At 27.6% G+C, this 68618-nt stretch overlaps 1 protein-coding gene across 1 annotated transcript; it reads right to left on the bottom strand.

The window, feature by feature from the left end:
* Nucleotides 1-18230: 18230 nt before the first annotated feature.
* On the bottom strand, nucleotides 18231-68130 carry LOC129963675 (uncharacterized). Its single transcript, XM_056078173.1, has 28 exons — nucleotides 68014-68130; nucleotides 65304-65342; nucleotides 65068-65213; nucleotides 63502-63633; nucleotides 59321-59470; nucleotides 57940-58173; nucleotides 56316-56458; nucleotides 54697-54803; nucleotides 53698-53950; nucleotides 52571-52757; nucleotides 50470-50718; nucleotides 49890-50102; nucleotides 48997-49214; nucleotides 45525-45616; nucleotides 43494-43618; nucleotides 41173-41292; nucleotides 40216-40339; nucleotides 38060-38288; nucleotides 36608-36893; nucleotides 34181-34390; nucleotides 32476-32823; nucleotides 29908-30057; nucleotides 28769-28972; nucleotides 26550-26829; nucleotides 24824-24987; nucleotides 21499-21738; nucleotides 19911-20196; nucleotides 18231-18595 (listed from the first exon to the last, which is right to left on the bottom strand). Exons 1-28 carry the CDS (start codon nucleotides 68075-68077, stop codon nucleotides 18351-18353), a joined length of 5238 nt encoding a protein of 1745 aa, XP_055934148.1. The 5' UTR covers nucleotides 68078-68130; the 3' UTR covers nucleotides 18231-18350.
* Between the last annotated feature and the right edge of the window lie 488 nt (nucleotides 68131-68618).

Below are 68618 nucleotides of genomic sequence, written 5' to 3'. Positions count from 1 at the left end.
ATTCTTTTGTATTTAGTATGAATTTTGAAAGTTCAAACTTTCATGCAGTTGAAATTATTTCAAAGCGAAACCCAAAGAGGAAAAGGAGAAATTTTCACATTTTTAAGAAATATATAATTAATATTCCCTCAGAAATTCTCTAAAAATTTCAGATTAAAAAACTTTTAATCAATTCTTGTCTACCTTCTTTTAATGTTTTAACCAAATTATGTTATATTGATTGAGGAAATGGAATCACTGTTCAAAAAATATTTAGAGTTCTTATTAGGAATTGTTGTTGTCAAAAGTTTTTAATCGTCGTTTTTTCAAGTCTTATTATTTTGCTAGAATTTGTTTCTATAGCAGCCAAAGGTTAGTTAGACAATGAATAACTGCTATAGTAATTAACAGGCCCAAATCCCCCTTAGGCGTAATCATATTATCATTAAGAGTAGCTGATTAACATTTTTACTATAAGTAGAAATATAATAGTAAATAATCTCTCAGTTTGAATACAAGTAATCGAATGAGGCAGAGTGTCGTGACACGCTCTCTCTTCTACATGAACTATAAATAGTCCTTCATTAAATAGAACTGATTTCCTTTTAAATATAAATTGTCGTCACGCAGGACATCTGTACTGTTGTTAAAAACTAATTTCTCTTGAAAGGGTTTTTTTTTATATCTATTTATGTAATATGAGATTATTTTTAGGGACATTTAACTAGAAATCATAATATTCTTAGCCTATTTCCTTGCTATGAAGTTGTTTTTTTATTATTAAAGCTTTAAAAATCGTTCCAAGAAATGAAATATAAAAAGGGCTAAATCTACAAAGTAAATTGAAATTGAATCAAATTTTGTTATAAAATTATTTCTAAGCATTTCCAGAAATTCTGGCAATTATTTCCATCATATTCCTTATATACAATTTATTGAAGTAATTTATTAAAAACGTTTTTTCGCATATTTGAGTAATTTAAACTTTTAATAGCATATAAGCAAGGCATGCCACTAACGAAGTCAGCAGCTAAATCAGTTAATAAAAAATATTCCAAAATATTTGTAATTTAAAATATTTGAAATTTATTGGAAGCCATGTTGTATTTCATCTGACTATTAGAAATTTATTTGATGACGTATAAATATATATCATCAAAAAAATATCAAAATAATATATATACTATTCTATAAAAAAGTTTCGAGAACGAGTTTATGTACATTTAAATAAAGATATTCTTAGGAGAAAAAATTTGATTTTGCTCTGTTTTCAAAAATTTATTATTACACTTTTGAATCTTTGTTTTTAAGGTTAATAATAATCTGAACACTTTAGTTTCCTTTTTAATTTCTTGCACTTTCTGATTAACATTTATTGATTTTTTTTCATAATTTACTACAGCTAAAATAGAAATACAGATTTAAAAGAGAAAGTGGGTTATAATACTTACTTGCAACTCCCACAAGGAGCAGCGCTAAGGCTGCGGCTAAGAACTTCATCCTACACCAATTGGAAAACCAAGGTGAATTTGCCTTTCTGAACTCACCCTTTATACGCTCTAAATTTCGTCTGAATGTGCAGTTTTTGTATGCGATTTCTTACTATCAAACTGCAGACATTAAAATCAGCTGAGGTATGGCGTGGATTATATTTTACTGATAAGAAGATATTTACTGATAAATAAAATAACATTCCCTTGAAATATGATTGCGTAGAAGTTCTGTTTTTTGTAGCGTTCTTAAAAATTCTTTATTCAGCTTCAACAGCATCACCCGATCTCATTACGCCATGTTCTGTCTTCAAGTCAACTTCAAAAATCAGACATTGCAATTTTTAAATTATAGGGGGGGTTATATGAATTCGTTATATTATTTATATAATTTACAATATATATTACATGTACTATTTAGTTTTTCATTATATATTAAATTATTCTTTACTTTCTATATGCCTTTCTTCTAATGATTTTTTCACTTTAAAGTAAATTTAGAAAAACCTTTTATTAATACTAAATTACTAAACTTTGCTAACTTTTTCAAAAACTTTACTAAAACTAAATTAAATTTAAAATTAATTTAGAAAATTTATCTTATGAGTAAAGTATTATTTTTGGCTGGTCTGTAGCTAGAAACATATATTGTTTTGCAGAAAATAAGCTTAAAAAGAGACAATGTGTTGTTCCGACATATATTTATTTACATGGGTCAGAAATTTTGACCAAGAATTAAAAATTTAGATGGAATTTGCACTTCGGAAAGTGTTTTTTTAAAATTTTATTTAATTAAAAATTAAACGATAATTGATGGGGAGGAGGAGAATGCTTTATCTTCCGAAGATATTTTCGTGCATAAACTATTTTGATGGAGCTTTAAATTAAAAAATATCTATTGGATGATGCGAATAAATTTGTCGTATAATTTATTCCATAATTTTATCAATTTTTGAAAATCGTTTTCTTTATATAATTTTCACAAATATATTTTCTTGTTGCATGACAAAATTCAAACACCTTTTAATACTTCATGAAATATTTAACTGCCTCATTTTCCGTCGTCACCAGTAAGGGAAAAAAAATGTGTTTAAAATTTGAAGGAATAACAAAGTTAAGCTACATAAAGTTAGAAGATACATAAATCAGAAGATACATTTGTTATAGCATTATAATGTTTTGGGAAATGAATGCATTTACTTAATAATGTATAACATAATGCTGAAACTAAATACTACCAATATTCTCAGTGATGGTCCTCACAGGTGGTTTCGTCAGTTGTCAGCAAGTTGTTTTAAATTATATTGAGTGTTCGATATGCAGCCTTAATCAACATTTGGTAGAATTGACTAATAATTTTTGCCAAATAAAATGTATAGTATTATCGAAACAAATTGATTTTTGTTGTTATTCTAGTCCTACTTTGTGTAGAATAACTTTTCGAACATAGGAAAAGACCCGCGATAAAATGATCTTGGGACATCTAGATATTACTTAAGGTAGAAATCTGGTATGAGTTTCAATATATCTTAATATGTTGGCATCTTGGTGGGTTTTTAAAGGTAATTAGCGTTTCGCATTTAGGAAAACTCCCAGTGGGAACTTGCATTCGGCGAATTTTCACTACTAAAGAGCGCATTGATCTAGACATTTAAAAAAAATGCTGCTTAAGAGCCTGCCCAAAATTAGAGGTATGGTTTAGATTTCTGCAGATTAAAGTTCCTTTGCCTTAATCCACTGGGTGAATGGTGAATAAAAGCAAAAGAAATGATTGGCCCGACACTTCTTCGCATATTTAATATTAAAAATATTACCATCTCTCTCTCAAAGAGTTGGTGAGCTCTGGAAATCCACAATCTGTGAGTGCCAAAAATGGCCAGATTTATATTTTCAGAATCTTATCTAGGAGTGTTTTGTGCTTCATAGTATAGTAAAAAATCGAATATGCATTATCCGATCGATTGCCGAATTATAATTATTCTAAACCGAATTATTTATCAATTGATTTTTACCGAAATGTGAAGCGTTAGTAACAAAATCGTATATTAAATTTCATTTATTTAATTTGTTGCATCTGCAAATTATCACATTCATATAGGTTCAAAAAAATGGACCAATAGACGATCAACTCTGTAATAAATTCTGCTTAAAATTTGGTAAGCATATACTTTCTAGGAACTTATAAATTTGCAAAAAGAGTATACCAAATTTTATAGACCTAGCTCTTTCCGTTTTGGAGTTATCGGTTAATTTGAACTCATATGTGCAGCTAGAACAACTGCTACTTATACGATTTTTCGTCTCGATTTAGTGTAAAGACCACATACCAAATTTCATTGGCAATTTCAAAACCTTCTTTAATTTTTATGTTCACAAATTTGATTATGTTTTTCGGGTTCGAAGAGGTCTGAAACGTGAGGATTCGTCACAATGCCAAGATGAATGGATTGACGATTATAATAATTTCTGTTTATAAAACTTTGCATGCAAGAATTGATATATATTTCTCTTAGAACCTTTCATCTAACTTCCTTTGAGTTTTGTATCGTCCAGAAGACCGATATTTTTTCAACTTTCATGCACATTAGTCTCTGATTTTCCTGTTAATAACAAAAGAAAATTTGCATATATGTATGTCCTGGATAATAGACCGTTAGACCGAAATTGATAGGTATACACTTTGCAGCGTCGGTAAATGTGCCAAATTAAAATTTTTAATCAATTATAAACTTAACAAAATGTTATGATCTTTCTGCATATTGTAGCAGATAATTGATTTTTATATCATCTTAAAATAAAAGAGGTAAGTTATATCAATGTTTTCACTATTTTTTTTCTATTTTTCATCGCTGTTTGAAAGAAATATTTTCAATGTGTTTAACAATATATTTCATTGTTGAAATGAAATGCATATCCGTTCTATCATATTTCTGTTAACAATAATAAATGTGTGTGTGTCAAATTGTTTTTTAATAGGCCTAGAATTTTTGGACACCATTTATATATTTTACTAGTTGACCCGGCAAACGTTGTTCTGCCATATAAATTATTTGTGGTGAATATTTTGGTTGTTAATTAAAAAATAACGAATGTATTGTAAGTGTTTGGGGATGGGATCTATGGCAGAAATAGGAATGGAGCGCTGTAGACGATGATCGCCGATTAAAACAAACAAACAAAAAAAAACACCAACCATTTATTTTCTCAATACAATGTATTTCATTAACGTAACGAACATATACATTGTTTGATCCCTTAAAAGTTAAACGTAAAGTGAAAAAAGTAATATTTTTGTATGTATTTTATAATGCATTTTATTAAAGTGAAAAAAGTATTTATTTTTTATCTTAAAGTGTAATAATGATATAAAGAAAATCAATATTTATTTCGAAGATCAAATGAGTGTACGATATTTTTTTTGTCTGTCCGTCTTTAGTCAACACAAATAAGCTCGATGGTTTGCCCACGCGAGAACATGATACTTATAATTGTGTGGAAAATATGGTGTGCCCAAATCTAAGCCGCAAAAAGACATCGTTTCGCCTTGCGACTTATTAATTGTCATTGCGAATGCCAATCTAATAGGAAATTAAACGCGTTTGATTTCAATTCGTACGCTTGTGAGAATCATTGGAATTCGGGGCAGCAAAACATTTTCAGCTCGGAATTTGCCATTCAAATGGTGGCTTCGTTAACGTTTTTCATAAATTTTCTAATGATCAATCGCGTGCCATTGCACAGCCGTGGTGGGTTCAAATTCCGAAGTAAAATAAGTGGAGATCCAACTTTCAGTCGTAGAAGGTGTGGTGACATGCCTGGCAATTCCAGTGAGTTCAAAATTATTAGTTTCATTAACATCGTAAATCGATCCATTTGTATGATACCAAGTCGCCTGGCAGCGAATCCTGTATCTTGAAGTTTAAATCGTCGACGTCCACATTTTTTTGCTGCTAAAATGGCTCTTTCTGCCAGCCACGCATGATTCATGTATTTTGTGCATACATCGGGGAATATGCGGGAAATTTATGCATCCAGTATTCTCATAGACAGCACCTTTTCCATCGCCGGGGGGGGTATGTAGCGCCATCTGTCATATAACACATAAATCATTTCGTTTCTGTTTGAAATACCAAAGACGGATTAATTATTTGGATAAAGTTCATGCAAAAATACTAAAATTGCGATTAAAAAATGGGAGGGGGGGTGGGTAAAAGGGTGAAAATTTGGGGTTATAGGTATTTTTTAATGCCAAATAAAAATAAAATTTTTTAAAAAATTGTATAGTAAATAGAAAAAAATAATTCTGGATAGGGACATTCTAATTACCTAGCGTTATGAAATATAGTTTACGACCTATTCTCACACGTACCAAATACACATAAAAAATTTCATGAAAATCGGTCGAGCCGTTTCGAAGAAGTACGAACACAAACACCGTGACACGAGATTTTTGTATATCAGATATGAAGAAAAAAAATCCCATTCTTCTATTCGTTGCATACGATTATGAAAACTAGAATATTTAATTGATTAAACTGGAACTACTTTTCTTACTTTATAAATAAAGAATTATTTTTCTGAAAATGATTTGAATTATTACAAATTATAAGAGCAATGGAATCATAAATTAAATGAGCAACGTGCCCAAATTTCATTCTATAGAAAGCACCCAAAGTATTTATTGTAGTGAGAAACATTTATTTCAGTCTAATACTCATATTTATTTGGAAATTTTAGTAGATTTTACTGTTTGCAATTACTATTTTAGTAGTTTGCAATTATTTCTCTACAAAACAGGGAATTAGAAAATATTTGTAAAAACATGTCTTTTTTTATTTGCTTTTTGTGTGATGTAGATGTGGGAAAATTTGTATTGTGTTATAATCCAAATCTTTCCAATAAGATTTATTCCAAATTTCAGGAACAAATCTTTTATAATAAACAATTACTCCACAAATAAATAAACAAAAGTCTTTTGCTTCTTCCTGATTGTTTGTTTATAGTTAGAAGATCGCTTTTTGAATATGCTGCATTATACTCTCTCAAATTATAAATGTAATTAAACATTACATTTAGAATCCATTTAGAATCCTATACTTGAATCCAGAATAATAGTAAAAGTTAAACACAACTCTGATTTTCATAGCTTTAATAATTTTCAAAGAACATGCTTCCAATTCATTTTTTAGATTTAAAAAAAAAAATTATATTTTTCAACCTGCTCGTAATCTCTCAATCTCTTCGAATCAGCATTCTTTAAAATGTGCTGTATAAGTTTGGAATAAAAAAGAATGATTGCTTTGTAGGTTATCTGGTAGCAATTGCTTTTATCTGATTGAACGTTACTGGAAAATACCATGAGTTTCAATTCTGTTCTTAAACGCATTACCATATATAGAATTTCTTGTAACTATGTGTAGTCAGCTTAAAAGAGCCTTTTTTTTCCTTTCATTAGTTTTCTTGGAGAGTGCAATGCAAGTGAATATTTCATTTTTTTTCTCGTAGAACTCGTCAGGATGTTTTACATTTCAATTCTTTCCACGTCTTTTTATAAATACCAAATTACCAAGCAACTGCCGATTACCGAGCAGGGAACCGATCTATTGTTTCAAGTTTTTGTTTTTTCTTAAGTCTGTTAATATTTTATCAATTATCTTTAATATTTATGAAATTATTAATCAAATAGCTTACTTTTGAGTATGTATGGGTCAATTTCAAATAAAAAACCCGGTAAAAAGCCCTTTATGCACCATTCATCCTTTTAATCTATGCCTTTTTTCTTAAGTAGCTTAATACTTATCAGTAATCAGTCGATTGATTGTAAATATTGATTCAAACTTCATTTTAGATAGAGTGTGAAGTTGTGTTAAATAAAAGTCATTATTACATAGAAAAATTTAGTGCCTTAGGTTTAAAAAATCTAAAGTGTTGGGTTTAAAATGCCTCAGGTTTAAAAAATCTAAAAAAATAAAAGTGTCTATTTTTTTAGTTTTTATTTCATGTTTTGTTCTGATGTTTTTCATCTTTAATAATCCATAAATTAATAAATACTTTAAGATCAAACCTTTTGAGATATTTTTGGATACACATATTCTTTTCTTGGGATGTGTACAGTTACAAATGTTCTTATGTGTACAGTTACAAATTCTATAAATAACTACTTGTCAATAAGTACCGAGTTCAGTATTTCAAGATAAAATTTGCTTTGTGAAGTGTATGTAACTTCCAAGCAGAATATTCTAAAATAATAATTGTTTGGAAAAATGTGGGTATATATTTTGTGAAAACATATGTCAAAACGTACATTTGAAAGTTCCAGTTACATAAATGTGTTAAAATAAATCAGTACAACATACGATGTGATAATGAGCAAAAAATATTAGCACTAGATGGAGCTGTCAACCCATAAAATACTTAGAGCAGTTATCCAGAATCCAGAATTTATATAGTATCTAGAAATTAATAAGATTACAATTAATTATTGTATAAACATTAAATCTAAGTAGTACAACTCATTTTAAATTTTATTTGCTTTTATTTTTATTTGATAATTAAATGTTGTGTGGAAAAATATTAGAAAAGGAATGGTATTCACGTAAGTTAATTTCCATTGCACCGCCTTTTGTACTTATTAGGAATAAAATAAACTTAGCATCTTAAAACTGTAAGTTGTAATTGTAGATTAAATTGTATACATATCGAGTCTAAACAAATGCTGCAGCTAAATTTTTCGACTTCTGTATGAGAAATGGTAAAAAAAATTTTTAAGTGGATAATACACAGCAAAAAAAAAAAAAAAACCCTGAAAAATGTGAGATTTACATTATTTTAGAACAACTTGATAATGAGAGCGATGTATAAAAATTCTTAATCGAGAAAACAAGGTTCAACTTAAAATAAATTTCGATAAGCCAATTTTGTAAAATAAAGCTCATTATTTTTCTGGAATAGTCTTTAAATTTTACAAAAGAAATGAATGTATAAAATATTTTATAGTATTTTTTGTTATTGATTAAAAAATTATAATTAGGATTATATTAAAAAAACTATCATTTGAAATTTTATAACGATAAAGTAAGTAATTTGTTTATTTAGCAAACCGTTTCGTTATTAACGATAAATATTTTCTATTGAATAATTCAAAAAGAAGGCAAACAGGGTGGAAAGCTTTGTATAAAAGTTTGTAATTGAAGGAGAGCCACAAATAAAAGAAAACAGGGCTTCATTTTTCGTTCCTTAAAACACTATCAGAATCAGTATGGTACTGCCCGTAATATCACAAATGTGAATGAAATCATAATTATAATAACATGGAAAAATTTATGAAAACGAAGTAAAAAAATGGAACGAGGTTTCCTCTTTTATCTCCTTCATGATCATGATACTGCAGATGATAAACAGCAAAGTCAATAACTGAAAATGAAGAGAGATAAAAAGAGAGAGAGAGAGAAGAAATCAAATTAAAAGGATGTTTGCAAACGGAAATCTTAGAATTTGAATTGAATAAAAATAATTCTCGTTTTTTCTTATTTATTAATTTGACTTCTTGCTAAATCATTAAAAAAAATTAAACTTTGAAGTTTTAGCTGAAAATTTCGTCAATCAGCGAAGCAAATCTTTCAACTTTTCGGAGAAAAAATTAATTAAGAATAAATAATAAATTATTTTAATTGTTGTCTTTTATATTAGAGAGAGATTTTCCACTAACGATCTAAAAATATTTTAATAAGTTAAAGAAACTAGAATATGGTATAGGATTGTAATTTTAATCTTTTAAATGTTTCTGGCGAAGTGACTAATTTTTAAAAATTTCTTAAAACCCAGTAGGTTAAGTTAGAAGTAAAAAATATGACATTTTTTCGGAACGACAACTGTTTGCATTCTTTAAATGTGCACTGTTATCATGGACAAATACCAGCAAAACAAATTACTCAATACAAAACAAAATATTAAAAAGTTTTCTACATCAAAATTTGAAATTCGGTTTTTTTAGATGCATTTAGGTATTATTATTATTATTTGTGTGCCAAACAAATTTGTAAGGAAACCGCAAATGCACACTCAAACACTTCCTTCTATAAATATAGTTTTAAATTTTCTTCGGGAAAATAGAGCTAATCTGGTGGTAAGAAAATTAAAATGAATATAAGTCAAGGAAAATGGAAATAATTTGGAAATGATTAGAAGCGTTTTTTTTTCATTATTACAAATTGCATATGTAAAAAAAAATGTGCTTTGTTTTGATTGTTTGAAGACTAATCTATTGAGTTATAGATTTATCCTAGGGCATCCTATCATGGTATTCCTCATTTGAAATAAATTTCATTTGTAGAAAGAAAGATAACAGAGAGAAAAGAGAACGATATGTTCACTCAATCTTAAGAGTTTATTGTATTTGCAAATTCTCTAAAATAGACAAAAAACGTGCTAAAAAATCAGTTTAGAGAATCAAACATTTGACACATTTCATAGTTGCCTTTGAGAAGGTCAACCTTTCAATTCGTATTTCTCATTGAATTCACATTTACGAATAATGAAGCATTTCGAGAACTTTCCATTGCCAGTCTGTAGCGTGGTACTCAATTGTGTTGATATCCTTGTTTTTTTATGCAATATATGACTCTGGTACATCCAGAATGACTCAAGCACAGTGTTGCTTGCTTGTTTTAATCTTTGCTGCTCTCTGCTATTCCAATCTGTAGTTATAGTTTCATATCTCTTTAAAGATCGATCCATGATACCATAAGCGTTTATTATCAACATTGGAGGAAAACTCAGATCAACTTACTTTTAATAAATCTTTGATCTTTCTTTATCTATACCTAAAATTATGCAGATTAAGAGCTTTTTATACGGATGGTATCTTGTTGTTTTTTTTAAGTTCTTTTCTTGTATACGACGTATAGAGAAACTGATATAATCGACAAAAAAATTTCCGCTCGGCAAGCTAGAAGTCAAAAATAGTTTCCTCTTCCTATTTTCGAATTCCTTTCAATTCGTGGATAATGAATGACTGAGATGGTCTTCCCAAAATGTTCTCGCGTACTCTCCAATTAATCCCCACCCCACTCTCCCCGTATAAAATTGTGGACCTTGAATATGGCCATTAATATCTTGAATGGTGTTGGTAGTTACAAAATACAGACCTTTGGAATGAATCCAGCATTTTTACTGATTCTATTTTGATAATACGTGTTTTAGACGCTTTTTTCCGTGTGCCGAAATTGGGATTTGTGCATCCGCTAATGGCCAGACCACAGGAGTAGGAATATTTTGAATTCTGCCTTGCGTTACAGATTTCACTGTTTTTTATTTTTATTATAGATTATTGTGTTTTTACTTTCGTATACGATGTCTGCCCAAAGAAAGTATTATATTCATCAAAATATTTCGAGACATCATTTTAGACCTGCTTGGGGCCAAAAAAACCCATTTTTGGAATTATGTTTGTCAATTTGTTTGTATTTGAATACAATAACACTAAAGTGCTTTGAGGTAAACAAATAAGCATGATATATTGAAAAATACAATTATTTGGGTATATGAAAGTATACGAAAATTTGGGTATACGTTCGAAGACTAATTTTTCTAGTAATCGGTCACTCCCGTTTGTTGATTATATAACTTTTCCTCTCATTGTTGAAAAAGTTTGAGTAAAATATTTCCAACATGATAAACTGATAGACAAGTCGATTTCTGTATAGTTTTTCTTATTTTCTATATTCTTGATTAACTTCTTAGCAGTATTCATATTTTTAAATACTTTAAAAAAGAAACTCAGCAGAATTTTTTTTTTTTTTTTCTCATTCGAACTTAAAAGTTTATCATCTTCAGAATCAGCTGCAGATCAAGACGATTTTTAAAGACCTTGAACTTTAATCACTGATGCAGCAAAAGTTTTTAAGCGTGACTAAAGAATATCAATAAACAGGAAGATTCTTTAAGAAAAGCGCACTACATTGAATGAGTTCCCAAGTGTCAGAATACAAGAGAGTGATCAGAGGTCATATGCGTTAAAAAATTTTAGTGTGTTGTTGTTTGATTTTAATATGCAAGATGCTTCAGAAATTCAGAATAAATCTCTACTAATAACCAGCAAGTGTGGTCCCCCCGAAACTTTCTCGCATACTGTCTAATGAACGGGTCATGTCAGCGAACACCTTACATGGCAATGGCATACAATAGTTACGATATATAAATTTTTCGCTTGAAATTAGCAGAGTGTGTCATCCTTGGCGAGTTATTTGGCGACTAAATTTTGGCATGCATTCATATGAAATAAAAATTGAATTTGTGTTTGGGCACGTTTTTCTCCATCGATTGAAACAAAAATTTGACACAAAACCGCAATTGCAGTCGCAAAATCCCATACCAAATTTGATATATTTCATTGCATTTTTGAATTATCGCGTTTACTTTTTTTAAAATTACAGACCGACAGACGGTCAATCTGTAATTGGATTTGACTCAAAATTTAACAGGTTTCTAGACTATAGATGTTAATTTCGTGTATCGAATTTTATATATCTAATTTAGTTTAGTTACATTAACGTCCCGTTGTATAGCAACACTAGGGCTATTTTGGGACGGATCTCGTAATTTTGAACCGCGGTCAGATGACGAGGACGACACTTGAGCTGGCACCCCCTCTCCACACCACGCCACACCAGCGGGAGGACGTTTGGCATGACGGATTTAACGAGCAACAGACCCCCTTACACGACGATTCTTCGGTGGAATTGGATCTCGAACCTGAAACCCTACTGCTCACAAGCCGAGACTTTACCACCAGGCCACCGCCGCCATTTTGCATATCTAACTATCTTAGTTTTGCAGCTATCGTGTTAAATTATATTCGAACAGCCGGACAGAGGAAATTTCTCTGAGCAAATTTTGCTCAAAATTGGATAGAAATCTGCAAATTTGGTGTAAAGGTCTTATACCAAACTTCAACCATTTAGCTCAAGGCGTTTTTAAGTTATTTTTGTCACACAAAAATTTTCAAAAAATGTGTTTTACGTGCTCAAGGAGGTAGGTCTAGAACATGGAGATTCATCAAAATCTCGAGTTCGAATTTTTTGAAGATTACTATTCTTTTTCTTCACTGCGTATACGAGAAAGTAATAAAGATAGAGGCGTGTGCATATGTGAATGTATAAGTGTTGGCGTGTTTTTATAAGTGTGGTGCTCTACAAGTCTGACAGTTCGATTCAGGTCTACTAAATTTGGCACTTTAGTGGGTGCGTGTCGGAGATTTTTTTTTTTTTTTTTTTTTTTTTGATATTTTAACTAGAGATATAAGTAACAATTGTCGTTTTTTTATGTTCATTGATTTTTACGCCATTTTAAAATCTGAAGAATTTTCTATTCATTGATATAAATTTAATTGCCAGGCATAAGTTCTCTAAATTTTGGCAATTTCTTTAATATATATACATATATATATATATATATATATATATATATATACTAGCCGCCTTTGGCGACCAGCCGGTTCGCCAGTATTACCGGTCGCTACAATTTTCAATTAAATATTTTAAGTAACTGGTCTCTTAATAGATTCTCAAACAAAACATTTTTAAACTTCAAATTTTGATAGTCATACCAAACTTATACTGTTGTTTAGATCGTTTCGTTCAATTTACTATATATATTTTGCTAATTTGTTGTCATTTCCGGTAAAACTTCAACTTTAATTTAAAGTGGAAATGATGAAATTGCAATTAATATAAAGATATTTTTTAATAAAACCAAGCGTTTTATTTTATTTATCATCTTTATTGTTATTTATTAATTATTATTATTATTGAATATGAGTATTGCAAATAGAATCGCTCGGTATTTAAGTCTTATGTGAACTACAAAATATTTTTCATAATTTGTGTAATAATCTCAAACAATGATTCAACAAAAATTTCTCAGATTCAGAAAAAATTCAGTTTTAATTTTGCTTTCAAAAGGATTGAAATGAAATCAATAAAAATATTTTGTTCCGGCATATAAATATATTTCAAAAATTATGAAGTCTAAATTTAATGCAGTAAGGTATCAGATTCTGAGAAATATTCTGAACACACCAAATTTTAAATAAATGAATGAATGTTTCTATTTTCCACAATCAATTAAGACTTATTTATGAAGTTTTGAATGTTAAAAATTTAGAAAAACTCAACATTTTCATAATCTTAGGCCAATTAATCTTAAGAAACCTGCGCGCTGATTGGCGTATTTTCTTTGAAACGATCGATGGAAAATCTAAAATTATCCTTTTTTTATTGAATAGTGATATTTAAATTTTCATAAATCAGTCAGTTTAAGGGATTGATTTAGTTGATTGGAAATTAACTCTTTTTATTTAAAATATTAGTGTTTCAAGAACATTTTGTTATTCGTGATTTCTACAGCAGAAGATTTATGTAAAATCAAAAATTCGTTATTTATTAGAGCATTTATTGAATCAAGTTACATAAAATATAATCATTTTCCATTTAGACCATTTTAGCAGATCTGTGTCTTACTAAAGGTTTACAAATTAGCTGTGTGGCCCTGATTTGAATGGATATTCTGTTCATATTGAACAAAACTTGCCTTAAAATAAAACTGATTTATTGGATTAATAATATAGAGAGCGTAAAAGATCATAAAATAATTTTTCTTGAATTTATTTTTTAGAAAAAATAATATTTCATGTTTGTTTCATTTCCTACAGACACGTGCCGAAAATTATATTTTTGCAGATTTCATTGCCAAAAAGATTTAATTTATTTTTAATTGGAGTTTTAATCAATGGATGGCAACACTTTGAAAAAAGCTAATTTTTTCCCATGAATGCGAAACGTGCTCGAGCAGCTTAAATTTTATTTTTATTTTGTACGAAAAAAATTGTTGAAAAATATAGTTAAAATATTTATTTAAAAATTCCTTAAAAATAGAAATTTAATTTTAAGGTTAAAACATTGGTATCATTTAGAAGATAAATTTTTGATCTTGAACTTCATGTAAAAATCTTTTTTGTACGGTAATATTTTCGGATGTTATAGCAGAAACACGCCAAAATTTCGCTTAATTTTTAAATAAATAAAATTCTAATTAAAAATTCGAAAAAATAACCCCCAGGTGCACATTCACGGCCTCCAAGGTATACACGTGCCAAATTTGGTAGCTGTAGTTTGAATGGTCTGGCCTGTAGAGCGCCAACACACACACACATTGAGCTTTATTATATATATATTGTTACAAATTTGTAATTTTGATACTCGGCCATGAATAGTGTCATCGTGAGAAAGACCGTTGTAAGATCTGTGCTGAGCAGCTGCCGCGTAAATGACCTGAGAGCTTGGCGACCATTTGGCGACTTGGCGACAAATTTGGCGAGTTTGGCGACTAAATGGATAATACCAGAAAGTTCGAGAACTTTCACGATCCATCCACTAATAACAGAGATACACCCAGGTACGCACTGATTGGTCTGCAGTTTCTAGCCCCGCCTCCCGGAACTATAAAAGACGGCCACTCTGAAGCTGCGGAGAAGAAGTAGTGTGTGGATCGTCAGAAAAGTTGTGTGTGAGAGGAGTCGGAGTCGCTGACAAATGAGTAGTCTTGGAGGATTAAACAGCAAGAAAGCTGCTGAACTATAGCAATTAAATGTGCTGCGCTATTACAATTGATTAGCGGTATTTGTTGTAGAAGAGAACATTTTTGTAACAATATATATATATATATATATATATATATATATATATATATATATATATATATATATATATATATATATATATATATATATATATATATATATATATATATATATATATATATATATATATATATATATATATATATTGCATTACTTTAAATACTAGATGCAACTAGTGCATTGAAATTGATATTGTTTTCGTTCTCGCATAAGATATTTAATTGAAATTTTTTTTCCACCACGGAAAACCAAGTTTGAATAATTAATATCTCGGAAGCATACTTGAGAAGTAAATATATAGAGAGGTTACAGTAAATCAAAAATTAAAACACAGATATCAATCAGATTTTTTATAGCACTATGATGTTAATAGACATCACTCCATTAGGATAGCTTATATACGTAATGAACAGAACAATTATTACTCTGTTAAATTTATATGTTTTTTTTAAATATCTATCAAAATTTGATGCTTAAAATATTTTTTGTGGAAATTGTGAATATAATATTTTGCATCAGAGGTTTAATTGATGGTAAATGTAGCCTAAACTCCCGGCGAAGTGGTTGGTCGCCATAGGCGACTGACATTCAGTAAAGTATTCTTCAGACACTAACATCTCTTCTGTTCTAATAATAAAGATGAATACGTATGTTGCTATAAGCTAGATAATTTAACGTACAGCTGTGACACTTGGCACATAGATACGTTGGAGTATAGGAATGCGCACACTGGACTAAAAAAAAATTGAGTTTATTTATTAAAAAACAAGCAAAATTTTGGTGTCCCACGATAACATCTGAAAATGTTACAGCGAAAAAAAATTTTTGCATCATTATAAAATTCAAAAAAATTATATTTTTGTTATATTATTTTAATTGCAATATAATTTTTGATCTATTTTTTTATTAATTTTTAAATATATTTTAAGCATATTTTTCAACAATATATATCACGGTAGTAAGAAAGAAAATCATTTTTTTTTTCACGGTTGCTACAAATATTTCATTCTGAATTATCTTTCTTTTGAATCTGATGAAAAAGTTATGGCGTATTTTTCCATAATGAGAATTTTCCTATTTAATTAATTTTTTTCATATAGATTTTTAATTTTTTTATACTTACAGTTAAGGTTCGGTTTCACAAGTAAACAATGATGAAAATATTTTAAAATTTCATTAAGACAAAAATTATTGCTCCACTTTAATGAATTATAAACGGATGCCTAAAAATATATTTGAATCCTTATAGATTTAAGAGTGTTTCCTTATTGCTGTACATTGAATATTTTTTTGAAGCAGAGAATTCTTTTATTATTGCATAAATTATGAAAAATATTCTGTAATACACATAAAATTAAAATTTTTTGTTTCTATTCAGCAAAAACTTTTTAAATTAGTAAAAGTTTCATCATTTCTATTTCAAATTAAAATTAAAATTTTAGGGGAAATGGCAAAAACTTAGAGAAATGCGATGTACAATAAACAGATTGGTGTATAACTCCTATAATTGTTTGAGTTATATGAATATCAAAATTTGAACCTGAACAATATTTTCCGAGAGGAAACCATTAAGACGAAGGTACATAGACTATTTGAAAATTTTAGAGGCAATTATTCCTGGCAAACCAGCTGATCGCCAATGGTATCTATCTAGTTAGTTTTAAATAAAAATGAATTAGAATAAAAATTCAAAATTATTCTTTCTATAAATAATTTAATAATTTTATGAATTATATTTTTATAGGTAGCAGTATTCGAAATGAAAACATAGAGCATTTATTTATCTTTCTATGGAATCTGAATTACAATTTACTAAGCTCAAAATTCTAGAATGATAATTAAAGTTGAGAATTATGCGAGTATTTATATTTTTATAATGATTAATATCATATACTAGATATAATTTTAAAGTATTTCTGGTTTAATTTCAAATATGAATGCTTATTTGTTAAAGTATTTCATAAAAATATATATTATTTCAGTATTTAATAAAAATTATTTCAATAGTAAAAAAAAATTTCTTGCCATACGGTAGTAAAAGCTAGGAAGCATGATGCTTTTTCTTCCTTTTCTTTATGAAAGGTGTTAAGTCACACGACGTAACTGTACAAAACATTTAGCATTTAATTGCACATAGTCTTTGTCAACTTCTCTTTCTTGTTGCTCATGCAAAATATACAACTGATTCTAGTATTAAAACAGTGCGCCACATTTTGCTTTCAGCAGCATGTTAGGATAATTAAGATATTCTGATAAAAAGCTAAAGAATAGCAATTATAATCTTATTATAAGAACATGCGTTGTGATTAACGAATTTGATCAGTTTCCATGCCAATTTTATCTGGGTTTGAATAGTTCGTTTGAGAGAGGGAAAGAAAGAAGACAGAGGCTGGCTCAATTTTAGATTTATCTTAACAGTGGTGATCGAAACAATTCGATAATAATTGAGATCTTTCTTTGATTGTAATTCATTTTATATGAAGAAGGTGGGGCAGCAATTAATTATATATTAAGCTCCTCTCATATTTTAAAATTAAAGAAACAGACTTATGGATTGAATTGCAACAATAATGTACATTATTCGTGGAATATGGACATGGAGGATTGAAATTGTTTGGTATTTTCAAATGACCATTTCATTTCAAATAGAAAAATGGCACCCTCAGTTGCTATGATTCCTTCAACTAGTTGTTTAACATTTATCTAATGCAAGGAAGTTTCGTTAGACTGCAAGCATTTAGATAAGATCTTTACGTCTAGATGAGCGATTAACTAATTTTAATGATACAACTCAATTATTACTAGTATTTAATATTAATATTTTGAATTTTAACATAGTGTAGAAACATTTTGTGAGATAATACTTTTAATATCTCTAAAAATTACAAAATTGTTGCTTAATAATTAAAGAAATAATATTTATAAAATTAAAAAAAAGGCATTCATAAGTGAACATTCCTATCCTCTAAAGTAAAGCTGTGTTAAATTTGACGAAATATTATTACTCAACAAGACCATAACAATTCAAACAAAAAGACTATAAAAAGAAAATTTTCTGCATTACTTTATTTTGTGTCATTTTACATCAGGATTATTATTTAAATCAGAAAAAAATAAAGGAGAGATAGAACCTAAGATTCGTGATATTATTTATAAATAAATAATCAGATGCGCATCATTCCTTCTCAACAGCTTATTGCAACTGAAACATTCTCAGTGAATTCGCAGTCTGCTATGTCCAACTCTGTCAAAATTCTGTGTGACACGTCCACCAGCATGTGCTTGGATTTAGGATCACTCTTTTGGTAACAGACGAAACCCACGTCTCGCTGCTCCGTTTCTTTGGGCGTTTCGTCTCCTTCGCAGAATGGCAGGGGTTCCACAGAGAAACATAGTTTATTATCCTTCGATATTACCATATTACGCATCACTAGTATAGAAGAAAATTTTAATATTAATTTCAAAGTAATTCGAGAAATTAATAAGCTTAATCGATATTTTCAACCCCCAAATAATGATATTGTGTGATAGAATTTATGAAAAACGGAAGGAAAAAACTGATCCTATGCCAAGAAATAACGATAGAAATTATTTTCGGTTCTACGATATGCATGCATTTTTCTAGCGTGAGTTTCTAAATAGGGAGATATTAATATCTGTTAGTATAAAATGGATACTTTCTAAAAGTGGCTGTATTTCTGATGAAATTTACCTATCACATTTACCGAATTAATGACTCATGATAAAAAAGGAGCTTGAATTCTACAATTGGTCAAAGCGAGCTTAAAGTGCATAAGTTGAAAGAAAAAAAGAAAGAAAGCTAACTTAGCTCTGTAATATGGCATAGGTTGTCATCCTAGATAGTTTTTAGGAGAATTTGTCACCTCTTCGTGCGGTATTTCTGAAAACATTGAGTAGCCATCCTGCCACTAAAATAATTCGTTATTTTGTGCATATCGGTCCATTAGTTTTTTTATTAATCCTGGTTAAGAAGAGAGAATCCATAGCCTTTTTCATCCGATTCACATTATTCAGTCATGCCATATTCTGCTAAATTCTCCTATAATCCGGGAGAATTTTCGTTAAAAAAATATAAATTTTTTAATGCATTTGAGTAGATATTAAACTTTATTGAAAAGTTTGTTTTTTCAAGTGCTCTAATTTTAAATGTCCATCGCTCTTAACACAATTCTTATTATTCTTCGGCTGCGAAATTTAAATAATCCGTCTTGAATTATTGAATAATTCTTTTCATATATTGCAATAAAATAATAGAATAAGCAATTATTTATTAATTTCAATAAATTTCATTAAAATAATTTAAATTTCAATAAATTTAATCAAAAGATTTAAATCTCAAAAAAATTAAATAATTGCTTAGAATACACTTTATTAATGTTTTTAAAAATAGAATTTGTTACTTTATTTATTTCTTACATTTTTGAATTTTATTTATAATTCATTATCATAAATAATATGAGAATTCGAAATAATTTTTTTTCTATAATTCACTTACAGGTGGCACCATTGGTATCGGATTAAAATTTAATTTAATCAATTAATTGACTGATAATAATTATGGAAAATATTAAAATTGATTTGATGCTATCGCTTCGGAATATAAAATATCAAGTAGTGAGTGAAAATTCGATTGCGAAATTTAATCTTTATAAACATGATACAAGTCAAGTTATAAAAAAAAGAGTATGAAGATGACAAAAAAATTTTAATTATCATGCAGGTACCTAAATTTGTCTCTTCAATTTTGACTGCTACATTTCTTAAGTCTGGAATATCTTTCTGGTTTTCCTGCTCAGAGCTTGGTTCTAGTGGACCTGTAGAAAATTTATGACCTGGACAAATATAAGGATTGCTAGGACTCTTATCGATGCAGTGACCGAGAGTAGAAGACTTCGCGAAATCTCCGCCATCCGTGTACAGGCATCCATCTACACCAAGAAACTCCTTAGAAGTTTCGCCATTGAAATCGCCGCAGAGACCACAAAGTTCTCCTTTATATTTGGAAGACACCTACAAACAAAATTGCGATTATGTAGCGGATACATTGGTTGAAATATGAGCCGTTTATAACTCCAGTAAGTAAAATCGTAGCAAAAGGGACTATTTCGACAATTCTACAATGTAAAGTTCAACCGAAATTTGATTTTCAAAATTTTCTGTGTCATATTCTATCTGTTGATAAATGTGTTAAACTAGTCGCAAAGTCTGCAGAAAAAGCAGAAATGGTGAAAGAAACATAAGGGGCTGTATTAGATCACCTTTGCTCTCAGGATCCACAATGACAAAATTTGATGAAATAAAATCTAATTTTAAGGCAATACCCTTGATTAAATCAACATAATTTTACAGACCATAATTGGTTAAATAGTTGTGAATACAACATTACTTGATCTAAACTACCTCATTGTGGGGATTTCCGAGAAATTGTCAAAAAGTTGCAAAATGGAACCCTCTTATGAATAAGATGCATAAAATCCCTCATATTAACGAATTAATAAGGAAGACGACCTTTCATAATTTAAAATACTTGCGTGCATCTGTTTGAAAAATAATAAACACTTTATTCCTCCTCAAAATTCTAAAGTTTTAGGACTTTTACGCAAATTCAAAACGTAAAGTTTTTCAATACAATTTTTTTATCAACAAAGGTGATATACTCGTATATTATTAACAATCACAAATCGTAGCCTGTTTAATTTTTATGAAAAGGTAAATTCTCCCAATTATGATTGCTTTTTTGATCGATGATTGTTGTCAGAGATTAATACTCCATTCTGTGAAACAGAAATACTTGGATTTTAACATTACCTCTATATTAATTTTTTAGAGTAATTTTTTAATATTTTTTATTATTAAAAACTATAAAAAATATATTTTTTAAATTATTAGTATTCAGGAACAAATTTCATGATAACTATATTTGTATCATTATTGGACAATTTTTGTGTTTAAAACATTCTTGTGGAATAATACTTTAGAAAATCTGAGCAAAGCACGTCAAGACTTTTCCAATTTTCAATTAATTAAAATATTAATAAATCGCTCCGGTGTGCATGTTCTTAGAATCCGCACTGCATTTGTGCCAGAGTTTACAGCACTATATCAAAAAATTTGTTATTAAGTGCTCTAACAAATATTCTACTTTATTATTTGTAGAAATACGATGATTATTATAAATTTTAAAAAACAAAAGTTTCAAAGCTACTGTTTGTTTATACATAATATAGAAATTTTATTTTTAGCTACAAATTATTTGCATTCAATGAATAATTCATCATCCATTCATACCATACCTATCTGAATGACACTTACTTGAAGGAAAATATTTTTTCCATCATATAAAGCTTTTACTCCAGTTCTTCTAGCCTCCACAACTAGAATATCTTTATCCACATCCAATATATAAGCAAATATCAGTGTTTTGTTGTTCAGATTCACAGGTTGCAAAGGATGAATTGCATGATCTTGACCATTGTATTTCACCGTAAACAAACCAGTGTTGTTTTGGGGAGTTAATATAGCTACATCGCTTCCGAAATGTAAGTGTATTTCCTGGAAGAAAAAATCCCATGCCATTTAAATTTTAATAATAAACATATACCTACTTCTATCAATGCCGTTCCAATTCAAAATATGTAACAGAACCAACTTTATTAATCTTCAAAAATGGTGGAAAATTTAAAGAAATACAAATCTACAGAGTTATCTCCTTTTACTTTCACCTTAGACCTACTTGGGATAACCTCATATATGGAGAGAAGAAACTTCCTATATGATGTTTGACTCCCACTCCTTTGATAGATACGATGATGTTGTGGAGTCGAATTTCTTCCATTCCAATGATGAATCGCGTCTTATTTTGAGTGTTGGATGTAAAATCCATGCCTTAATAGGGACTGTAATGTGCTCAGCTTAATAACACTTATAAATTTCTTCGCAAATCGGCCATTCAGATTACCTCGGGCGCTAAGTTAGGGTGGGATTACTTCTTTGAGATTTGTGATTATCTCTCTTTTCAATTGTAGAATCCATTAAATTTCAATAACATACACGCAAAATAAGAATTAATGTAATCAAATTTTTGCAGACTATTTTGCTTCACTGGACAACGACGATAAATAATATATAACCTATAAAAACAGAGTTTTGAATTCAAAATCATTTATGTAATCTTTAAATTCATCCTACCATTAATAAATTAATTTTACATTATATTTAGTTAATTTTAATTATTATTTTTTTAATTTTAATTATTATTTAAGTTATTATAATTTTCACAACAGTCATAGGACCTTAAAATATAAAGATTCTATTCAAACTCATTTTATTGAATATGAAAAAAGCATTTCAATAAAAAAAATTATTTTATTTTATTTCATTTATACAGCTTGCCTTTGTATTCGAGTAGTAATTAATATGCAACTAATCCTAGTATAAATAAAATAATAAAACAATATAAAGATTAAAAATAATAGTCTTCAAACTTATATGTTAAAACTTTAACATGCGAGTTATTTATACAGTACTTTATTTCGAAATCAAATTATATTTAATCAGTTTATTTCAATTTTAGACACAAATATAAAGTTTTGATAAAAAATTATTCGCGCTTTTCTTTTCCAACAAACATTTTTGTTATGCAACAAAGATAATCAAGAAAAAAAATCTTCGTTTAATAAAATAATATCTATTTGATTGTAGATATCGACAGCAGTTAAAACAAAAATTTCCACAAAGAGAAAAAAATCACAAGAATTTTTTCTTTATAGTTTCTTGTGCTTATTGGTTTTTACATTTAATATGTATATAGTTTGTATATTAAAGGCAATATTTAACAGACTTCGAATAATAGGCGAATTTTGAATTTATCGAAAAGAATGGGACTAATGTAAAGAATGAAATTCAGAGTATTTTTTAACAATACAAATTTTACGAGATCTAACATTTTGTATCACAAAATTTCAACACAACGACGTTCTAGTAAGCAATTTTATGGAGTTTATCCGTTCTTCTATAATATGACTTTAAATATTTTTCTTTACTATCATGCATAACCATTTCAGTAGTTAAAATGTGGAATTATTCATTCCAGTATAATAAGACATTAAATATTTTACTTTATCATTATGCATCACCATTTCAGTAGTTAAAGTGTGGAATTATTCATTCCAGTATAATAAGACATTAAATATTTTACTTTATCATTATGCATCACCATTTCAGTAGTTAAAGTGTGGAATTATTCATTCCAGTATAATAAGACATTAAATATTTTACTTTATCATTATGCATCACCATTTCAGTAGTTAAAATGTGGAATTATTCATTTCAGTATAATAAGACATTAAATATTTTACTTTATCATTATGCATCACCATTTCAGTAGTTAAAATGTGGAATTATTCATTCCAGTATAATAAGACATTAAATATTTTACTTTATCATTATGCATCACCATTTCAGTAGTTAAAATGTGGAATTATTCATTCCAGTATAATAAGACATTAAATATTTTACTTTATCATTATGCATAACCATTTCAGTAGTTCAAATGTGGAATTATTCTTTCTAATATAATATGACATTAAATATTTTACATTGCCATTATGCATCACCATTTCAGTAGTTAAAATGTGGAATTATTCATTCCAGTATAATAAGACATTAAATATTTTACTTTATCATTATGCATCACCATTTCAGTAGTTAAAATGTGGAATTATTCATTCCAGTATAATAAGACATTAAATATTTTACTTTATCATTATGCATCACCATTTCAGTAGTTAAAATGTGGAATTATTCATTCCAGTATAATAAGACATTAAATATTTTACTTTATCATTATGCATCACCATTTCAGTAGTTAAAATGTGGAATTATTCATTCCAGTATAATAAGACATTAAATATTTTACTTTATCATTATGCATAACCATTTCAGTAGTTCAAATGTGGAATTATTCTTTCTAATATAATATGACATTAAATATTTTACATTGCCATTATGCATCACCATTTCAGTAGTTCAAATGTGGAATTATTCTTTCTAATATAATATGACATTAAATATTTTACTTTATCATTATGCATCACCATTTCAGTAGTTCAAATGTGGAATTATTCTTTCTAATATAATATGACATTAAATATTTTACTTTATCATTATGCATCACCATTTCAGTAGTTCAAATGTGGAATTATTCTTTCTAATATAATATGACATTAAATATTTTACATTGCCATTATGCATCACCATTTCAGTAGTAATAAACTATTTTAAATGCTGTGCACAATATAATTCACTAGTTTACGGACACTAATTCATCTCATTCAGTAAATTATTTTAATCCTTTTTCAAGCCATTAACTCTAGATTTTTCTCAGGTTTGAATAATGGGTAAAAATGTGCATTAAACATTAATTTTGAAAAAAAAATGCTTAAAATAATATATATATATATATACACAGCCTTCTATCACAATTCTGAGTTCAAATTTTCATAGTAAATTGCGTTAACTTATTTCAAATGTTAAAATGATATAATCATTTATAAATTATAACTAAGTACTTATCAACAATTAATAGCAATATGAAATTTAAGAAAAACTTTGAAATAATTATGATATGTGCCATCACCTTTGACCCTGGAGAAGCTACATTGAATTTAGCAATAACAGCAAATTTCTTCTGCTTGACGCAGTGAGTTGATACAATGTAAGAACACATATGCACATCGCTTGATAACGGATAGTTGACCATATCAAATGTCGTCACGTATTTCTCCATCACGACGCACGTAGCTGGAATATTAAACATAATTTTAATTCATAAATAATCAATAAAAGTAAAGAAATTCCTCACTGTACTTTTATTGATAATTTCGCAATCACAAGATTCGTAATGATAATATTTCTGTTATATGGGAAAAAGAAATGAAAACTGTAATATTTTATGGTATTTTCCTTCTTATCTAATGCAATTCCAATTTAAATTCAATAAATATTATTAATTCAGTAAATTATTTATAATAATAATGACAAAAATTAACTGTGAATTTTTTAAATTCACAATCAAAATTTTCTGGACAGTCCACATGAGACCAGGAAAAGTTATTTCATACTTTTTAGTGAATTATTTTTTTATTTTATTTTGGGCGTTTTTAGTAGTGCGTTAATTTTTTATTAAAATAATAATTTTTTTCTTATTGTATACAACGAATAACTCCACCGGTTTTTTGTTCTTTAAATCATTTCGTTTACCAGTGTACTCAATGATACAAAGCATGTCGAGAATTTCTTCTACTCTTTTTCATTATGTAAGTAAAATCTAAAATTCATCTATCATGGCAACTGCAATTTTTTATTTCATGTCAAGGTGTTAAAAATGCTCAAATTTTGCGTGTGTATGCATCATCTTTCAGTTTTCAAAGATTTCAGATTGTGATGTCATTTTATTAAAGATTTATTACGTATTTTGATTATTATGCGTAGAGCAAATGGGATACATAAGAAGATAATGAACTATGCATTATACAACTGCTAAAGTTTTATTTGTCCATTATATCTTAATATAATTTAAAATAAACAAATGTGCTCTACATAACGAGTAGCAATGCATATTAACCCCTTATTTGCCGGCGTTTCTTTATAGTACCATTTAAATCCGGCTGATATCTTCACCTATAACTATTTTTTCTAACATTATTTTAAAAAACACGAGGAACGTATTTCCAATAAAAAGCAGTAGATTTCAACTAAAAATAATATTAAAAATCTTTTATTATTAATTAAATTAATTATTTTTAAATTAATTAATTATTTTTTTCTTTTTCCTGGGTTTATTCTGTACCAAAAATTAACTAATGATTAAAAAATAAATTTGAAAAATTGATGGTAAAATAATATGGTAAATAAAGGGTTTATAACTGCATCGTAATATGCTCTGCTCAACACATTCTGTCAGAAACAATATTTTCGAAGGAAAAAAAAGCTATTTTACCATAGATAGTTCTTATTGAACAAGATTACTGATAAATCAGACGAACTTAATAGTTATTCATAAAAAAATATAATTTTATATATATTTTAACATATTTTCTCTATACTACCATTGTAACTATTTTTATCTTTTAATTTATCAAATAAAATGAAAGTCACAAAGCAATATAATTTTTCTTCTGATTATTAAAATTACAGATAAGTTGCATTTTGAACTGATTTGACAAAGAATGGAGCAAAAAATCCCAGAATATATTTTACATTACAAAGCTGTAGATGTGAAGATGATAATGAACATAAAAAAATTAATCAAATGAAAAAAAGCTAAAATTCTTTAAGTTTAAATATACATAAAAAAGATTTACCTGGATAAGAGTTGTTAGTAGCTCTCAATATAAAGTTATCGAGCAAACTGGCAGTACTAGAATGGGCAGGAAGTGGAACTGGCACTACTTTTCTGGCGATATCTTTTTCATTTTCCAGAAACATCTCATATACGGGCTTATCTGTTAATACGTCGATATATGTAACATTGTAAGGCAAATGGGTATCCTCTTTTTGACCACTGATCATTGCCTCAGACAAGTCAGTTTTCAGGAAAAGCTCTGTTTTTTTGACAAGTCCACTGAAAATTTTAGGAAATTTCTGAAAAGAATGGAAACTAAGTTATGAAAGAGAATTTTTTTTTTATATTTAGGGTAAATTTACTTAAAGAATTTGTTGCATGAAACTGCGATTCATTTATGAAAGAATACATTCATTACATTTCATCTTAACTCTAGAATTTAACTTAGTTCAGTTAATATTTCATTGACAAATGAACTTATCGTCCGCAAAATGAACACATTCGAAAATTACTCAATATAACAATAAATTTTAAAGATCTTAAACTGCGCAGATCTCTTATCTCATACAGCAATTTCTATGCATAAAAATATCATGAAATCTGAAATATTGCAGATAAAATAATTAGCTTAATAAGCCACCGATTTGGTAAGAGGATAACATATAATTTAAACATTATCTTTTCTTATTAAATGTAAGTTAAAATATATTCGAAATATTTCTCAGAACATCTATACTTATATAAAGCTCAATGTCTATATGTGTTGGCGCTATACAGGCCAGATCGTTCGACCTAGGGCTACCAAATTTGGCACATGCATACCTAAAAGGTCGGAAATGTGCACCTGGGATCCTTTTTTTTGAATTTTTAATTAGAATTTTAATTATTAATTAAAAACTAACTTTCCCGCCAAAAAATCTTTTCATTTTCCCACCGCCAAATGAGTAGGGCTTCACTTTTTCCCCCACGCTAACAAGGATAGGCTTAACATATTTTTGACCGATTATTTCATGCGCATTGTGTTCTAATTGTTGACAACTCTATTTTTAACGGATACTGACTTGGTTTTGAAGGCTTAACCTGTTTCCTACCGATTATTTCAAACGATTCTGTTTATTTTCTTAGAGTTTCATGGATCAATTTTAAACTAAACATTGCTAATTAATTGATCCATGATGAATCTGAGAAAATTTTGTTGAAAACTTCTTGAGATATTATATAAATTAAGAGAGATATTCTTTAGTGCCCATAAAGTTTAAATACTCAGCCACTCTGTTTTCAGTATTCATATTATAAAAAAATGTTTTGTTCAGTAAAAAATATTATTATATTAATTGCAGATTAATCCTTTCCACTTTAATTTAAAGCATAAATTCTACTGGAGCTAACAGAAAATTAGAGAGATACATATTACGTTATGGCTGAAGGCCTTTATCATATTATGAATGAATATTATGACTATCAAAATTTGAAGCTTTAAAATATTTTGATGAAGAAGCTATTAAAATAGGAGTTACATAAAATATTTAATTATTAAAATTTTAACGAGCATTAAGATTGGTGAATCGGCTGGTCGCCAAAGGCGGCTAGTTATGTAATAAATTGAAAATGTAGTCATTAAAAGTCATATGAGGGGATAATCAGGGGAAATAATTTTAAATCATCTGATGATTTATACTTACGCAGTTAGTTTCCAAATAGACAATCATATTTTTTTTTGCATTTTATTTTTTAAATTATACTAATAACGGTAAAACCAGGCAGAAAACTCTTTCTCAGACTGAACTCTAAGCACGGCATAAAGTAACTGAATGGATATGCGATCCGACAACGAATCCTACTCTATATTACCTGGAAAACATCAAAACTTCAAACTCCTAATAGCCCAGTCAATCATCCTGGCAATACTGCCTCATTCAGTGGTGGCGGGGCGGTCGACTGTACACAAGAAGAAGCCCAGTCAACCAAGCTATTCTCCTCTGACAGACTAAATCTCACAGTGATCATGAAGGGCATGAATGCACTCATTAGCTGATGAATTTCCTATCTCACTGTATGTTTTAGTCAAATTTGGTCGAATTGTCAAAAAAATAAGTCGAAGAGACTATCTTATAAAACGGCAAGAGATACAGTTTTTTTTCTTTAAAGTCAGTTTTTATCTTTATTGATTTCTTTTGTGTTTTAAACAAGAGACTTTAAGTTTATTTTTGAGAACAAAAAAATAATATACATATTTACCCCTCTCCAAGAAATAATTCCCGATAAATTGTTGTAAATCGATCTCTGTCTAATAGCCTTGATACAGGCTACTGAATATCCATTCCCCTTCTTCCTGTCTTCGAGGCATGTTTGGTGAGTTTCCGGCATGAAGAATTCAGGCAAAAGGGGCGATTCTAATTCTTTATTCATGGTTTCGCTGAAATTCACTCGCGTGTAGATGCCCTATAGAACAAATAGCATTCATAATTAATCTTTATTTATATATTAAAACACTGTAACAAAAATGAAATAGTTAAAACGGTGCATAAAACGAATATTTCAATAATTTTAAAAAAAAAACCTGAGCATTTAAAAGGGTTGCTTTTGGTCTGGTAAGTATTTCAAGTTGAATTTTAAAAATTCCTTTCTTTTGGAAAATTCCCTATGGATTTTTTTTTCGCTATTAGCGTTTTTATAAATTAGCTATGGTTTAGTTATTAGCATTTTTCGTAAATTAGCTGAAATTCATGCATTCTTTCTCGAAAAGGTAATTTTAAAATATAATTAAAGGAAGTTATAGGTAAATTTTACATTATTTATATTACAATTAATGCATTCTAAAACAGTTTCTGAAATTTTTATTACTATAATTAGCACCTCGATAAGTTTTGCTGAGTGAGAATTGTGTTGTATTTTCGTATTTAAATCTAAACTGAATGCATAAATGTATTTTAAATTTTTATCTAAACTAAATTCGCATAACCATTAAAGTCACTATTCGTAATAAATTTATGTGCAACCGTAGGATATACTTGAGTTAATAATAACTCAAGGGGTACTCATAGGATACTTGATAGGATCATAGGATACTTGAGTCAACTCATAGGATACTTGAGTCAACTCATAGGATACTTGAGTCAACTCATAGGATACTTGAGTCAACTCATAGGATACTTGAGTCAACTCATAGGATACTTGAGTCAACTCATAGGATACTTGAGTCAACTCATAGGATACTTGAGCTATTCATAACTCAATTATCTTATGAGTTCAAGCTTAATCAAAATTGCAAGACATTTCCGAAACAAAATGTGCCACATCATTGAAATTTATGAAGAAATTGATTGCCAGGGATTAAAAGAAATCAAAATTTTGTTACAGAGAAACTCTGTTCGTACTCTCAAGGAAAACGTGAAGTTTGTATACGGATCATCTTCTCCGATTCCAAATCTGAAATGTGCGATTCCTCGTTGGTCTTCATGTTCCTCGTCGTGGTATTTCATCACATGTGCTTTGGCATTTTCTACTGCTGTGAAGATCAGAGAAACCTAAAATGAAGAAAAAAATTAGTTAAATTATATCTCTTATACTTTGTATGATTAAATAAAATAATCTTTCAAGGAAATTTTAAGTTAACAATTTTCATTTTTTGTTAGCACAGCAGTTGAAATGAATGTAAAAATATTGCTATGTGGTTTCTATGAAAACCAATAACTGCTTTTTGCTTTGCATATAAATATGTTAGCATTATTCCTGTAATTTCGTCAGTCTTGTTAAACTTGATTTATGGTATAAATAATAGTGAAAGAAAACTTGAAATTTGCTTTTCTTATTTTACCTCATTTAATTAAGATTAGTTTCAATTTTTTTTAGATAGTTTCTTTGTATTTTGTATTGTTTTCTGACTGCTTGAGTCTTTGTATATGCAGAATGAGGGAAGGTAATTGGTAATGGTGACTACAACAAGTACCGTTGAAACCTCAGTGAGTTGGAAAACATGTACCTTCTTTAAAACATTCTAGAACAACATCTGTCTTTCTTAATGTTATTTTCTAGATTTTGTTTACTTTAGTTATAAACGTTTTAAAAAAAGTGTAACCAAATTTTTTCTAAATATCATTATTCATTTCCTATATTATTTATTTTTGAGATAAGTTTTTATGTTTATATATATATATATATATATATATCGATAAATAGTAATTTCTTATCATTTTAAACACATTCTCTCCAAATCAATTCGTTACTGTGATCAAAAGCTAAAATACATATTCCTAATTATCTTATAATTTCTGGGCTAATTGCGACATATCGGAGTAATTATGAAAATTATTGTAACTGATGCTGCTTGGTTAGCAAATTAATTAAGAAAAAGGCATTATTTAATGAACTTTTAAGAACATGATCATGAACTCGTATAAATTATAAGCATCTTTCCCATCTTATACAATCATTTTAAAGCGAATGTATTAAAAACGATTGCAAAATTTGTTTCCAATTGTCCGAAATGACACTTCATACACTTGATACCATTGCCTTGATCTTTTTGTTATATTTAGCTGATATTGTGCATTATACTTGTTATAATTCGTAACTAATTAATTTATTTTCTGAATTTATTATTCAATTTTTGGAAACAATTTTATATTTCAATTTTTAATTTGAAAAAAATCAGGGGAAACAATCAGAACTGATTAATTCGAAGGGAATAATCGTGAAATCATTCTACAATGTTACCATAAACGCCTTGGAGAAATAATATGCGAAATGTGTTTCGCAACAAAGAGGCTTAGTTTAGATGAAAATAACTATTCTTAAAACCTCATTGATTTTTTTTATGCACGCCTGAAAAATTGTAATTATCTAAAAAATTCTGCATAAAATATCTTTTTCTTTAAGAAGATATTACAACTACCGACTGAATCTCTTTTTGCATGAGGGCATCTTTATAACCTCTGTTGCTAACTTTTCGTTATTTTTTCTCAAGAATTTTCATGGACAGATAGAAATAGCATTTCGGATGGTTTAACGTATTTAGTGCATGAGCATTCTCTCTTTAAATTGTTTTGATGAATTGATTTGAGGCGTTGTCTTGTTAGAACAGATTAATTATATTATAATGTTTTTAATCGTTTCAAATACTCTTAACAATCCCTTCATGTGTTTCGTGACTGATTAATGATAGTGCAATTTTCTAATTGATTCCAAACATTATCAACAAGCCTCCATGTATTTCGTGAACACTTTTCTTTCGAATGAAGTATCTTTTGATTCTACGTCTTTCATTATGAAAGATCTGGAATTGGACTTAGAGTTTTTTTTTTTGTTGTTGTTTTCTTCTTCTATTTAAATAATTCTTATTTTGTTTTTCCTTTTCTATTTCCAATTTTGTAATTAGAAAAAAACATTTAAAAGGAAAGAGGTATAGCCTTCCAAAGAACTGACATTGATTAAACATAAATCAGATAAATTATTTTTGATTGTCCATTTTTCTCAATAAATTTTTATCAGAAAAAACTAAAAGATTTGAATTTATCAAATCAAAATCCTATTTGTCAAGAGGTGAAATATGTACGTTGAAAGATAAAACATGATGATTTCGAAAAAGCTCAATACCATATAAAGACAGTCAAAAACATAATATTGCATTTTTTAATAGATAATGAGTTGATTAATTCAGAATCCACAAACGAATTTAGTTAAGTGTAGATAGACTTTCCACTTAATCTAAGCTTAATATCCATCTTGAAATTACAAGAGAAATATTAGTGGAAAGAGTCTTTTGCTTTAGAACCAATAAAATATGCAAATATTAAAATTCTACAAATAATAAATTTTTTTTTCTGATTTTTGCAGACCAATATCTAAATGCTGAAATTTCCCTGAAGCTACCATCTGTTACAATTTAGTTTTAGAAAATAATATATCACAAAAAAATATATAGTCAGAAAACTGTATGGACTTACCTTTAGAGGTTTGGAAATTTTATATGTTTGAGCAGTGATATTAAGCTCTGAGTCATGCATACTCCCGCTAAGTGAGCGATTGTAGGCAAAACTTGCTTCTGCTGTGGATATTACTTTCTCCTTTTCTGTCAGTTGGAATTGGATGTGTACGCTGTCATCTAGCATGTGATCTTCTTCTTTAAATGCCTCTCTCAAATGAGTTATTTCTTTCAAGAATGTTTTATTAGCTTCTGTCATAAACTTTCCAAAACAGGGTCTTTTCATTTCAATGTTTATGTCCTTTAGTTTCCTTGAAGGTTTTCCAACATTTTTGGGATATTGGCGATTAAATGCAATGACCAATGTGCCCTAAAAGTTGTCATTATAATGTGAGGAAAATTAAAAATATATCTTAATAAGATTAGTCAAAGATATTTCTTTCCAATATTTATATTTAAAAAAATGGGAAATAAATTAAATTTACTGTACTTAAACGAATAAATCATGTATATTTATTAAAATGGTGATTAACAGAATATTAAAAATGAGTAACAAACTATAAAGAGATGTATTTTTTACAGTTTAAAAATTTCTTTCATTAATAATTTACAAAGTCTGAACTTATAATTATTTGGAAGAAAGAGCAAGGAAATTAGAAAATTTAATAAAGTTTCCTTGATGGAACTTTATTAAAAAGAAAAAATGTTGAGCCCAAACTTGCTTTTCAATAATCTACCAGTAATATCTTGCACTAAATCATTTATCAATGAGATTAGAAGATCGAAATGTGGTCTTGAAGCATGTATGCCAATACTGCCATGACACAACTGCATTCGAACTAACGATAAAGGCTTCAATTAAATGAATTTATTTTTTCTTACATGTCGCATCGTTTTTGGAATTATATTGCAAGGAGATTAAATAACCTTAATGCAATCAAAATTCTTGCTAATAATGGAGAGTTCAAGTCAAGTTTTCTTCTTTTTTTATGTTGAGTAAAAATTTAAAAGCGATTTTAAAGCTAAAAAATTATTGTAATATATTACCCTATACTTACGTTCCAGTGTTGAGCGTTCTTCATTTTTGAATTTAATGTTTTACGATGCTATTTTTGGTACTAATGGCATCATTGTGCATCATTACAAACTTAAACTGTTTGCTTTCTAGCTTACATTTTTCCTCACTTCCTTCTTTTTAATTCATACGTTTATTTTGAGCATGTTCGTACATTTGTTTTCACTCAATAATTTTTATACAATAATCGTAATGGAATTGGTAATGCTTGAAATAAGCTTTTAATTACCGAGAAAGCAAGCTTGAAATAATATCAGATGACTTTCCGGTTTAAAAAGTAACTAAAAAGATTAAAATAAAGGTCAAGTTAACTCTTGGGTAAATTAAAAATTATTTTCATGGACAGTTTTTTTAATTAAATTCGATTTTTTAGTATTCATGTCAAAATCTCGTCCTTTTGTTTCTGCTTGAAAACAAACTCCTGCTCATCTTATCAAATAACAAGAGCTAGCAACACATTTTGGAAGTCGTGTTCTGAAGTGACACATATTTTATTCTCAATCACAAGAAAATCTTTGAAATTAAAAAAAGAAGAAAAAAACGCCTTATTATTCTGACAATACAAATCTTAATGCGTTTATTGATTCGTGGTTCATATTTTTGTATTATTTAAAAAAAGAGGGAGAAAAGTTATTTTATTTATTTCCATTACCGTCGTATTCGATGACCATTCGTCTTTTACTGTTAGGTTGGTGACATTCATTGTCTTCCTCCTCCATCCAGCATTGCGGTATTTTGCAAAAAAATTGACAACTGATTCTTTAAAGTTGTTCGAAAGACCCTCATTATCTTCCAGAATGTTTTCTGATAGAGTTTCGGTTAGTGTTGGTGGAAAACCGAAGACACTGCTTGTCCTATTTTTCTAAAAAAATGAAAGAAAGAAAAGTATATTTCTTGAAAGATTTTATACAAAATAATTGTTTTAATGTTTTTCAATCAACAGAAGTTATCTTAAATTTAATCAAAAAAGGACTTTATAATAAAACCAGATTAACTGATGCTCACTATGTAACATAAAAAATTATAAAGATTGGCTATAAATGTTGTAATAACTAATTATTTTAGTTGAAAAGAATCTACATTTTAGCAGGCTTTTTAGTGTACCCAATGAAATGCTTCAGAGTACATTTTGACTCCTTAAAGAATTTTACTTTACTAAGAATTGGTGACTTTAAATACTACATATAACATTGTATAAATCAATACTGGACACTCAGGTACCGGTATTTGTGGTACTGTTACGATATTGAAGTATTAAAATGAGTGCAAAATATTGCTTAATTAAAGTATATTGAAGTTATAAAATTTAATTTTTCATCTAGTTTAAGCCTTGCCCATTGAAAATGTGGTCTATTTTAAAAAATTAAATGAATTAAAATAAATGATTGTACTTAATTTTAATTTTAAATTTTGTCTATTGGAAAAATTTAATTTTATGCGTTTGAAAAATTTGAAGAATGAGTGAAAGAAAAAATGCCGATTGTTTTTAATATCTTTAAAATTAAGAAATCTCTTATTTATTTTAGTCCCAAAAAATAAAAGATGTACAGATTCGTAATGTATAATGATATGAAATGTGTTTATACGCCTTAAAAATGAACAGAAATCCAAGGTCATCCGATGCAGATCTTATCGCAGAGAATTATTTTGAGATAAAAACATATAGAATATTTTTAATCATGTAAAATAAATGCATATAGTATTTTCGACCCAGAAGTTAATGATTATATTGATTCCTTTTCAAAATATTTGGAAAAACAAATAGCTTAAAGATAATAAGCTTTTCTCATCATTAAGCTTATTCTCAACAGAAAGATACTTGTATTGACGTACGGATACATTCTATGACCACTGGAGGTATTACATAGTTAGTATGTATATCATTACGTATATTAAAGATGTTAGTACTGCAATTCATGAAACATTTTTTTATATTGTTTAAAAATTGTTTTATCAGATCCCAAGTTTTTATATTCCCCTTTATAAAATGATGACTTTCATATCTTACAATTAAACTCACGAAACAAGAACTATAAATAGTAACAAAAATAACATTTTAAAAATAATAGAAACATTAATTTTTACAATTGAGGCTGAAAATGGACTTGATTCACTCTCTTTTTTCATATATCTAAATAACTCTGGAATGATATTTATCGCATGAAGTTTCAGCTTAAATATTCTGAATATTTCTAGATAAATAATCGATAAGTAGAAGATAAAGATTGCTAGATCGATAAGTAGAGGATAAAGATTGCTAGATAAATAATCGATCAGTAGAAGATAAATATTGCTAGATAAGTAATCGTGGTAAGACTTAGATACGGTTTTTCGCTAAGAACGTTAAAACCCTGCCAATCGTCCAAAAACTCTTTAAAAGTCTGTAATCTTGCGTGTATACCAGAATTGTCAACAAACGGTTTTTAAAATTTGAATAAAAAATTGTCACGATTATATTTGGCGAGAAATCGTTCTAAAATTTTTCAATTTCGGCGTCGTATATTAATCATAAATCTAGCCGTAATTGTTATGACTTGCCTATAAAAATTGATACTCATATCTTTCTAAGCAATTATCTTATGAAAAAGCTTTATGTATTGTCTTAAGATACAAAAAGAGACCTTTTTAATGATATAAATTTCATTTTCATACAACTTTTCATTTAACTTCGATAATATTTTTGATTTTATTTGATATACTATCTATAATAATGTTTTTAAATGCTATGATGGAATTCAAATTTTCCATCAAAACATTCAAGTATGTACATTTGCTAATCATTAAATCCATAGTAGGATTTTTATTTCCGCTTTTATTTCGCAATATATATACTTTGTAAATTGCAGCAAATTGTTTTAATTGAATTCGTGTATTTTGGACCTATCAGATTATAAGGTGAAATGTTTTTTAAAGAAATACATTCCATATTAATAATTTAACAGTCTAAAAAGTCATTAAGCTAGGCGAACAAACTCGTTGTCAAAGGCAGCTAGTTATAAAATAAATTAACGCACTAGAAAATTAATTAAAAGTCAACAGTAAGAAAGTCTTACAATAAATTAAAAAAAAATAGCCGTACCTTGAATCTAAGAAGCGTCGTTTCAATGGGGACTCTGTGTTCCTTAATTGATAGATCAGTAATGTCCTGCGACCCGGCGTACGTCCCAGCCTCTGAATGATAAGCAAAAGTCTGTCTTGGAAGATTTGGAAATCTGTAAGTGAGGTTGAACATTCCACTGCTGTTCTTTCCGAATTCTAATTCTATGGAATGGGAAGAAGCTGTTCGGCTGGTATGGTAAACACCCACATTTTTGCAGTCCCTCAGATTCAAAATTTCAGTTGTATGCAGCGTTGAGTGGTATAAGCTAGAAAAAAGAACGATGAAAATCATATAAATGTAATTTGTCAATATTACAAGGACAAAATTAAAAATACTGTGTTCTCTTTTATTCAATAAAATACACAAGTAAATTTTATAAAAAATAACATTAGATATAATTTTTCATTCAATTTTACTTGAAAATAAATTTGTCAAACACACAAAATTAAATTCTTTTGACAAATATTAGTAATCAATATTGTTTAAATCATGCGTGTGAATGCGTTATAAGACCTTATAGTTTAGTCCTGCAAATTCTGTAATACAGCCTTGAATTTCCATATAACAATATGCTAACTGTTGGAATAACCCATAATGAAAAGCAATCGTATTTGGAAGTAGAGAATAACATAAAGAAGAAAAATTCTTCACAATTTAGAATTTTCTTCATACAGGATAATCATTCTTCCTAAAAAGTTTTTAAATAGATTAAATAAAATAATCTTTTAAAAATATTTGTAAATAATTAAAAATGTATATTTCGGTGTATAAAAATATTTTTTTTGATCAATTCTTATATTATTTCTGTTTTAGAATAAATGGCATCTTTCATACAATCTAATATTATTATGTTGCAGGAATTAGTGTTTAAATTATAAAAGATGCGGGCGAACCGTTTTAAAAAGTCCTAAAGTAAGCATCTTATTATACTTATGTGCAAGTAAATTTCCTTATTTAACCATAAAACTATAGAATAAAACCTTTCCAATCATTATATTGCTTTTTTGATAAGGAATTTTGTTATTGCAGTTTAATAATAAATTTTTGATAAGGAATTTTGTTATTGCAGTTTAATAATAAATTTTTGATTTGAAATATTTCAAATTGCAAAATAAAAATGTTAATACGTAAAATATTTTATAGCATAAAATTAGAAACCGATAACAGAATTGTTTGAAAATTGTTGGAAATACGGAGAGGAAATATTCCTTATAATATTAAAAATAAATATGATCTTCACTGGCTAAATTCAAATATTAAACTCGCTCAACAAACAACTCTCATCTCCATTTAAAAATTGTGAGCTATATTTTTAAAGAATATTAACTGGCATTTTTTATGTCCACTTGTATCGAAATTTCAATATAGCACTCTCCGCTGTTTTTTTAAAATTATGCTTGGTGATTTTGAATTAAATAAACAAATAATCACCTTGGTTGAACGAAAGCTTTCACTTTTTTAGATGTTTTAACACTTTCTTGTTTTAATTTTAGCTTCAGGGAAAACAGCACAAGATTTTCTCTTTTGAACTGAATCGGGTAAGGCAAAGCTTGTCCAATGGCTTCCGTGTAATATGAAGCAGGCATGAAAAGTTTGACAAAATGACCTCTGATACCTTCTTTGGGATCTCGCTTGAAATAATGGTAAAGGAAATCTTTAACTAGAAAAGAAATAAAACAGTAAAAAATGTCAGATGGTGAAAAAAATAAATGAAATTCCATCGGATTATTTATTAGTGTCTAGTTTTCATTAAAGTTTTGAAATCATTTTTGAAAATTAAAGAGTAGTAATTATTTTTACAATCAATGAATCAAAAATCAGAAATTCAGATGTGTGTCAAATCATTCGTCACAAAATTTTAATATTGTCATATGATTAATTTTTTTCCACATTCTAATTTTTAGTAACATTTATGTATAAATAAGCTAACGAAATTTAAATTCTAATTCTAATGAATTTTAGTAAGACAAAAAGCAAAAGACATTTTTAGAATATCTGCAAGATAAAGCAAAAAAAAAATAGTTATTTTTCCAAGATTAATTGAAAATTTTCAGAGCTTTTTAACTTATTTCATAATTTTCTCATTAAAGTAATCCGAAATTATTTTACATTACAGCTCTAAAAGCGTTATCGAAAAAAGTTTATTCAAATAAACATATACGAAGTTAAAAGTAAAGTTTAATTTGGTATATAACTTTGCCAAAAATAATTTAACTTAATTAAAAATATACCAAGTCAGTTTAATTTACAATCATTATTAAAGAAATTCATTTTTGTGATATAAGGATATAATACATATTGTTTTATCATTAATTTATTCAAAGGTTTTTATTCATATAGTTTTGAATTTTACTTTATATTAATCAATCTGGTAGCATTTACCATCAAAGTATATGAATAGGCATATTATCCTTCATTAGATCAAATATTCCAATGAAAGGCATGACATCCTTGAAAACATCGAATTATATTTTAAAATTAATTTGTTCAAAGATTTTCGTTTTCGTTTCAGGGGCCTATGAACAGAGTTAACAATTAAATTAGCCTTTTTCCATATGTTTCACAACTGTAATCAAGATTTAACTTCAACGTAACTTTTTTTTACAGCAAATTTAAACTCTTCTGTAAACAATATATTTCTGATCCTAATTCTTTTCCTTTTTCAAAGATGGATCCTTTTCTAAAGGAAATATACGCTGGAATTTTTTTAAAAAAATTTATGGAATTTCTAATCCAAACATCGATTGATGATAATGTTTCAGACCCCATTTACCTATCTTTAATTTATTTTTCAAATTTGATTTTAATTATATAATAACCATAACGTCATTCAAAATTATATTTAAGGTCGTCTCAACGCATGAGTATAATTCAGGTGATTAAAATAATGAAAAGTTTCACTATAAAATGTGCTTAAAATTGCCGCTAAAAATTTATTAAATAAAAAGAAAATATGTTCGGAAATAAAATTAATATTGTTGAAAAGCATATTTTTTAAATTTTAAATAGGTTTAACAATATACGCTGAATTTATGGAGGGAAATATTAAAATTTTAATTAATATTTTATTAAAATTTTAATTAACATAGTTAAGATATTTTTCCTTTCAGTCTCACTATGTAAAAAAAAAAAAAAAAAAAAAAAAACGCGATCTAGTAATGAATAGATTGAAAGCCAACCTATAAACGTTAATATTTTGAAATTGTCGGTACATTTTTTAAAGGATATATAAATCTGCTTATGTTTCTTTCAGTTTTATTTACTTCTCAGCAGTATGACGAAATATGACGTCATCACAATCATCTATTCTTTGCTCAGATCATCATAATATTAACCGTTGTGTTGCATAGTGTAAAACTGCATATTCAGGAACCTAATTTCTCATTAGAATCGTTTTTCTTGATAAACTACTGATAGGTTTTGACGTATCAACGAAGAGAGATAAATAAATACATTTCGGATTAAATTTCAGACAAATAGTTACAAATCTATAAAATTGTTTCTTGTATTCTTTAAATGTTTTGTAAATATCTGCATTCTTTATGCTGAAGAATGAAATGTGCTTAAGTTTTCAGACATGTTATTACCAAAATCGTCTAAAGTGCCCATTTCTGCTTCTTTTTGATCGAAATAGTTGTAAGAAACAGAATAAAACATCTTGTGGTACATAGCTATCCTCCAGAATTCAGGATCTCGAGGTACTACGTTTGTCTGCAAATAAAATGAAAAATTTGAAATGACTTTTTTGTGGAAATTCAACTAGATATTTTTATTTCACTTTTATGTTCAAAATATGAGTTATATAAAGATTGTGAAATTGTATGTGATTGGTGTTCCTGTGAAAGCAAAATTATATAAATCTAAAGCAGTAAAATTTCTAGCTTTTATATCTTTTGTTGATAATTTTTTGAAGCCAGTACTTTGAATGCTGCAGATCAGTAAATAGCAAATAAGAAAATATAGTATTGCTATTTTTATGATATTTTTTCACTTACATAAGTGACCATATTATATTAAAATAGAATCAAAATTAATTCCATTTGTTCTGTTAACGTCTTGAAATTGGAGATTAACTTTAACTTTGAAATGTGATCCAGAAATGAACTATCTGCTATCGTAATATCACAAATAAATCAAAATAAAAGAGGCAACGTCACTTTATAGAGTCTCTTTAAACTGTAAAATCAAAGATTTATTTATACGAACATTTTTTATTCAGAAAAATTTGGTGCAACTATGCTACATTTAAAAGTTTTTTTTTTTTAAATTTGCAATCTTTTTCTCTGAAATACGGTCTATTCAAACTGCAATCATGAACTGTATTTTGAACTGAAACTCAATTCATATAGAAAATATCGAATTTTCCATTTTTGTTGCCATTTATAATGAGATAAAACTGATGATATATACAGATGTTGACTAAGGATGACAGTACTTAATTTATTTAGAATATTTGGGATTATGACTGAATTTGGAAAATCACAAACTCATTCCACCAAAATAATTAAATAAAAATTTCATAGAAAATTATATCTTCATTTTACCTTCGCAAATATTTCTGACTCCTTGCTTTTTGGAATTGTATTTGCGGTTTCCAGGCCAAATAATTTGTAAAGATGATCCCAAATGACATCGGCTCTTATTCCTTGGCTGGTAATTGCATACTGAAATCATACATTAAAAAAATTCTTTATTTCAAAAAATTGTAAAGAATGAAATGTACATACAATGGATTCGATCTTTCACCGATTTGTGCTTGCTTAAATACACATATCGATTTGCTATCTAGCATGGTTTTAATTCTAACAGCGTTTTCTTTTGATTCAATCTCAATTTAAAAAAATATACGTAAAAACCCGACTTAGGTCAGACTAATCATAGGGGCACCAGTTTTTTTTAGTCTATCGAAATCTTTTACGAATCCTACAATAAATTCTATCACCAATTTCAAACCCCTGGTTGCAACATAATTTATGAAAGATTATAAGGAAAGGAAATTTCCTTCCAATATTCTTAATATTTTTGAAACAGAAGAATGAGAATATTAGATTAAATGTCTTAATTTTCATCATAGAAATGATCTTCGCTTATTTCTTAGAAAAGATTTTGATTCGTCGTATGGACAGTCAACCCCTCATACACAAATAGGTGAAATGCAGGAACGCAAAATCTTGATGCTTACCATTGTTTACACTCTAGTGCTTCAAAAATAGGGGGGGGGGGTCACATATATTTTATTTAAAGTCTAAATTTAAAATCGGAGCCTTATTTACTATTAAAGAAAATTTGTAATCCTTTAAAAAATGAAAAAGAAAAAAAAAGAATGAAAAACAAATCGAAAAGCAATATTCAGTTCTAGCGAAGGAACAATTACAAAAAAAAGTGTAAGTACTTTTATCAAATCGCAAATGATGGTCACAGAAATTTTAAATCGGGGAAGAAAAAGCAAAATGGTTTCAAAGTGTACTCAATTTTTTTGTTCCAGTGAGAAGAAGAAAAAAATGTTTCGGTAACAAGACTTGATAATAGTATTGCAGGTGACAATAACAATTTGATTTTCTTCAACGAAAATTTCACTTCTTAGAGAAAGTACTCACGATTCTATAGCTTTATTACATACTATATTACATACCCTATGATACTAAATAGCTTAACTTTGATCCCATTCAATGCAATAAAAAAAACTTCGGTCGGACAAATGAAGAAAAATACCTCTTTAGCATCTTAATGAATGGATCCAAAACAAATGAAATCACAAGAATGGCTTTTAGCACTTTCGAAAACATTATTGAAATTCTAAAATGGAAGACACAATTAAATAAGAAAACTCAATATTTCATATTGAAATGTTATTCAAAAAGCCACACTCTGAATAAAAGAATATGATATTGGATTCTGCCCATCACTCCGGTATAAAATTCTCTCTTTCTTATTGTATTTTTATCAAAAGCCAACAGCAGAAATATTTGAGTCCTACGCTATCAAGCAGATAACATGAAACTAAATAGAATAAAGACTATAAAACCATTTGAGAAAGATAAAAACTTATAAATTATTTTTGAAATCAGACCGATAGACATTTGTTTGGCACTTAACCAGCTGAACGGGTTTCCTCATTTTATACAATTCGATGCATGGCAAAAAGAGGCAGCAGGATTCCAGATTTCGAATTAATTTTTAAATTTTAATCTAAAGATCAAATAAGAAGATTTAGGATCTATAGGCTGCAATAGAAAAAGTCACCAGTTAAGGGCCATTACCGGTATACTTCCTTAGGTAAAAACGAAAGTTGAAAGTATAGACTGACAGGTAACAGCAACTACGCTTGTAGGAGCTCTAAAAATCTTATAAGCTATGGGACAATTTGACCCAAAATATTGGGTACTTATTAATTAACGGTGAAGGATTGGCGATTCGTTGTCGATAATTTCATTGGCGAAAATACGATTTTCCTCCTGGTAACTTTGTATAGCCTCAGTAAACAGTTGCCATTTACACTTTTCTACTTTCATCATGATAATTTTCGTATGAATTTACCCTTAATAAATTTTTATATTACTCATGTCCTTTTAAGTCTACCCAAACTGGAAAAACTCTCACCTCTAGAAATGTATGTGGAGGGAGGTGAAAATGGTGTTCCTATCAATACCTAATAAATATTTCTAAAAAATGTCGTTGATGAGGTAGTTGATTTTGTGCTATATTTATTTGTGAACTAATTGATTGTGAAAGACCAAAATTAATCACACTCTGCAAGCACATAAAAGGATTTTGTATGATACTTTCAATTTTTAAATTTAAGCAATAATTTTGGGGAAGATTTACTATAGCTAGCCTTATTTTCATAAGTTTCATAAATTCTTACTTGGTAAAGATGATCTCTGAGACCCCGATCATGGAAGTCTAAAGCGCCATAAAAAATACCGGGAATGATAGATTCATTACTTGCTGCATACATCAGGTGCTTGGAAACGCCAAATTCACGATTTTCTAAAAACATGAAACAAACAAGAGATGAAATTCTTTTGAAAATTCAATATTCGGAGAAATTGATTTTAAAAAATCTCAAAGAGTTCTTTTTATTTTAGAAAATATGAAAATCTAGTTACAATATTTTAAGATGATTTTGACTATAATTCTGTGGCTGCAATATAAAATATACACATTTAAAACTAAAGCCTCATCATAAATTATTGTATTGTAATTTAGAAAGAACAGAACAATAGTAAAACACATTCGTAGTTATTTTTTGTATATACAATTCAGAAGAAGCTCTAATTAAATCGTCTTTATTTGAACTGCTAATAAAACGTCTGCATCAAATAAATACTGTTGATCATTGATTAAAATGTTTTTATTACATTTCCTTATTCTTCAGTAATATTTTACATAATCTGGAAGAATTTAAATTAATTTTTAAATTCAGAAATATTTTGATGAATTTATCACACCAAAGATTGGCGTAAGAATCAAAATGTTCAAATATGAATTACTATGGCTAAATAAATTTCTTCTAATGACAAATTACGCTTTCAGCATAACCTTCATATAATTATATCTTTTTTATTAATGCCATTAGGTTTCAAAAAATTATTGAGATAACTAAAAAACGTTCTTTTTTTTAATTCTTTAGCTATAACAATTAACAGAGTCTTCAACCAATATAAATTTTTGCTAAAAATCTTTTAAAAATATACTATGAAATAAAATATTAATAAATAAAAAATATTTAATAATATTGAGAAGTTACTTACAAAAGCATATGGAATGAGATGAATTAAAGTAAAATCTCACAGAAATAATTTGTGCAATATTTAAATAGTAACCGTCTTTGGCCGTAAGTTGGTTTGATGGGATTGATGGTTGCTAAGTATTTCAATTAAATATTTTGAGTAACTAGGTCTTAATGATTACATCAGTAAAATATTTTTAAACTTCACATATTGATAGATCTTTACCTTACACTATTTCAGAAGCCATATACTATTCTGTTTAATGCACTTCTCTAATTTTCTATTAATATCTTTATATATCCATTTATATCACAGAAAGGTGTTGTAGTATTTTAAAATGAATAGTAAAGTTCAGAAAAATTTCACCGTTCTTAATTTTGAAGCTAAACATTAACGGTAAGTACAGCAAAACTTTAAAAAGATTTAATTTGTCTTAATAAAGCCATATTTCAATATTACTTAATAAAAATTAAATTTGCCTGATAGTCATTATGGAATAATAAGACAATTTTAAATATTTTGATTATGAAAATCAACATTAAAAATGATTTGAATTTCACTTCAAATCTGTAATATACAGCTATAAAATATGCATAAAATATTTTCTAAAAAATAATTAAAGAAAAAAATTGCTATTATTGGAAAGATAAATTTTTTAATATTTTTATGATGATATAAAAATATTTTTTTGTGTTTTAATATCTTCGGAAATTATGATAAAAAACATTCCTTTGATTTTTAATTAATTAAAAATTTAAAAAAAGGCTGCTAAGTGCTCATTCCCACTATTCAAAACACATGTATCAAATTTGGCAGCTCTAAGTCAAACGATCTAATCTGTTTAAAGCCACTACACGCACACGCACACGCACATTATTGTAGGTAGAAATAACAAAAATTAACTAACTTTTGGAAAGGAGACATGTGAGAATTATATGTATATATTCACATTCTTTAAAAATTTCCATCTCACCCTTAATGTTATAAAAAAATAAAGTTATCCACACGTTGAATCACTAAATTTATGACTATATTGTGTGTGTGTGTGTTTTTGTATCATTATTTGTAATTATCCTGCCTTCATAAAATTATAAAAACGCTTATCGTTCGAAACGTAATTCAGTGAGCTAAGTAAATAAACTACATATTTAAGAACAACTTACCATCGAAAACATCCCATAAAAAGTTCTTAGAATGGTGTATTCCGATATCAAATCGTTTAGAATGGGGAAGAATTAATTTAATACGATGAGATCTATGAAAGATAAAATACATGGATAAGGATTTTTATCAGAATCTACTTCTAGAATACATAAATTTTATAAACTAATTGTAACAAATTTAATTAACCAAATTTTATTAAACTAATTGTAACGTTATCATTCAAAAATGCTGATCACTTTAAGAGAGATTTTTGGTAATCATTACCAATTTGCAAAGATAGCTTTAATGAATTAAAATTACTTATATACTCAATGTAAATATTTTAAAATGATAATATTAAAATATCTATTTATAATCTGAATATCTAATATTAAATGTTAATATATATATTATCTCGTAACTCCTACATGCATGATTAAAAATCTTTCAAAACGTTCTACAGGAAAAATCACTGGGCCTAGAATAAAAAATTTGGCAGATAGTTACTCCTTAAGTAGTAACTACCTATTAGAGGATTTTTGCAAAATTTGAATTAGATTTTTTAAAATTAAAATAATTAAAATTTTTCCGCTGTTTCACAATATCTTCGGATCCCATTGCTATACGAACATCATTTTTACCCTATTTTAAAATTCTAAAAATTTACGCCATTCATTTCGAATTTCCTGTATATTTAAGCGACGTTCATTTTATTTCGGTATAGATTTTTTTCTAATTTAAACGAATTTTTCAAATTATTTTTAGCGTATTTTGCTACAATGCTTTTTATTGTTTTCAATCCAATGATATTAAAGGCGTTTTTCTGCATATGCTGTTGTTGCTATAATTAGAAGTAAATTCTTAAGAGTAATATATATTCTTAAGAATCAGTCTTAAAGTATTATCATGCAACGAAGTTTATGATAATACTTTACGAGAATCTCTTTTATTTATTTATTTTTACTTTCTTGCTTGCGAAGTATAAAAAAAGTATTATAACTATTAAAAAAAACTCCAGACTTAGAATGAATTTTAAACGTTTTAGACCTCTCTGAGACAGAAAAACACATTTTTGGAATTATATCTATCTTTCCGTGAGCACAATTATTCAAAAATGCTTTTAGATATATGAAATTTGGTATATGGAATAATAATCAAATTTCTATCAAATTTTGAACGAAATCCTTTCACAAGAAATCTACCTGTTTCTCTATTCAGTAGCAAATGAACTCTATAAAGAAAAAGCGCAAAGTGTATGGTAGATGAAGTTTTATCACAGGTTTTGTTTTTAAAAGTATAGATATTTGTCAAATTTAACTAAATCCTTATAACAGTGGACCTATCTGTACTTTCTCATGTATGTGAATACAATAATTTAAATTAATGGCATTAGTTATATAATCTGGTGACTACAATTGTAATTTCGAGCCAAATTTTGGTGTCAATCTGTCTGAAAAAAAAGGCATCCAAAATACATATTATCAAATAGATTCAGTAAAAATACTAGATTCACTCCAGAAATCTATATTTCGTAATCTTTGCTCACCAATGCTAAGCAAGATATTCGCGGCCTTACCCAAAGTTCTCAATTTTATGCGGAGATTAGACCTTTATTAGAGATTATGCGAAAAAATATCGGAGACATCAATCCCACTAGTTTTCTTTTGAATATTATTTTATATCTCATTATTATTATTATTTATGATAAACTAAGAATAATGAAAGAAAGTACTAGATTGTGAATAAAATTTTATAATTCAATTTGTAATCCCCAAACATTTAATAATTTTTAAATCATTTTTGTAAATAAACACAATTTTTGTCTTCATTTTTGTTTACCTTTTTCTTAATTGAAGGATGTTTAATCCATTGTTTAAAATCAATGCTGTTAAAATTATATCATTATGCATTTGTAAATATTGTATTGTCAGATTTTAATAACGTTATTAGATTATTATTTCATGAAATAGTCCTTTTTGGAGCTATACTTCAAGAAATTAATTAGCACTCAACATACCTGAAAGATATACCTGAAAGCACTAAGATATCGGAAGACTTTTAATTACTTTGTAAATCAAGTTAAACAATGTTAGAAATTTATTACTTGAGCAATTAATAAAGGATAACATAATATTTTTTGTTATTTATGATTTACTTCTATTTCTGTTAGGTATTTATTTTATATCTAACATGTCATGGGATTCAGTAGATCATTCAAAAATTCAAGAATTATCATTTGTTGAAATGTCTTCATAGTTCAATTTCTTTTAGAAGACATTACAATGTCAATATCTTTTTGAAACTTAATGCTAATCAGGTGGAAATTTTATGTAAGTTGCCCCACGTATTTGGTTTTGAAATTATGAAAGAAAAATATGTAATATTTCGAGCAAGCGTGATTAAAATTTATTTACTAAAAATGTTTATATTTCTTCAAGTATTTAGAGATTTCAATTTATATTTTAATATAGTGCTTTAATAATAATTTAGTAGATATTCAGTTGATTTTGCATGATTTGTTTGAAAACTCTTCATTTTATAAATAAGAGATTTCTGAAAAAAATGTGAAATTTTTTTAAAGACTTTATATTTTCTCAAATATGTGCGCTACTGTTATGAAAATGCATAATAATAATCACTACAGCAGATAAAATCATTGTTGAAAGAACTAAATAATTATCTACTTTTTGCAAAACAGTGAGAAATAAAATCACTTTCTTCTTCATCAATTTTTGGTCAATCCCTTAAATATTCTGGTGACACAGTGAAACGCAAGTTCAAGTGTTTTTTTGGTTTTTTTTTCATGGTTGAAATTGAAAGCAACTTCTTTCTTTCTTTAGAAATTCAGAAAAATGTATTGATTCTGAAGTATTCGGATGCTTTTGATGACGTAGAACAATCATAAGCTGTATAATTTTTATGATTATGGATTCTTATGTTTATGAACACTTGGAGTTATTAAATGATTGGAACATCGCAACAGCATAGGCTATCCTAAGAGTCATCACCGGCCAAGACACAACCCTTTCCGTAAGAAAGAGATAGGGTGTAGCCTATTCAAAAATCACACCATTTCTGTACTTATCAGAGTGGTGAGAACCACCTAGATTACTGGAAGCTTCTTCCAATATCCTAGGTGCGCCCCTGCCCCGGAGGAAAATCACGTAGAATACACCAAATGTCTTTCATCGTTTTGATTTTCAAATTCATTGCGTATCTTGCCAGAGAAAAAGAATGTGATGTCGTAGCACATATATAAAATATTTTATAGTGATAAAATTTATAAAGTGCTCATTTACGTCTGTTATATGACAGTGACGTTACGTACACTGATTCCATTGATTTTTTTATAACAATTCCATGTAAGGCTTTAATAATAGTGATGTCCTATGAAATTATAAAGGATTTTCAATAAGATTCTTTCTTGTGATTAGTAAATAGAATCTTAACATTTTGCAAACTACGGGCAGAATAGACATAAGTCAGACTTACATTAGCTGGTGGCACGGCAGTGAAGAATTTGCATAGTGATCCAGTGTTGATGAGACGAAACTGCCTACTTCAAGACTCGTTTCTTCCCAAGTTTTTTGCGCAATTTGTTGCAAAATTCCGAGAGAGGGATTGGTTTTAATGAAGACAGAAAAAGCGGTCATTCTAACCTTGGAAGACTCAGTTCTGTTTAAGTATATGGGCAATACAAGATGTTGCACCTAAACGATATTTATTATGATAATATATAACATGATACAAATGATAAATAAATATAAAATCAACTTTCTATATCACTTTTCAGCTACAAAAGTAATATGCTGTCATGTGAAACATACTCAAGAATGTATCAAAATAAGATTCAAAAAGCAATTATTTTTTATAATTTTTAAATTCTAAAACATGATAAAAGTCAATATTGTAGAGAAGCCTTTTAATACCTTATTTTTAACCATGTCTGGAAAAATCTTGATTATTTGTGATGGTTGTGTCAAAAGTTTTGATGCAAAAGTTAATTTAATTTAATTTAAGCAAGCAATAAATGAAAGAAGAAATAAGACATTAAGAAGAATTTTTTAAGAACACATTTTATAAGTGAAAAGATAATTTTAGTGAACCTATATTAATTGAAGACACACTTAGAAACAGAAATAAACTAATGTATTTTATTAAAAAGCTAATTTATTTTATAAAGAATAAGGCATTTTCTTTAAAATTATCGTTCACTTTAATATTAACGTAAATACCAATTTTTATATTGAATTCTTTTTGGTTGTATATGAGAATATTCATTTTTATTCATTCAGATAAATAGAATGTTGTGCACGTTCTAGCATTAAATTATTATTTTTCTGAATTTTAAAACTAGAATTTGTTTTATAATGAATTATACTTACATCTAGAGGATGTGCTTCAACTAAATTATGGAGAGATTTGATTGTAACAACTTTTAGAAAATCTGAATAACTCTCTGAGAAACCCGATAATTTTCCATACAGATGTGGCAACAAGTAAGGGAAAACCTCATAAAGACCAGTTCTAGCTAAGGTTTCAATGTAAATAACCCTCTTGGAATTGTCGTCAGTGTCACTCAGTTTGCTCACTACATCCTATAATGAAAGTCATAATTTATAATTTAAAAAACATTATACAAAAATTATCAATAAATTAAAATTTGGAAGATATTTTTGTAGTTTAAAAAAAATATGTAAGAATTTAAAAATTGTATACAAAGTGATAAATGAGTTACATTAAAATTCTCTGATCAAGTTAATTCCTAAAATTATTTTGATTTCCAAAAAAAAAAAAAAAAAGTTTTAAAACACTGTTGAAGAATAAGATGCAGAAAAAAATTTCTTCGATGTATTATCTATTCATATTTATTATTTTATCAGTTTATAACATCAGTTATAAAAATTATTGAATTTTCATTCTGAAAAATTCCTCTCCTGTGTGCATAACTTAAAATATACTTACATCAATGAACCTGTTAACTACTGCTTTCGGACATTTGATTTGTGGTTCTCTGTGTTTCTGAACTGTAAGACGTTGCAAGATTAAGTTAATTTCATCAATAACCGTTTTCTTGGGAGGTTCTTCGACTTCTGCGATTACACTTTTCATAGAACAGGCTTTATAAATCGTACGAGCCACTGTGAGGTACGAAGCAGAGTAAAATACCATATAGCCTGGCTCATCTCTCTCACTTACAAGTTCCAAAAGTCTCTGCAAAGAAAAACGATCATTTGAAATTTTGACATACCATCTCATAAATGTCTGTATGCTAATCGTGTCACTTACAGGTTAGCTCAATAACAAAAAGTATGATTTAATTATGCTTTCCAGAAATAAATTGATCAAAATGATCATCTTTCCAAACCAATTTTTTCACAAATTCATACTTATAGTAATATATCTTAAAACTGCAAATGATTCATTTTCTTTGATCCCTACTATTAGCTCATAATTTTTTTTATTACTTATACGCTTTAAAGTCTTTAATTTACATGTATATAATTCATAAAAAATCTTAAAAGATGAAGTATATTACATTTTTATTATATATTATGTCTTTGTGGGAGTGAGAATAGCCAAATCCTTTATTAATTTTATAAATAAATATCATCTCTGATAATGCCATGATGGCATAGTTAAAATAATTTTAGTTCAATAAAAAAACCCTTAAAAGTCTTAATTTTATCAAATTAACTGACATTAATTATACATTTATTAATTTGTTTTATAGATGCAAGCATATAAATTTCAACCACCTGCGTTTCGAAAAAAAAAAAAAAAAAAAAAAAATTGTTTTTTTCATAAAAACTTATTAACTCAGATTTTTTTTTTTTACTATACATGAAAAAGAAAAGATGATGCATATTAACTATCTGATACTTATTTTTTTATCGTTAAAATAATTAGGAAAAATTAAAGGCCCAGTCTCTTAACCCCAACCACTGATCGAATTTAGCAATTTTTATTTTATATGCAATTTGATGACCCTAAGATATGTCACCAATGGTCGCCTATTTTCCCCGTTTTTTAAGACATCTTAGAAAGCACTGTCGTTGTTGTTTCTAAAGGCACTTGTCATAGACTGACTTTAAGATTAAGTGATTTTAGGCCAAGGGCTCATCTCTTGTTTTACAGTAGCGCCATCAACGGCCAAGAGTACAACTTAGCTACACACACGTCACAACTCTTTTTACGAGCGGACTTCATTCGTGCATTTCATTCATTAGTCCACATCATCATTCATTCAGCCCTGATCCAGTACCCCCAGTGGTATTACTCACAACATGAAGGACTTTGTGACCACGACAGATTTATACGTGAGCCAGGTAGCACACACACGAAGAGTCTTCGGCCGACGGGTATACGTATGTTTTCTTTGAGAAAAAAAAAATTCTGCAGCAGAATTCCTTAGCTCCTATCACTTTGCCTATTTCGGCAAATTTTATTTCTTTTGTGAGCTCGTGACGTTTAAGCAAGTCGTAAATGGTCATCTACCCCCTAGGGCCTTCAATTTTTTTTTTTAGTGATATACCGAACAAAAACACGGGGAATGTCTCCAGTTTCAACAAATAGAACGATTTTGTCAATTTTATTCGCCAATTATTTTCTACTCTTTGCGTTCCTAACTAACCAATAAGAATGCTGGTATTTATCATGCCAGTATAATTTAAAATACCCTTTATATATGATAAGGTCTTATCACACCAATAAAAACATGGCTTCAAAATTGTCTGACATCACTAAACTATTGTTATTAATATGAGAAGAGAACAGCTGGTGGCCGCAGTTAGTTTTCATTTTCTGTGGTCTTTTTATTTAATTATGTGGTTATCAATAAATTTGTTACTAAAATGAGTACATAACAGGAAATTTATGCAGATGTTTATTTATAAATTGATGCATTTCCTGCGCACTTACATACAGAAATAAAAAATAATTTTTGATTATTGTTTTAAATTTTTGACTATGTGAAACTCTCAACATCAGAACAAGTTATCTTAGAACTGCATACTACGCAAAAATTGAATTTTCTTAAATCAGATAAAAAGCGAAAACTACTTACGCTGAGATCTAGTATCGTCCGATCTGTGATGTGAATGAGGTTGACGGGTAATGCTGACAATACAGAAGCTGCTTCCCACAAAGATATTCCCTTATCCGGCTTGTTGACGTTTTCTTGAATAATGTTGGTAATAAAAGAGACGGAATCAACTGTTCCGATCACTGGCAGTATATCTAACCAGATTTGTCTGTAAAAATCATATGTTTTACTGAAAATAATTACTTTTTCTAAAGTTTAATTAAAAATGTTCATTGCTGCACAAAACGTATTTATCTAAATTTTCTAAATGGTGTTAGGAATAAATAGATACCCTTGAATGTATGTTTGAAAAAAAAAGAAGAAATAAAATCCTTCCTATCATTTTTATATAGAACACCAATAAATATCTCTTTTACAGTAATCGGTATTACGTAGTTTTTCATAAATTTCTCGTTTACAGCATCTTCGAAATTTCTTATAATACTCAATAATGGATTTTATATATTATATTATACCTCACATAATATTTTTCAATTGAGGGAGATCTAAACATTCTAATTAAATCTAATTAATCGTTCTAATTAAAGATTTTTTAATATATATATATATATATATATATATATATATATATATATATATATATAATTTTTAAGTTCATTCACCTCTTTCTTTGCGATTCCATTTTATTCTTCGCATTTAATTTGCAATCTTTTATAAAACATATTTATTTATTATTACTTTTATTTTATAAAACGTATAAAACTTTAAAAATCCATGGGAAAATATTTATTAAATAAATGAAAATATTCATCAAGGTATTATGGAATATGTAATAAATATTTTATAGGATCATAAATGTTAAAATTCTTTCACATTTTTCCTGAGACTCAAATAAAACTTTTCATCCATTAGATATTAAAAGAAATTTTCAAGTCAAAATTGGGAGAAAATTTAAAGCAAAGCAAAAAGAAAATAAAAATTGATTAATTCAATTATTTCTGTTTCGATGTGGTATAAAATGTATTATGGAAGCATTCAAGTTTCAAAAATTAACTACAGATATCATACATAAATAAGAAGTCATTATCATGAATTTTACTCTATAAATGATTAATGCTACTAAATTAAAAATACTATCATTTTTGCACCTCTTAACTTGGTCGATTTCAGTTGCTTTAGGTAATTTGTGATAACTAACTATAGATTCTTCTATATGCCTTAGATCTATCTGCTTCAATGATATCAAGGCTTTGCGAAGAAGGAAAACTTTCTCTCCTAACAAATCAGACGTCTTATTACTGAGATCAGCCTTCACTACAATTTCAGCCACGTCATGAAGAAGCTTTTGAATGGCCGATACAGGTTCAGTTTTGTTCGAATGTCTGCAAAGTTTTGCTATTCCTGTAAAATATAAAAAAAATACATGTTTCATTAAGACAGTGTAGTTACTGATACTAAAGCAAAGTAAATTAAAGGCTATCTTTTAACGATCGTAACAATACTTTTTTGCTAATACATTTAAATGTTACTTTATACCAAAGTATAAATTTGTGTTATAAAAGATGATAAAAAAATGAGTAATTTAATACTGAAGCAAAAATCTTTTTATAAGAAAAAAAAAGGCATATTAAAATTATAATGATAATAAATATATACGATTAGCAGATCACCTGCTACTTAGATGTAAGAGCCATATGTTTATCGTATATGACCGTTTGTGGATTATAGTTATTACAAACATTCGAATACGTAGATATTCCATCCTTAATCACACTTGCTGCAAAATACGATACACATTTATATCTATGATTTAAATATCATATGCCGAATTCCGACCATTATACTTATTGTAATTTTGAGTTTCCTTATTCATGCAGAGACAGATATAATTTCAAAGAGGCTTATTTGAAATCAGAATAATCTAAAGTGTCGCAAATTATTAAAATTTTAAAGTCGAGTTTATTGTTGATTAAAAACTATTACTTTATATTCGTAATAAAAATTCTATCTATTAGGTTTAAGTAGAAAACAATAGTTTATTATATTAATAGAAATACTTCCATGTCTAATAAAAATATTTTTTTTGAAAAAAAATTTTTAACTTTTATTATTACTTTTGAAATTCAAATGTAAAAAAAACATATCACCTTCTTCGTTTATTTCATTTGAGAAATCATCCAGATTTGCAAAATTGTATTGACCCCGACGCTCTGCAATTTTTTCCAGAGTTGCCACTTTAAATATGAGCTCCGTGCTAAAATAAAACAATATCAAATATCATTCAAATGCATTTTTCAAATATTGATCAGTTAAGCATACCGTAACAATAATTCGAAGATTTAAACATTATCTTTTACAGTTAATATGAAATCTTTATATATAATCTTTTACAGAAATATTTCTCCTTGAACAATCATGCAGACCAGTCTGTTTTCGCATCAATATTAACGTTATTAGATTACACTTTTGCATCAAAAAACTATAATTTAATTTCACGACAAAAATGTCACTTTTAATGTAAAAATAATAATGATATTTTTTTAAAGATATATTTGTAAATCAAATTTAAAAGTGAAGTAAGAAAAGAAAAATTTTCGTATCATTAAATATGATATTGGTGGAAATAAAATTTTATTTTTATATTTATTGAAGAAATGTGTGCAAATAAAAGAATTTTCTTCTTTCAGAATAATTTAATACCCTAAAATAGGTAAAATAAGAAACTTTCTCTGCTTTGGAAATTAATATCCCAAATATAAACAGTTGCCAAAAAATGATGTTGAAGTTCGAAGGGATATCAGGAATCCAGAGGCCTTTCGTTGGGAAAAATGATGTGTATTGTTATATCTTTATTAGACTATTCGTATTCTTAGTTTTAATTAATGATTTGTAATACTATTTTTTAATACATGTTAAATACGAAATGTACAACATTTCGGCTTTCAGAAAAAATTCACGATATTAGCTTATGTTGAAAAGCTGGTTGGAAAAAAAAGTTAAACGTATATAAAAAAAAATCTAACGGAAAAGTTAAATTTAAATTATTAAGTAAAAAGTGTAATAGCTAATATAATTAAATATTTATTTCCTTTGCATTATATACAGTGAATGAATGATTTTTAGCTACAGATTGACACCAAATTTAAGCACTTGATTTAAGACTTAAAGCTCGTTCTTAAAACAAATTTTGCAATTTTTAACACAAGCAATATTTTTCTAATGCGCAGATGCTTTTAATGCCTGAATTTGATAATGATTAAACCTTTATTTTTAATATAGACATCAATAGAATCCTAAATGAATGTACAGAATTCATTCATTATTTACGAAGAAAATAAATATGACATTACGTATATTTTAATATTCAGATTGCCCTTTTTTTATGATTATGTACTTTTATTCTTTTTAACAATTTGCAGGGGGAAAAAATCACATATTTTCTGTTTAGATTTCCATTTGAAGGTCATCAATAATATGGTTTATTTTAATGGGGTTCAGAGAATTAAGTGTTTAATTGCTTAATGCAAATCCATGCTTTTTAACAATAATATCTTTGGAGTAAAATTAATTTTTTGCTTGTATGTTAGATGCTCTATTTAATTTCAGGAACATTTATTGTTATTCCAATTCAAATATTAATAGAATTATATAAGTCTCCATATTTAAGTGAATTATTATTTATTGTATAATACTAAGCTGTAGTATTATAGTGGGAAAATTCAATTATTTATTGAATAAAAAAGTATGATAAGTAAATTTTACTTACTTTATAGTGACTTGCATTTGTTGATCATATACATCAGCAACATGTGTTTCTTTGGTTACAACACTATCAATGATCAAAGGTCCTTGTTGAACATATTTTAAATTATGATGCTGTACAAAGGATCTTTTCAAAATGGACTGATGCTGAAAATGTTAAAATTCAAAATTAAGATTTTTACTAAATTGTCTCAACTCAATCATACGTATATTATACATAAGCATCTTTTTTTCAGAGAGCATATTCTACTCGAACAATATGCCTCATGTTGCACAGTAGCTATTCCAAACTTAACTTTTCCAAATGGAACGGTTTTTTAAGGAACGGATTTTTAGAATTCCAATGAAAATCGTCATAACAATAGTGATTCATTAAATCTTCCATTGTGTATAAAAAACATTACGGAAAATACATTCTTTTCTAATTTTTCAAATAAATAATTCGAATGAATAGTGGCAAATTATTCGAATTAATTGAACTCGGTAAAGACAATCAATAATAAATAGAACTTAAGATGGAATCTAATCTTGTAATTGTAAAAAAATTCACAAATAATTTCTTAAGAAAGAATTAAAATTTTCATGGGTATTGAAATTAGCAAATAAAGGACCAAAATATGAGATTTTCTTTTTTTAATATTTTATCTCCAAGACATTTGCTTATTTGCATATAAAATTATATTAAAGCATGTATAATTTATTAAAATGAATAGTTTACGGATTCAGAGGGTTTAGTATATTTTTAAATAAACAGTTTTCTCAAAAATATATTTTTTGCCTAATGATTCTAAAGCATTTAAAATTCTTCCTAATCTTAATATTTGGGAAAATTATATAAAATTTATAATAAGGATTCCTATTCTACATTAAAATAAATTTGAGAATGTAGTCGATTTCTGTTCAGAAAATCACAAAAATCTAATAAAGATTCTTTACATTAGCATAAACGTATTTCCAGAAAGTCAAATTTTAAATGAAATTAGAAAAGAATATATTGTTATATTTAAAACACATATTTATATGATAATAATTAAAAATCAAGAGGGAAAAAAAGAAACTTTTAGAGCACCGAAACATTTTAATGTTTCTAAAATTTGAAAAAAAAATTGAATAACGCACTTAGTTTAAAAGTTTTTAATATATCTGAAGCATTTATATTCTGAATTATACGAAATTTCATAAGGCAAAAGAAATTATATGCAATAAAGTCACTAGTTTTTACGCATTATGGCTTTTGTAATAAATAGAACCTTTTCCATCTTGTTGAAATACTTTAATTTTAACTCTAAATAAGATGATACAGCGCGCCATATCAATATATTTTATAGCGTGTTAATTCCATAAATTTTACCAAGGGATTTCACTTGATACGAAAGATGGACGTCGTTGACCTGAAGAACGGAAACGTTTAATTGTTCTGATAATTTAATAATCCCAATTAAATAAATGTAGCTATTTGAAGATGTAATTATTTCTCATAAAATTAATTTTTTTCTGTCATGATTTTGTCTGAAAAACTCATTCATTTAAGCAAAAAATAATTCTAGTGTTGCTTTCAATTGGGACATTAATATAATAAAAATAAACCAAATTCATTTAAGTTTCTTTAGAGTATAAAAATTTTTTACCGTTTCATAACCAAGTGGACAACCAGCCCCAAATTTATTTTCTTTCTGCATTTCTTTGCAGACTTCTGGACATCCTTGCGCTTCAAAGTTGTGATGCACGTTGTATGCAGCATAAGGAATGACTTCATAATTGTCTGTTCTACTGATGTTGAAAACATTGACTTCCTTTGGAAATTCATCGTAAGGACTAGATGTTATGACATAGTGAGAACTATAATTACCGACTAGAGATCTCTGAAAAACAAATAATATTCAGCCTATGTTATGACTTTAATCTAAATATTTCCAAAGAGTATAGCTACTATTAAACATTAAATTATGATATCAAATAAATTTTATATTCTTTCGTAGAAGATTTAATTATAGAGTATGAAAAACTGTAGTTTCTTCTAAAACGAACAATTTCAAAAAAATTATTTAAAAATCTAGTGTGAAATTTTATACATTTTTATGACAAATTATCTTTTATTACTATTTTTTTAGGAATGCTCATCAAAAACATTTCATTTTTTATGTTATGATGTAGAAGGAGTGAAAGTGAAAACAAATTATATGTGATAATAACGCCCATTTAATATATATAATCTACATAAAGGAAGTCTAAAATAGTTTTTTTTATCACTCATATGAGACTTTTCATTAGCCCAAAAATTAAAAAAGAAGGGAAAAGAAATGGATATAATTTCTTTGAACTAATTTTGCATCTTTCATATTGATATTAATTTTTGAAGTCAATGTGTTATGAATATATGCATTTTCATAATTTTATTATATAAATTTACGAAACATTCTTTTTCTAGACATTGTTCATTAAATTGTAAATAATTTGTTTGTTGAAGTTATAAGAAACTAAATATTTCTCCAGAAGTTTTTAGAAAAAGACTTTTTCCTCAAAAAACTTTAAAAGTGAATTTCCCAATATTTTTAAACGGTACTCACATATTGTTATTCTGTAGATTAAAATAAATTATTTAGTGGCTGTGTATAATGTGAAGGCTTTCCATGAGCAGTTTTAATTATTTTTTAATTTATTATGATTTTCCAAATCGTGCTAAATAAATTCCCTATCATCTTTCTTATCTGTTTTCTTGCTTTGTCTGATCATTAAAATTTCTGAGCAATTCTTGTGTTTCTTCTGCTCACCACGAATAAGAAATTTATTTATATTTCATATTTTTTATCTCGAAATTTTCTTCTCAAAACTGAGCGTTGAAATTTTGTATAGACGCATTTTATATCATTGAAGGGCTGAAAGAAAACATGAGAATTGCTTTCTTTCTTTTCTACATGTAATAAGTGAAATTTAAGTTAAAAAAATTAATAATAGTTAATGTTTTGAATGGGAAAATAAAGTTAATTAATACAATTCACGAATACTTACTCTTGTGATATTATATGTCGCTGGCCACTCTCCTTCTAATGGTGGTCTCAAAACTTTCTTATCAAGATCTAACTCCAAGTTCCTCAAGATGGTCCGTTTGATTTTTTGAGACTCTAACGTATCTTTAGGATCAAGCGTGAAACTCTTTATCTAAATATTATCAAAGTATGAATTTATTACAAGAGTACAAATAGAAAGATTTTATATTTAAAAAGTGCATAAAATATAGATTTTTCAAATTGTTTTAGAATTTTTGATAGACACTTCTGCAGAAATAGATTTCTGAATAATATAAATATAAATCAGATATAAGCATTTTTTATGTACTTTTTAGAAATTAAAAAGCTAATATGTACTATATTTAGTGGAATATATACTAATTAAATGTAAAGTTGTATTATATTCAATCTAAAAATAATGCCGTTAAATTGTATTGATTCGTAATAATAGATATTTTGAGCTAAATTTGAAATTATCGCTCATATATATATATATGTGTGTGTGTGTGTGTGTGTGTGTGTGTGTGTGTGTGTGTGTGTGTGTGTGTGTGTGTGTGTGTGTGTGTGTGTGTGTGTGTGTGAGTGTGGGTGTGGGTGTGGGGGGGTGTGCGGGGGGGGGTTCTATTAAATTTTCCAGAAAAAAAAATCCATGTTAAGATAACTCTTCTTGAAGGCATTAATTTTTATCAGCAAAGATGTGAAACAAAACATCGGTTTCATTATTTAATACCGCATAAAACACGTTATTCTAGGAAAAAAAATTCAATTGAATTTTTATTATTAATTTTTGCATTAGCTAGGTAAAAAATGGTTGCTTTTATATATCTATATCTTTCTCTCTATATATATATGTACAGGGTTAGCAAGAAATAAGTTACCCACTTCAGAGGGCTCTAAAATTCGTTCTATTGATCCAAATGAGGTAAAATTTTAACTACAAATTATTGAGATGATGCGCTTTACATTTATTAAATAAAAAATTAGTACTAAAATTCACCATTAGGCGGTGTTGTAATACACATAAAACCATTTAATATGATTTATAATTGTTAAATAAAGTATAATTAAAATTGCTCAATATGTCCTTCTTCATTTTCAACAATCTCTAATCGGAGAACCATATTTTCCATAAATGACCGAAGTGAGTCTGACGGAATATTAAGAATATGGCGACGAATGTTGCACTTCAGATCTGGTAAAGATAATGGCCTTTGACGGTAGATATTGTCGTTTAAATAATCCCACAACCAAAAGTCGCAAGGGGTGAAATCTGGTGAGCGAGGAGACCATGCTGTTGGGAAACGATGGTTGATAACTCGTGTTTCTGTGAAATGCTGTATTAACAATCGCTTTACACGACTATCAATATGAAGTGGTGCAAATCCTACATGAAAATGATGTCTTGAAGGCATCCACGCTATAGAAGAGTTGGGATTACAAAATCCCTCAGAATATCATGGTACCGTTGCAGTGTGACGGAACAGGTTTGGATTCCATTTGAAGTTATCTCTTCAAAGAAATGCGGTCCAATGATAAAGGTAGCTATAAAATCAGACTATACTGTCACTTTTTCAAGATGCAAGGATTGTTCTTTCATAACGTGAGAGTTTTCCTCTGCCCAAATTCGACAGTTGTGGTTATTAACTTGTCCATTGAGACAAAAGTGAGCATCATCACTCTACAGAATGTTCCATGGTCAAGTTGTGTCAACCACCATTCGAGCAAGTAACTGAAATGCAAAAGTTTTACGGACCTCCAAATCCCCGTCCTGCAACAGGTGCACGGACTAGATTTTGTATGGATAAAATTGCAAAATCTGCCGTACGATTTTTTGTACAGTTGAATACGGCATATCCAGAACACAGGAACCAACTGGCAAATTCACGCTATTATGTGGCGACTGACTGCTGGCTTCGATGAGCGCGGTCGCAGCATTTTCGACGCTGGAAGACGGAATTATTTTTTGTCCTCTACTTGGAAGAATGCAACGTTGCACAGTTTTTTAAAATTTCTGCATCATCTTGCGTAGGGCACCTGGAGATATTGGACCTCTTCGTATCTGCTTCATACGACGAAATTCCTTTAGAGCTGCAACGGAGTTTCGTTGGTTCTGGTAAAACAATTTCACCAGTAACGCTTTTTCTTGCAACGTAGGCATGACAAACAGTGAAGAAACTAATGTTCGCGCAGAATCCGCTTTCTTTTTATCCAAAGAAAAATGGTAATAGACATGCTCTGTAACGCAAATTATGTTTCACATTTTCAATATATGCAAATAAATGCCGTTTGTATTACAGCGGCATCTATTGGTAAACGTTTGTACTAATTTTTTTTAATTAATAAATTTAAAGCGCATCATTCGGATAATCTGTAGTTAAGAATTTTATTTGGACTAATAGAACGCATTTTAAACCCTCTGAAGTGGGTAACTTATTTCTTGTTTTATTTATATATATATATATATATATATATATATATATATATATATATACAGTACACTCCCGATTATCCGCGGAATTGGGTGGCGCGACCGCCGCGGATAACAAAAATCGCGGATAATCTGAAAAAAGCTAAAAACGGGTATAGCAAAAAAGAAAACAGTCATTCCAACTTTGAAAAATCGATTTATGTACAATAAAACGTAAAATAAACAGCAGGAAATGTTTAACTAACGCTTCATATTTTAGTATATCACTCAAAACTAACTTAAAATCCATTTTGTTAATGAAAACAGAAAAGTGCTTTGTATTTACGAGAGGCGTCAAGGATACACAGAAAAATTAATACATGTGTACTGTTTTAATACTGTAATGTATTACGTAATTACAAAAGCATAACTGTAAAACTGCACCCTTTTGAAAAAATCAGTCAAAAAAAAAAAAAAATACTTTGTGCGGCAGGCGCGGATAACCCGCACCGCGGATAATCGGGAGTCTACTGTATATATATATATATATATATATATATATATATATATATATATATATATATATATTACATATTACGATTAGAAAAGAATATTAAATGAATTATTAAAATGAAAAACCAAATTTTCAAATAGCATAATAACTATTTGCAGTGTTTTCTAAAAAATGAGAACTTCATAAAACATTATACGTTTTTTTATATATATTTTTAAAATGATTCCTATTGTTCATCTGCTCTTTACGTAATTTAAAACAGAGGCTTCTGAAAGAAAGGCGAATGTCGTGCTATCAAAAAGCATTGAAACACTACGGGCTTCGTTTCTAATCTTTATATTATTCAATTAAATCTATTTAATGAAATATATCTATAATATTTGATAAAGAATAGATGTAATGATTTGAAAATTAAAAAAGCATTCAATAATCTCATTACATTTCATATATTAATCAGTATAAAATAATATGAAAATAACTATTTTAATATAAAAATTATCAAAGAGATCTTCAACGGATAATAGATTATTGATAAATGAAAACATTCAGATCATTCAAATTGGAATTTCAAATACAAAATACAACTGATTTAAAAAATATAAGAATTTTGTTAAAAAATTCCCAAAAAGTAAATTTAGTTAATCAACTAAACTCGTTATTTTTATAACTTATAATGAAACCTATACCACGAGATTCTTCATTTAAAGATAAAAGTTATTTTTTAAAAATTAGTATATTGGAAATTTAGTTTAAATACTGAAAAAAAACTTTTCTTTAGTTCTTTTTAAAAGTTCTTTTTAAATACGGAGCACATGTTAATTTAACAGTAAGCTCCTGAAAGCAGAATCGAAGAATCATAAGTTAATTCTAAAAAGAAATTAATGTCTCTTAATTGACATTAATTATATGAATGATCAATTTAGATGAGGAAAGTGATTTTAGTGGCTGAAATATCTTACTTTTAATGGTGCAAAAAATGTTACTCTTAGCATCAATGGAAAATAAACCTAGTTTTTATTCGAATTCTAACTTAATTACACATACTGAAATTAGTTACACATAGATTTCAATATTATTTATTTAGAAGGTTTTATTAAATTGGCATTTCTAAGTTTCAGAAAAATAAGATTTGAAAGAAATATTTCAAATTTTGATGAGAACATACAGTTTTTGCTTCTAATCATAACTTGATTCTCATGTGCGATAATGGATTTTCCCACTTTTAGGAAATGAAATTATTATACACTTTGAATCATATTACCTTTCCATTTTCATATCGGCATTTGAACGGCAATTTCAAATGTTCTTCTAAGTTTCTACTTTTTTTCATAGTAACATGAGCATCGTTGCTACTCAGGCTTGGTTCTGATGCACTCACTTTAACGTTATCCACCTAACAGGAAAAAAGAAACATCTATTCTTTATTTAACTATCAGCAAAAAATATGATAGAAGGAATTCTATTATTAGTAATAATGGTAATTTAATCATTGGTAATGCAAAGTAATTTCAAAATGAGATGCAAGAATGAATAGGATTAAATATTAGAATGTTTTGTAGTTTCTTCAAATATAATAGGTTTAGATTTTTACTTTTATTTTAAAAGAAATTTCTTAGATTTTTAAAATTAGTGAAAGAATACATATCCATCTTTAAAACTGATTGACATATTTTTGATGTTTTAATTTATTTATCTATATTTAATTGTTCTCTACGTATAATAAATGACTTTATATCATTTAGAGTTTTTCAAATGAATATTTTAATTCTATATTCTCTTTTCCCCGCAAAAAAAATAATAGTTTTGAAGTGTTGAAATATTTTTCAATTGAAAATATAATGAGAAAAATTGAGACATGATTTTTTTTTTTTTTGAAAACCCTATTTGTTGAATGATGTAATATTGAAACATTTTGTAATAGTAATTTGTTTCTAAAATGATATTTTTAAAGGGATTCAGCATACTGATATTCCTTGTTATATTAATAAACATGAAATACATGATATTTTATTAAAAATTGTGGAGTAAAATATAGAAATCGAACTTCATTAATTTATACCATGCAAAATGTTAATAAAAGTTATTAAAAACTAAATATTTAGAAAAACATAGTATTAAATTCTTCAATTATGAAATAAACTTTTTCAATTAGATTTTCTTTTTCCAGATATTCTTAACAAGGCAATGAAAAATATATTTACATATTTTTCTTTTTTTTCTGTGTTATAATTTGCTCTCATCCGAATGCAATCTAGAAATTAAAATAGCAAGCAAATAAATGATGTATTGAACTGAAATTCTGTTGTCCTGAAGTTATGAAAATTTTGTTTAGATATTCACTTAAGCAATTAATTAAATGAAAAGTACGATTTATGATGACAAAAACCAGCAGAACGGCAATAAATCCTAATAATAAGAAAAATCTACATTACAGATATTTGATTAACGTATTATTAACAATTTAAATGTAGTTTGAGTTAATTTATGTAAAAATTATATTAGTACTCAGAAATTAATCACATTTTATAAACTTATTGCAAATCTGAGCATATCTATAAAATTAATATCGTTTTTTTGTTAAGTAACTTCACTGAAATTTAATTTTTGTTTTAAATACTAATTACTTAATTCACAGTAAAAATTCAATATATTGATTAAATTTGCTTTATTTTTTTACGTTTTATTCTGTGTGTGTTCCAGATTATAAGTTTTCAAATATATTAATGAGAAGCCATTTTTATAAATAAATGTACAAATCTTAATATATATTTATCTTTGCATTTAAAAATGTATGCTTTCATACTATATTCAAATAAGAAATTCTTACCGATAATATAAGATCTATCTTAGTCTTGGCATATATTTTCAGTTCACCCGTTAAGACAGATTTCGATACTTGAGGGCGCATTCCAGGGACACCCGCAGTAGTAGTGATGGTAACATGGTAAAGATGGGTCTTTCCAACCAGAAATTCTGAAAAAGGTTAGTGGTTTTATAATTTAGAATCTGTACAATTGGTATGAAATTTTTAATCTGTTTCTTATAAATTTAGATCCTACTTACGGGGATATGTCAATTTTTTCTGCGTCGCAGCTGTGGCACCTATAAAAATGAAAAACTATTCATATCTTTTCCAAAACTTTCATAACTCATAATTAGACTTTTTATTATTATTAATTAATTTTTTAGCGTTCATTATTTTTTTAGACATCCATTAAAAATTATATATTTTATTTAGATATTTTTACCTCTGCAGTTTATTTTCCTTGGCAATCAAGAATATTATTTAAAAAATATTTCTTACAACATACGAAATTATAATATCAGCACTATTTACTTCAAAGCTTCGAATTTTTTTAAAAAAATATTTTAAAAATAAATAGAATTAAAGACCACAACGCTTTTTTATGAAAATTTTTCGAAATTCCAATTTGAATTATTTAAAATCTCTATTCAGTTTCATTTCTTCTTTTCAATTTTGGTCGTAATAAAATTCGTACGTATTCGTATTTGTTTGGTTGCAACAAAATTTCAAATAAAAATCGTAGCTATCCAATTTTTTAAAATTTTTTTCATAGCTGTATATTATGTGGCAACTTTAATAAAAAACTAAGAATAATTCATCAGGCTGGAATGAAATATTTAATCATTGAAAAATTAATTATATTCAGGAAAATTAAGTAAAATTATACTCTAAACTTGTAACTTCAAAGTGAAATATGCAGAAAATAAATTATTTTTACCAAACAATATTTCCAGAGAAATTTAATTAAAAAGGTTTTAATACTTTTTAATTTCATTTAAATTTAAATGCAGGAAATTATAATTTATTCAATGAAATGTCTCGTGAAGTTACATATTTTGGCATATAGAATGTGATTTTAAATGAAAATTAAAAGTATAAAATTAAATTATTCCTCTGACGTTTTTTCGAATTTCGCAAAATCAAAATTTTAATTGAAGCTGTGAATTCTTATATATTTATTTATTTATTACCTGAAGAACAGAATACTTACAGTTCTTAATTTCTCCTTTATATACCGATGACTCTATGAACGCTAATGGTATGTAATAAGCAAATAAACGTCTTATGTATGGTCATTCAATAAGAGATAAAAAAAAGATTTAAAATTCTAGGCATATATTTGCTGTCTGTGAAAAATTTGGTAAAAATCTTTTAATGGCATAAATAATTATATTTTATGTTAGTCGGGACAATAAATGTACTGTTGGTAAAATTCTGATTATTAGTATTTTAAGCTTATTAATGTCGATTTCAAGCAAATACCAATAGTTAAATTGCAGATTTCCTTGAGATAGCCATTGAAATGCTTTAAAATCATCTAATATATTGATCTTCAGAACTTCCTAAATTAATCAATTTTAGTCTCAAAAGTGATAAACTTATTATTATTTTTTTATTTAAATCTTAGTGAGTCAAGAATATTTTACTTAATAGGACGAACAGATCTGGAGAATCGAATAAAAATTTAGAATTCGTAGTTTTTTCCAGCAGTTTGACTACGGATTCAAACAACGTTAAAATAATTCTTTATGTCCCTTTAAAGCATTTTTTTAATTGAATATATATGCTTATCTCTAATATTTTTGAAATTGACAATCAGGTCAAGATTAAAATAAACATACTACGTAGGATGATCACAAATTTCTTGTCTGATTACAAAAAATTATTATAAATCGTAACATGATTTTTCGATTCATTTTAAAAACGACGATGAAATTTTTAATAAAATTACGAACGTTAGTGATTTTATGGTAACTCGAATAATATCTAGACGGTATTCCAATTTTCGCCAAGTATTTCCTAACATTTTGGCTGCCACACTAGACACAGTATATGTGATCCTAATTAGAATTATCGATAGACTTCAACTGGCGTTGCAGATACTATGTCATTCAAGTAACTCCAAAATTGACATTAAACAGCAATGAACGACTTGAATTCATGGTACCAGAAAACACTTCGTACCTTCTTTTTTTTTCCGTTGAGACCATTTTAATAACAATTCGAATGTAAAATCCCTATTTATACATTAGGCGTGCTATCTTTTGAATTAATATCATGACTATTTCACAGTAAAATATGTTAAGTATTATATTCAATGTTTCTTTCAAAATAATTTTTTGTTATCAGAGAAAGAATTTCTGACTACCCTGAGTATATCTCTTCACCGATTCGATATTAGCAACATGCAAGATCATAAGTCCATTCATTTATACAGGTTTGGGGAAGAAAAATTAACAGGGAAGAAATATGCAATTTTGTTACATTTGATTTTAAATAAATATTTAAAATTAGTTTAGTCAATAATAAATATGAAAGGTTTAAGATAAATGTATTGCACAGACATTTCTTTTGATCTTTATATGTATTTGCATATAGAAGCAAAAAAATATTTTAAACAATTATTATTTTAAAACATATTTTTATTTCAAAATATATATAAACCAAGAAAACCATTATTGAAGTACTTTATATACAAGTACTGAAGTACATTAATTTTAGAGATTTCTTTTAAAACATTATCTTTACAAGAATTCAAATAAGTAAAAGAAAGACATTGTTAACTTGAATTAAATGAGAGAATTTTCGGAATATCAAATAAAAAGAGATCAAATACTTTAGTGTTATTTAGTTTTGTTAAGAACAAAAGGGTAACGTTGACTATTTCTGATTCATGTTAAAATATGTATATTAATACGAGCATTGTTAAACTTCCAAAAACATTTTTGATAGGAAAAAACGTTTTACCTGCCGCAATACACAAAAGTATTGTAGAAAACACAAAATATCCCATTTTAAAAGTACATGGCATTCAAGGAAAGAGAAATTTAACTTCTAAAAACTTCCCATGCAGTAAATCGCTGGTGCGTGCACTTTTTTATTGCTGGTCAAGAAAGAGATAATAAAGATTAATACAAGAGTTATAAGAAAAAAACATCCAGTAAGCAGATAAGCGTCTGGGTTTTGTGACCTCTGATTTAACCAGCTCCGAATTTTAATCTTCACAAGTTTCGGAAATTCAATACGTCTGTCAAAACAACCGAATTTCTGAGCTGTCTGGCCGTTTCATTCTGTATACATGTTTTTTAAGGTTTTGCAGAAATAGCTAAACTTGCACAAAGATTGAGTGATACATTTGGCCTCATCTGAAGTATCTTTGTATTGTTTTCATGATTCAACAGAAGATTACATAAGCTTTCATACTTATTGATTTATTTTAAAAGATTGATAATTCTACGCAAAGTGCTTCCTTTCTTTACTGTAATTTCTGATTGAAAAGCCTGTGTAAAGTTTTACCAATCGTATATTTAAATCGTCGTATGTAAGGGAATTGTGAATATCTAACCTTTATG

This window comes from Argiope bruennichi, chromosome 3 (assembly GCF_947563725.1).
Source record: "Argiope bruennichi chromosome 3, qqArgBrue1.1, whole genome shotgun sequence".
NCBI classification, from domain to species: Eukaryota; Metazoa; Arthropoda; class Arachnida; order Araneae; family Araneidae; genus Argiope; species Argiope bruennichi.
The sequence above is the reverse complement of the archived record's forward strand: the minus strand, read 5'-3'. Positions and strand labels throughout refer to the sequence as shown.

Bases quoted from the DNA above. Each gene is read 5' to 3' on its own strand.
- LOC129963675 (XM_056078173.1), bottom strand. From the start codon at position 68,077: ATGCCATGTACTTTTAAAATGGGATATTTTGTGTTTTCTACAATACTT. The intron at 21,739-24,823 runs GTGATGGCACAT...TTTTTCTTCCAG, and splicing joins TAGCTTCTCCAGGGTCAAAG to GAAATACACTTACATTTCGG. The intron at 20,197-21,498 runs GTAAGTGTCATT...TTTTGTTTGTAG, and splicing joins GAAAAAATATTTTCCTTCAA to GTGTCTTCCAAATATAAAGG.